At 45.0% G+C, this 71,892-nt stretch overlaps 1 protein-coding gene across 1 annotated transcript; it reads right to left on the minus strand.

Annotated features, from left to right (window-relative positions):
* Window positions 1-7,247: 7,247 nt before the first annotated feature.
* Window positions 7,248-17,848, minus strand: RTCB (RNA 2',3'-cyclic phosphate and 5'-OH ligase). Its single transcript, XM_030479800.1, has 12 exons — window positions 17,361-17,848; window positions 17,186-17,264; window positions 16,432-16,499; window positions 15,309-15,408; window positions 13,970-14,126; window positions 13,198-13,354; window positions 11,925-12,084; window positions 11,424-11,599; window positions 10,639-10,827; window positions 10,082-10,192; window positions 9,258-9,377; window positions 7,248-8,305 (listed from the first exon to the last, which is right to left on the minus strand). Exons 1-12 carry the CDS (start codon window positions 17,451-17,453, stop codon window positions 8,198-8,200), a joined length of 1,518 nt encoding a protein of 505 aa, XP_030335660.1. The 5' UTR covers window positions 17,454-17,848; the 3' UTR covers window positions 7,248-8,197.
* Between the last annotated feature and the right edge of the window lie 54,044 nt (window positions 17,849-71,892).

Raw genomic sequence — 71,892 nt, forward strand, 5'->3', positions numbered from 1 at the left:
CAACACCTACATGGTTAAATCATATCCCTTCTCCTTTTTTTAATCCTAGATTCAGTGGGACAAACTCGCCCCCTCATGAACGATCTGGCAGCTCCCTCCAAGTCCTGAACCCTATCCAAGCGATAATTATACCCGTTTGAAATCCAGGAGCCGAGGAGTAGCCTCCAGCCACTCAACAAAGGCTCCTCCAGTGCCCCGAGGAAGCGGTGCCGACACTTCCCTTCTCCTGCTGAAACACATTTGCAGAGTTTCCTGAAGCCTCTAAGGCTTTTCCAGAGATCTGGTGGAACCAGACCTGGTATCTCATGAAGTATCATCACATGCAAAGACAAAGAAACATCCCCACGGGCATAGTTAATGCAGACAAACCTTAATGGCTTTTTTTCCCCACCCCACTTTTCCCTCCAGTTGCAAATATATAATTAATCTCAGTTCAAATTTACATGTTTGATCTGCTTCTGTTAGTCTTCAGATGTCTTTGAAGGAAGGGGAAGACCCTGTGGTCTGATCTGCAGTGCATAGGATACGCTCAGTGTTTACATGGGCAGATCCCCCGTGCCCAGTGCCGGTTGGATGTGGAGCACTCCTGGCTTGCAGACATGGGGTGGGAGGGCAGGGGCCGAGGTGCTCAGCATCCCTTCATCCCAAGCCACCATTTCTGCAGGGCTTCCATGAGCAATGAGTGTATCTATATCCTGGTGGTGGAAACCTTCCGCAGACAAGAGCCACAGCAGGAGCTAATCCTCCCGCTGCAAACAGACCCTCCGAGTCCTCACTCCTGCAGTGTAGAAGAAATGAAAGGCATAGAGATGAAAAACGTATCCACTTCAAACAGGGAAATTTCCATTTGAAGTGCCGTCTTGAGTCAAATCCTCCCCAGCAGCAGCACTTTTTTCCCCTCAGTAGTGTGTGTATCAATTTCTTCTGACAACAGTTTCATGGCTCCGGGATAAGCAAGCCCAGCTCCATCGGTATTATATTTTACAACTACAGACAGACCATGGAGATTAAAATTCTTTGGCCGAGTCACCAAAGATGGGGAGGAGGGAGGTGGGTCCGCCGGTCATTGTGAAAGGCAAGTTGAACCCAAAACAAACTGAATCCAGCCTTTCATCCTCTGCTGCACCAGAAAGAAGGCAGATGCAGGCAGCGGATGACAAGGGCAGAGCTAAGGGAACACCATCACAAGGGTGTCATCCCTGTGTGCTGTGGACATGGCTTCTTGTCCTCAGGGCTGACTCAGGGTTGGGAAGGCCTCCGGGCTCTTCGCTCCTTATGGCACAATATTAATTACTTAATATCATTTCCTTGGCAAACACGTGTAGCTGAAGAAGAAAATAATTTCTGGTTGATCCACATGGGTTTTGGTTTGGTTTTGTTTTCCCACTGGGACCAAAGGCCTCCCTTAAGTGTTTTCTTCCCCGAAGTGCAGCGTTGCGATTTGATCTTTGGATTTTTTTGAAGTCCTTCAAAAAGTAAAGTGAAACAGAACCCCCATGCTGACACACATTGCTGAAATGTTTCCTGCTGAAGGCATCAGTCAAATGCTGTCCCTTTCTCTGGTCCACCTTCCTTTCTCACCATCCCAGCTAAGCCCCCTGATGAATTTGATGTGACGTCTAGATGAGTCAGATGATAGGCTTTATCAGTAAAAATAAATCTGCTGGAAGCCACAGGAGACAGCCGGGGCTGTGCTCCGCAGAAAGGTACCGCATTGCTCAGCAGCACTCATAGGTGCAGAAGGAGACAGTCCCTGAATCAGAGCTTGGTATTTAAATAAGATAATTATAATTACATATATATATTAAAAAAACCCAAAACAAACCAACAGATAAAAAGTGAGCATAAAGGAAGTGATTTTTATCCCCATTTGCAGATAGGGCACCAAGACATAGGAAGATGAAGTAACTTGGTACAGGGTGGACAAATCTGTGGTGGGTAAGAGCACAGAAAACTGTTCTCTAGAGATGCACCCAAATGCCTTATGCCAAACTTTTCTCTCCAGGAACCAGTCTGTGAAGGAGGATTCACTTTCTGCCAGAGGAGCAGGGAGGAAAGGAGACAGCAATGGTGCTGTTGGCTGCTATTGGTAATCATCAAATTCCTGCCTGAGAGACAAGGAAACGAATACTTGTCTCACAAACAAGGCTTCATGTTTCTCAATCAAGATAAAACTTCTGCCTCACCCACTGACCATTAATGGAAGAGCTTGTGGGGTCTGGCAGGAAGAGCAGCCAGAAGCCTGTGTGTCTCCTGAACTAACAGGATTTGTGGAGGCTTTGCCTACGTCACCTGGTCCTGAGATGGGAAGGGATGCGGGGACCAGGAGAGACAGACCCTCTCCAGAGCAGTGCTCCTGGCTTGCCAAGTGCCTGTGATGTCCCTCCCTACTCACCCCTCCAAGTGCCCTACAGGCACTGCAGTCCCCTGACACCCCTTTCCTGGGGAAGATTCTGTGCCATGGAGGTGCCCACTGGGGCTTGACATCACCCAGCACAACACTGCCTGCACTCGAACCCTCTTGCCAGCACAGCCCAATGTCTTGGGCTGGGCAAAGCTTTCCATGGGCAGAGAGGTTCCCCTTCCACTGCCAGGCTGAGGCTCCAGCCCTGCAGACACACACAAGCTTATGTGGGGAATGAGAGAGACAAAGTCCTTTCTGGGCTAGACTCAAAATACACAGAAACCCAGAACACTCAAAATGGAGGAGAAAGTGCTTGTCACCATCCTTTCTCTATCTGCCTGATAAAAACCACTCCTATGAGAAGTGAATGGAGAAAATCCCTTTAGCAGCAGCTACAGTATAAATACCCTCCAGGGGAAAAAGAATAATAATTTACAGTGATACTTTTTAAATCCTCATCCAAGAGGTGGTTAAGGATTTGGCAGGGAAACAGTGGAGGAACTGATCAGCTTACCTGTGATTTTAAAACGTGATAACTTGTCTGTGAATACCACAAATTTATAGCCCAACAATATTAAGTGTTAGTCAAAAATAAAACAACCAGCTTGCCTTTTTTTTTTTCTCTTTTAAAAGATTAAAAGCACAAACAGGTTACAATTCTTAAAAGCCAAGAGCTGGGTAACCAGATGATTCATCAGCAAGGCATTCCTCCAGCAGGGAAATCTTCCCTGCTTCCTTCTGCCTGGAACTGCACGAAGGGTAACAGAAAGTTATGGAATTTCATTTCAAGTACTGTATTTGCTTGCTTTTCCCCTCCATCCTTTCCCCCTTAAACTTTGTCATAAACCCCTAATGCCTTGTTCTCAAGTGAGTACATTCACAACCACTGGCAGGCTGCTGTTCTCCCTGGGCAGCACCCAGGTTTGATAATCTCCTACCGCTTAATTGACTCAGGTAATAAGCTGCTGCTCTAATGCATGAGGGCTTGGACCTTATCGCACACATTCACCCCCACCACATCTTCCCCCGAGGGTGCTGCACCCTTCCCTCCCCTTGGGTGCCCGCAGGGGCCCCCTTCCCATCTATTTCTTCCTTCTCTCCTGACACATGGCAGGGAAACAGGTTTGCCAGGTTTCCATTTCACAGGGAAGAGCAGAAAGCCTGACCTACCTGACTTCCCACCCCATGGGGCTGAGAACAGAGAGGGGAAGAGCCTGGGCTCCCACTTCACCTTCGCGATGTGAGGCATAGCTTGTGCAGAAGGGAAAAAGAGGTTGGTGGCTCAGTCTCCCCAGGCACTGAGGGACGGGAGAAAGGAGGAAGGTGTTTTCCCCCCCTTCCAGTAACCTGTGGGGCAAAGACGAGCCTAAGCAGAAAGCAGGGTGCTGGCTGTAGCTCAGCTGGGGTGGGAGAATGGAGGGGAAAACAACCAAGGCTGTCCCTGGCACCTTGGTTTAGGAACAGGCTCCATCACAAGGCTGACTCAAACTCCTCAGTATGTGAGGGCAGCCCAGCCCCTTTGTGTCTTTTGCTAAGCTAGTAAATGTTAGATTAAGTGCTGGCAGATGACTCCATTTCCCTTTCCTGGCCCTAATCTCTGCAATTAAGACTAGTGATTATTTTGGTTTCTGAACTTTATATACAACGCGACCTGAAAGCAGTCTCCTGGGTTTGGGGAAAGAGGGTGCAGCACGATGGGGATGTGCCTAGCACCATGAAAGCCAGAAGCTCAAGCTTGGGGTTGCTTGGTCGGTGCCTGAGGAAGCCGAGTTGCCCATCTGTCTAGGGAGATCAGAGGCTTTTCTGTGCCCTCTGCTCTCCCACCCTACTCACACACTGCTCTGCACTGCAGGGAATGATCCCCATGCTCCTGCTACATATTGCAATTAAAAACCAAACACCCCAGCAGAAACCACATCATTGTTGGTGTTCTGTGGGTGCCAGGAGGTTACCATCTTCCTCTCCCTCCCACAGTGCAGGGATCTGGCTGTGGAGCTCCTGCTTCTCTGCCATACACGTCCTGCTGCCACCTCTCCAGGCAGAATCAGAGGTACTGGTGATCAAACCCCCTCGCTAGGACAGGGCTCAAAAGAGCAAAGTGAATGCCAGGTACAGGCAGGGCCCGCTGGTTAATTGAAGCCTTCCTCTGCAAGCCGGGGAGCATGTTGGCACATGCTGCAGGGGGAATATTGCTGTGTCTGATCGCTTTGAAGACTGGGGGGTGGAGGGAGAAGAGAAGAGGCCAGTTAAGTGTGTTTATGTTTGAGAGGAACAAAGGAGAGCGGAGGAGAGAGTAGGGGGTGCCTGCAGCCAGAGATGTGTCAGAGATCACTTGTTCCTCCTGGGCCAGAACACCAGCCTGGGACCACCAGCGGAGGAGCGAGGAAGCGGTGTGTGCAAAGCCATGTTTACAGCAGGGAGAGGAAAGTTAAAGCAGAGGAAAAAGAAAACTCCCAAGAAACTTAGGATGGCAATAAACATGACACAGGTTAGACACTGGGTTCCCAATCAGTGGTGTGTGCCATACAGCACAAATCTACCACAGCAGACAGTGCTGCAAGCATGTACCTTTCTGGGTCATGGTTTCCCCTGGGAGAGGCTGGGTACACAAAGTTTAACCAAGTCAAAGAGAAGGAGTCCAGCACTGCACCCCAGCTCTGCCATCCATTACAGCAAATGAAATGTGGGTCCCCCTGTTTGCAACACTGGCGCAAGGAAATGCCTTCCTTCCCCCTGGGGGCTGAGCATTGCCCTGTCTTCCTCGCACTGCACCCCGGCAAATGGCACCCCCCAGCACAAGGGATGCAGTTAGGGGAGTTTATGGAAGAGTCACCCACCAGCAACAAAAAACCAAAGTGCTTCTCTGCTGTTTAATGCTGTGATGGAAACATCACCTGCACAAGCCCCTGAGTGCACTGTGAACAGTTAGTTCCCAGCAAGAGAGGAAGCACTCGCCCATGCTCACTGTCACTGCACAGCACCAGTCCCTGCAGCAAGCCCTGTGAGCACACCAGAGATGACACCTTCTACTTCCCAGAGGCATTAGCTCTGTTTCAACAGGTCCAGTCTGTAAGTTAAAAAATCTTGTCAAGCAGAGAGCAAGATAAATGCAGTGAGCTATCTGCTCTCACCAAAATGAAGCCTGCATTCAAGGACTGGTTTTATTGAACTGGCTGAAGGCAGACTTAATGCACACACCCCGTGCAAGCCCTGGGGCCAGAAAACCTCTGCTGCAGGTCATGAGTGAATTAACCACACTCAGGCAGGGAACAGATGAGTGCCTGTGGTCAACAGGGGTGTGCAACAGCTACAGGGGTGTGGTGTAGCCACAAATCTCCTACCTGTGGTTTCCCACTGAAAAACAGAAGAAAAAAGACCCTAACGATCATTCACCAAAGCTTTTTAGGTCTGTCGAGGAAGGGAGGGAAGCACATCGTACATGAACAGGTATTTCCAAGTTTTCAGTAACCTTCCATGGAAGCAGAGATGGTTCAATAACGACATTCTCTTTGGTGTTGCCAAATTGCTTCTGCAGATCCACCTGTATTTCAGCACGTGAATTTTAATACTGTGTGACTTTCCTACCTACCAATTTTTAAAATTTATTTTTAAAATGCAGATTGAAAAAAACTAGTGGATAGCCCTATTTGGAGAAAAAAAGAGAGACTTGGATTAGAAGAACATCCAGCTTTAAACAAAGAACTGCTTGACAACATTTTTGTTCTTTTTTAGGTGGTTAGGAAACCAGCACTCTTCTCCATACAGCAAAACATTTAACCAGAACAAGTACTAGCTTTGCAACAGGAAACTAAACTGACAATATTTCTTGTGTTCTTGAATGCTAATGCATAAACACGGATGATCAGACTTAAGGCATACATATGAAACCACCTCCATGGTACACGTGATTTCTGCCTGTTGTAAGAAACTGAAATGTTTCTTTTGATGGCAATGGTAGGTAAATGTTGAAAGGAGAACAGTGTTTGAGAAATGCTTCTTTATTTTTAATTATGAATGTTTTCAGGGTTCCCTTTCATTCCACACCAAAGTCTGAAATATATATTAATGGAAACTTCTGCATGGAACATGTACTTCTGCAGAAGATCTGAGATCAACAATTTGTCTTTCAGTCACTGGAGGCTAATTCACATTTCCAAGTGAAATGATTTTTGTTTTAAATTCAGCAAGTGTGTCTCAATCCTCAGAGATGGCAATCTGAAACAATTCCACTGGATAAAACAGGGGAAAACAAGAAACTGTTTGTAAAGTCAGACCCACAAGGACTCATAGTGACTATTACTGCATGTGCTGCTTCTGAACCTGCAGCAAATACGGTATTTGAACTTAAGAAACCAGTAAGCACAAAGCAATTAAAACAGTAAAATGCCATTATGCCTCCTGAGATCAACAGTTTTCAGCTAAGATCCTAAACTTAAAGGGATGTTTCATCAAAAGTCACTCGAGTCCATCAATCACCACGGGCTCCTTATACACGAGCCCCTGGCAGGGCTCCACTCTTGCTTTCAGGTTTTATTTTCCTCCAGCCGCCCTCTTGTGTCTGCATACGGACTTACAGGCAAGCCCCGTCCCCTCTCCAGTGAGGTGGACCCAGCAGGCCCCAAGACAGACAGATCGTAGCCATCATACTCTTGTCATAACCAAGCTGAGAAAACAGCACTGTGTTGCCCTTCTCTTATAGCCTGCAAGCAGTTATGCCATCTGCACATTTCTTTGCAAGATCCATCAGCTGAAGACAAAAACTGATGGGTTTCAAGCTCATATATATACTTACAAGTGGTAACAGACATTTCAGCCACAGAACAAACATGATAAAGAAACATTGCTGTGTCCATCTTCCCATTTTATTTGTAAACTCCAAAATGATCCAGTGGGGATGGTCAGCTTCCCCTCCAGTCTTGGTTAATGAAAGCAAAAGAAACATCAGAAGTCACATCATACTGGGCCTGACCCTGCAATTGGACTGCAGGACACAGTGAGCAATACTATCCAACCCAACACGCAAATCTGCAAAATGTTGGATTTGCACATCTACAATTGTGAAGTCACAACTCCTACTGGGCAAACAAAACTTCTCAAAGCAACATACTCAGTCCTACTATCATTTCCAGAAAGACTGTGGAACACCTTCTTGTACTGAGCCAAGTACACCAGGTGCTGTGTTAAATGGGTGAGGCAGAGGGGAGGACTGTGCCTCAAGCCTAGCTAGTCCCTCTCAACCCAAGCAGAAGACCACTCCCAACTCCAGATTTCTTACCCATTTGCCACAAAACATGCAACAATAGAGACTATGCATAAAGGTATCTGCTAACAGAGCAACCTCTCCCTGCCCAGAAGCGCTATACCCTGCCTATCAGAGTACTTCTATATGCAGAAAGATCTTCAGGCACTCAGGTGTGGAGATAGCAGGTCTGGTTCATATACCATCTTTGCTGATGGAGCTGGTCTCGCAGCACAGCAATTAGTGACAATTCAGGCAAGCCTGAAGTCCTGCCTGTGGAATCATCAGGCAAATGGGGGGGGGACTGCATATAAAAACCAAGACTTACTTATTTCTTTGCCCTTTCCTCACAAGAAAAGAACACCGTAAAGGAGGGCGGCATTAATTATGCCTAGGAGTGGTTCAAAATAAGGGTATCCTCAACTGTTGTTTCCAGAACAGGGATGTGATATCTGAGTGTCCTACAGAGTCCAATTGGTATGGGAAGACGATAGGTTCTAGTCAGTTTTGTAAGGCCTGGAGATGTCAGTGTGTTTCTGCTGCCTTGACAGTTCCTAGCCTTTTATAACAGCAATAGGTCTCAGTTTAATGGCTTTTTTGCTGATGCCAGCTGCATGGCAGGTGTTAACCACATCTGTCACGTTCTTATAAGACTCTGGTGCCTGGAGGAGGAAGAAAGAGGGGGAAAAAAACAAAAGACAAAACTATAAACAACACAAAGTCACAGGAAGCTAGATGTAGGCTTTTGATAGCTCCTCTTCACAAAGACAGAATCATATGTATTGAGGTGAACAGATTGAGAATCTGGCTGCCTTACATATCTGAGAAATCTGTGAGACACTTAGGTTTCCAAATAAGCTTTCACCATATTTCAAATAAAATACTAGCGATGTTGGTTCAGCATTCCCTACATTCTCAGATAATCCAGTCCACCAGCATGTGAGAATGTCAAGCCTCATTATCTGGCAGGAATTGACTCCAACTTCCTCCTTACAGATAGCCTTTAAGATTCATCTTCAATGTCCCTTAGTGACAGGAATCGGGGTTGAACTCTACAGCTTCCCCTTCCAGCATTCTGACAGGGAAGCTGCTCTTAAATAGAGATTTTTAACATGATCAACGTATTTGTACAACACCAACAGCCCTAACAGCATACTTCCAAATGATTAACATGCTTCTATGAATGAGGTTGTGAACAGAAAAGACATTCTGTAGAGGAACTGGATGTCATAATATTCGAAGTATCTTGCATTTAGAGTTCTCTTCTTCTTGACCAAATACAGAAATTCATCTTAAAAGAGGCAGATCTCTCATAACTGTTTTCATGATGGTCAGACAAAGACTTCTCAGGGTCAATAGTAATTACCCCTTTTGCCAAGCAGAAGAGGAAAAAGACATACCCCCAAAACCTGTCAAACAGGCATCTCCCCTTTCAGCAGGATTTTAGGGACAGGGAATACACTTCACATTATTTTCAAACAGTTAGACAGCTCAAGCTGTATATTTAGAGTACTAGCAATCACATAGCACTGCAAAAAAATGAGTAACGAATGGGCATTTAGCTAAAGAGCAAGACCCCCTTTTCCCTCTCAGATAACGAAGTATTAAACTCACTTCCTCCATGACCAGTTTGGGAGAAGCAACACGGATGGCAATGCCCATGTCAGCCAGCTTGTCCAATACATCCTGGAAGTCCAAGTTACGGCGAGATTTGGCTCGAGACAGTGCACGACCCTAGACAGCAGTTTTGTTAGTTACATTTTTTTCTTAGCAATTTGCAAAATCGTAACTATTTATTAAAGAAAAACATGATTACATTATAAGTAAACATAGAATGGCTGAGAGCATAGGCCACAGTAAGCCACTAAACAGGAAATGAATTTAAACTTTAGGTGATGGGCTCCTGCAAAATCACACATCTAGTACAATAGCTAGGAAAGCTCCGTGTGTGCAAGATACTAGTCTGCAAGTGTCTTTCTACCTAAACCACTTGTCAGACAGTATTCAGAACTCAAAATCTTACTCAAAGCAATTTATCTTCCTCAATTATCCTGTCTCACACTGTAAATAGTAGGGGAGGAAATCCCTTCTAGCTACTGAGAAGTTACTACTTTTAACTACTCAGCACAGTTAATCCTTCTTGTTAGCTCAGAGATACCAGAATTTGGTAAATGGAGCTCATTCTCCACATCTTCATCCTACCATTTGCCTTATATAAAGCAGCACCCCCTAAATTTTCTGCAGGAGTAGTCAAAACTACTCAGTAACAGACATAAAGGACTTCTAGCCTGCAGTCCTCCTGGGCTGGGATTACTGTGGCAAGGCTACTCTCTACTGGTATGACCAACAGATGAATGACACACTGGATGACCCCTGAACAACCCTGTTCTCTGAATGATAGTCCCATTCCCATCCCTTCCTGTCATTTTTTGACTTACAGCTCCATGACAAGTGGTTCCGAAGGTCTCAGTCATGCCTTGCTCTGTGCCAGTAAGAACATAGCTACAGGTGCCCATAGTCCCGCCGATCAAAACAGGCTGTCCAGTCAGCTGTGGATGCAAAGTATTAATTCATAGGAAAAAGCCTTAAAAACTCATTCCTAATAAAAGTCTGAAAGGAACCCTATCTCCAGAAAAGGAGGTCAGATTCACATTCCCTCAGAGCATTCCTGCTTCCCTTGGGTGCCTGGAATGAAGGGTTCTGGAGAACTAATTGCACTGAAAGATGCAGACCAGCAGATCAAAAGACTTGTGTCTAACAAAAAGACAAGGCAAATCACTGAAGCCTGCTCTAGGGATGAAACACTTCTTTCTCTTCATGATCATGCAACCATTGTGGGTGTGGAGCAGAGGAGGGAGCTCAGTGCCCCGAAGATCTAACAGTGCTGTTAGCTCAAAAAAGGAACTCACAGCATTAAATCTCTGTCAGGGACCTCAAAATTGTCCAATTCATCCAGAATTCTCTTCTGATTTCCTTCTCCCACAGCTAAACTTACTTGATAATCAACAGCAATAAGAGGATGATGAGGAGGGAAGGCCCTGGTTGATCCCTTTCTGTGCACCAGCAGAGTCCGCTCCTTTCCATCCACTACATGTTGCTCCACTTTGGCAATGTTGTGAGACACATCATAGATAACATGCATATCAAGGTCATCTGGGGTTGTGTTGAAGACTTTGGCAAAGGCCTAAAAAGAGCAAATCAGGATGTGAACTACAAAAAGATAACTGCTGTGTACATGTGGAAGAGTTACAATCTGTTTAGGAATTACAAGGAAGAAATTTGCTTGAAAGTGTTTCATACTGGTAAGTCAGTGACCTAAACACTTGGCATGGCAGGTAAGAAACTTCAGCTGAATTCAGCCAGAATGGAATTGAACACAGCAATTGTGTGTGTGTGATAGAACTGGACTGTCTAGATTGTTTATCTGCCCGCTGGCAGCTTTAATGCTGGAATTCAGTCAGATACCAACAAGATAAATTCTTGCAACTTTGAAAAGATGGCTTCAGCAATGTAAAAAAATAATTTTGTAGTATCCTCTTCTTCCAGTTCAAGGCATTTTCAAAAATACTGCTTAAGGGGCTTCTGCAAGTACAATCCAATGATGTTGAGAGGATTTAGACAGATTGTAATGACTGGAGTTTTGTGTCTCTCCAGAAAACACAGTTTAAGCACAAAAATGAAAATCACGTTAAACACAGCAGCTGCTCTGTGTTCCGTATGCCTGGGATAAAGCAGGAGATGCATACCAAAATATCTGCATCAGAGGAACTTTGGTCCTACCTGTCTTGTTAGAAAAGTCATAGAAGAGCGGTTGACCCAGGCATAGTTTCCAGCAGCTGCCATTCCCTTCAAGTAATCCTGCCCCTCTGCTGAAGAAATCCTGGCACAGGCCAGCTGGCGATCATTCACTATGATTTTGTCCCGTTTCATGGCTTTTTCCATAGCCACCAACGCATCTGGGAAACAAACACGGTAAGACTAAGTGACTTCCTAATTTTGTTTCAATCTGTGAGATTAGCATGGATGTCTATAATTTATATTCTAAAACTGAACTCATCTGTCTGATGGTCAAACCTATGGCGTCTTCTCAAATGCAAAAGCAAATGTGTGGCAGAACCTTATCAATTGTTTGCAAACAGACAACTCCCATCAAAGCAATTCAGAGTAGACTTAGCAATTACACTCTAAGAAATGCTCTTCGGTGCTGGAGTTTACTGTCAAGGACAAAACCATGCTGAAGAGTTTGCTTCACTCCAGTTACCTATGCCATTCAGATCATACCTGTAGCAACTTGGTGGCCCAGACCTCTGCTGCCACTGTGGATCATCACGCACACCTGCCCTTTGTGGTCAATGCCCATCTTCCTGGCAGCGTATTCGTTGTAAATGTCATCCACGACCTGGATCTCGGCGTAATGATTTCCAGCTCCCAGGGTCCCCAGCTGCCAAACACAACACATTGATCAGACAGTGCTAGTAAAGCAGCCTCTGGGAGCACAGGTGAGAGCTACAGGAATATGGGCAGTAGTGCAAATTGCTACAGCAAGGTTTTGATTTTAGAAAAGTTTTTCCAGGAAAAAACCCCACAAATCCCCATATAAACTGAAAGGAAGAAGAACACAGTATTATCATCACTGCCCTCTTTGTTCAGATTTAGAACTATTTTTACTGTTAGGCATAAGACTGCGATTAAACAGAAGGACAAGGATCTACAGCCTGTGCCACCACTTTTTTTCAACTTACTTAGGCCTAGTTGAAAGATGGGAAGAGTAGAGAGTATTGGGAATTTATCTTCAATTTGTATAGGCAAGGCAGACACATAGTCTTATGCTTGTGGAGTTGTAACCAAGTAAGTTACAACATCCTGTTAATTACGTACTTAGAACCTATCAGTAGATTAAAGCAAGATACTAAATTTCCAAGACCAAATCTTTTCAACTCCATAACAGATGATCATTTACTTGCAAGGCAAATGTGAAAATTTAGGATGTAAGATTACTTTTAGGTTAAAATGCTATAATCTTGGAGCACCACAGTTCATCAAACTCGTCATATAAAAGAAAGCTTTACAATGGTAGCATTAGTATAGCCATCTCAAAAGTGTCCCACACAGAGCAATGAGATACTATGTACAGAAATTAAATCCTACCCTTGAACTGCAATTGAAAGTTATGAGCTAGTTCTATTTATTATTATATTCTTCCTTGCCATGCTATTAACTTGCTGGGCAAACAAGGAGAAAAGCTGCAGAGTAACTTGCCCACCTCTTAAAAGCAAAACTCCATCTGGATGGGGAAATGTCACTGAACATTAATTCCAGTCCCAGGTGTTAACTGATGAAAGATGGCCTCAGGGACCTTGGGTATGCCCAGTATCATTTCCCTCTGTTAAAGTTCTGTTAAGAATTATTCAGAAATGGCTGCGCCATTTCACCTTTTCCCCTGCCCAGAAATGCTAGGCAGAATTTCAAGAAAAGACACAAACTCAGAGAACTACTTGCTAACCTTTATATTTGAACCCTGGGAGCACTCACAGCCCTCCTGAAACAATATTACCTGAGGCAGGCCCCTCTTCTTTGCTCTTGAGGAGACCTTGTTGGGATCAGCCTGCAGCATCCTTCCATATTCTTCACAGTGCTCCTTGTCCTCTGCCCAGGCATAACCCTCACGGAGAGACCAGTCCACACCCATCTCTAGTGCCTCTTCCAAATCCCTGCAATTATCAAACACCCACATAAGGTGGTTACCCTTGGATATACTCAGAATGCCACTGGATATGGCCCTGATCAACCTGATGTAACTTTGTTGTTAGACCTACCTTCAGAGTTAGCTCCCTTTTGTGCAAGGAGTTGGACGAGATGACCTCAAGAGATCCCATCCAAACCAAGTAATTCTATCATTTTATGATGAGCCCCCAACTTCCCTAGCAAGAAGGTCAACATCTTAATACTTCATGAAAATCAAGCTCTACAAATGTATTAACTTTAGATGGGTCATTACTTCCTCCTCTTTGTTGTATGGGGAATACCCTATTTTCTCTCTCATCCCTTTCAAAAAAATACCTAACGTTCATGGAGGTTTTCTGTCAGAAGAAATAAAAACCTTTCAAGAACTTTTAGTTATTACAGGGTTTTAAATGGGGAAAGAAACACCTGACTTCGTGCACTGATGATTATGCCAGTCCTCCTGGTGAAGCACATATGCAGAAAGAATGGAGAGTTTTAGAATTACTTTTCCTTTCTTAAAGGCTCCCATTGATGAATCTTTCATCAAAACAAACACCAGAGATGTTCCCTCCAGTAATGTGTGCACAAAGTCAGTCTCTTACTTGGCATTCATGGGGATGACACCTTTGGAGCCAACACCAACAGGAATATGGTCAAACATAGCCTGGGCAAGCTGCTCCTTCACAGGCTGCACATCACTTTCATCCAAATTTGTACGCAGTAAGCGGACACCACAGTTGATATCAAATCCGACACCACCTAGAAGTGTGGAAAAAGCCATGGAGTTAATAAAGAAAGTGTGCTGATGGTGAGCACTTGCTGAATATTCATCTTAAATCAGTGTCCCTGCTGACAGGGAGCATGCACTGAACACTGTGATCTTACATCTTTCTGACACAATACTAGGAAAAAAAGCAGAACTGCAGTAAGCTTCATTTTAATAGATTTACATGAAGCCTTAGATTTCAAGACAGGCAAAAATGTAGTCTTGAAGAGAACTTGAAAACTCTTAAAAAAACCAGTTTTTCAGTCTTGACGATATGCTCTACAGATATAACTGTACAATTACCTACAAGTTGACAAAATAGGCACAACTATAAAATATACTGTCCACAGAAAGTAGAGAGGAGATTCCTGTTCTTCTGCCTAAGGTCAGAAGTGACAGATCTTAGCATGGCTCTCTGCTGTAAGACGTTCTCAAAAGCAAGTCCTTTTTGAATCTTCACTGGTATAATAATAACCAGTTATAATAAGTGATAAATACTTACAAGGAACATTAAACATCAGTGCTTAGTGTTTTGCTTAACTCTTACTATTTAATAAAAATAAATACTGCAGAGCAAGGCCTAATGTGAAAGATCAAGCATACCACCTTTAGTATGAAGGTTCTGGTATTAACTAGTGTTAGAGGTGGGGGCACCAGCCTAAGAGATCTTGGGTTTGAGTCAATCAGGAACACTGGAAATACCTGAAGCAAACCTGAAACATGAATATCATGTTTCATGACAACCACAAAAGCATCTCCAGACCATCAGTAATTAAAGACCCAGGTGTTGGTTAAAAAGACAGACATATTTTAAGGCCACATTTTTAATAAACTGTAGAAATATTCTCAATAGATGTTTTCAAACATTGCTCAAAGAAAATAATCAGTTCTTTATCAACCTGGTGAAGCTCAAGTTCAAAGCCTTGTGCTCTCCCTTCAAACGTGAGGGATATCATGAGCCCAAGCCACAAACACAAGGGCTATTCTCTCTTTACTGTTTAGATGTTTTCACTGTAATCACCATAAAGAATAAAGATTACGAGTGCAAGAATTAAGCATCTTTTAACTCCCTTTTTTTTCTTGTTGTTTTGGTACTGTAAAGATCTGCCATTTCAAAAAGCATTCTTGTGCCATCCCAGATATTTCTCAGTGTAGGTGAAGTCAGCCATCCTTACCTGGTGAAACCACTGCTTCAGGATCGTTCATATCGAAGGCAGCCATGTTGCCAATGGCAAACCCATAGCCAGAGTGGACATCTGGAAGGCCTATTGATCTCTGAAAGAGAATGAAGAAAATGCTAAAGTTGTACGAAACTCTGTGCTGTACAGAGTCACCTTGGTTATGCTTTGCCTTGTGACACTGGCTGTCACATTAGCAAACAAATACACTAAAAAGACAATGGATGTTCAGATGCGGATGAAATAAACACATCGGTTCAGGTCAGGTAAGTATCTAAACTCCTGCAGTTACAGGACAGTCAAAGAAAGCAGAGTACAGATCTCACTCTGAAGCAAACACCCAGTGGCTAGTCATCTGAGAAGCCCTCTTGGTCTACTGACCAGATCTCAAGAAAACCTAAGGGGAACTTAAGCACTTAAATTTAAGAATTGTGATCTCAAGATGAATTCTAACCTAGCTTTTTCTTGGACTCAGAAGTCCTTGCATTCAAAATTTTTGCAGGCAATAGCTTACTGGTAACTGGTAAAGCAGAAACATAAAAGTAAGGATGAGTTCATCTTTACCAAGTTCCATCTGGAGGCATTTGCAATATTTAAATACTGTAAATGTAACAAGGGAAGAGTTCAATGCTATGGAATGGAATCGTAAAACAGTCAGCATTTTCTCTTCCTAGCTGTCACTGAACACCGACCTAAGACTGCACCCTATAGGCAGGAAAAAGTAATCCTTTTAGGATGATATCCTGAGAGGACAGGACAAGAAAAGAATTATTTTCAATGAACCTTCTCATATTATTACTAATTAGAGAAAGTAAGAACATGCTTCTACACAAGTCCAAAGTATATCTAAACTTGCCAGGCTAGATTAGGACACCACAAACAGCACTCCACAATCTATTTGAGCAAACAAACAAACAAACAAAAAGCACCAAATACACAGAAAGCTGTCAGAAATCGAACTTCTCAATGTGTGTTAAACTGTCACTGTACAGTATTTTTCAGTGGGATTATGTGCTGCTTCTGCCTATGCTTGCCATCGCCAAGAAATCTCTTGGTTTGGAAATAAATCCCTGGCAAATAGGAATCGAAAAAAGAACAGATTTTCAGAGCAGTTACTCACGTGAACAATGCCAGGTAACGCAGCCACATTCCCAATCTGTTTCATAGCAGGCAAAAACCCACCCGCACCTGAATAAGAAGAAAAACGACAAGGTAAGTAATCTGATAACTTACCACAATAATCACAATGAAGCACTTTATAAAGAGGTTGCTCAAAACACTGGCAAGTCAGAAGTCAGCCACCAGCAAGTATTGTAATCTGGTGTAAAGTACGTAGCATTATGCATGATCTGCAGGTTAATTAAATGAGGTATTCTGCTAAAGTCCTCCTTCTGCTGTGTTAGGACCATGGCAGATTGATCCACACTCACGACAGAAGTGTGTTACCTGCCACACACGGTTAGTGCCATCCCAGCTGTCACATCTGGATCCAGCCCTGCACTTCAGCCCCACACAGCGAAGACTACAGCCCCCACCAAAGCAAATTCTGACAGCAGGCATCCAGGGAACGTCTGGAGCACAGAGGGCAGCTGCCAAGGCTGTGCTCACCCATCTGATCTGCGCACAGGACATGCCAAAGCTGCAGGCGACATGCCTGGCACGCAGCGAGAGAACTCATCCCTGCTGGCTGCCTCTCCACACCTACCAGCCGGGACACGCACCAGGCCTGCCCCGCTGCCCCTACTACACCCCGGCCTCTTCAGGGTCCACGGGCAGCTCGATGTGACCCCAGGCGCTGAGCCAGGCCACGGCACGGAGCGTGTGAGGGCAGCCCCGGGGCAGAAGCCCCCCGCCCGCTCCCCCGCCGCACTCACCCCCTCCGCGGCAGGCATTGCGCAGCTCCTCGAACATCAGCTTCTCCAGCGGGTCGTTCACGTAGAAAACACCCTCCACCTGCGGGGAGAGCTGTCAGGGAGGACGGGCCGGGAACCCCCACCGCGTCCCCTTGCCCCCAGGGCTGGGTCCCCCTCCCCACCCAGCCCCACGCACATGCATGTTGGGCACGAAGCCCTTCTTGATGCGCCAGCAGTTCTTGTCGATCTTGTCCAGGTACTGCAGCTCATCGTTGTAGCTGCGGCTCATGGCGCCCGCACCCCGTCAGCACCGCCGCCGAGGCACGAACGGACGGCGGCCGCCGAGGATCACGCAGCGGACGGGCACCGCCGAGGGTCAAACTTCCCGCGGAGCTGGCGGCTGCCCGCGCCCCCTGGTGGGAGCCGCGTTGCTGCGGGAGAGGCCGGGTAAAGACCCGGGGTGCAGCAGCGGGCTCCCCGCGCCGGGGCCGGGGCGTGCTAGGGGAGGCAGCCCGCTTGCTGCATTCACCTCCGCGGCCGGCCCGGCGCACTCCCAAGCCGCCCGGCTTGCTTAGGCGCTGTCGTTCCCTCTGGGCTTGACTATCACTTATTCCTTGGGAGAAGAGACCGACCCTCTGGGCAGGGCAGTGTCAGCCTGCAGGCGTTTAGCTCCCACTGCTGCAGGCGGTGGGTAGAGTTTGCTCAGCTATGCTCAGACAAAGCCTGCTGCACCCCATCAGCAATTGCGTTTCTCAGCATGAGGGACTCAGCTTTTTGCTGCTTAGTCCTGGCTTGAAAAGGGCTCCTGTTGAGGAGTGAGAGGCATTGCCAGTACACAGATGGAGTTTCAGGTGGCTATGACAGAGTGGATTGCCATGCTGGTGGTACTGTTCTGGCAGTCAGCATGCATAGGTGATGCCCAGCACCAGGTTTCTGTCCTGGCACGTTAGGCTTAGGAGCAGGGTCTGGACATTCGCACTTAGGGAGCTGGTTTTTGAGGCACCCAAGTGTGCACTCCATGCAGGCAGTATGCAGGTGGAGTTTTATGTGGCTAATCAAGGGTTGATTGCTATGTTGGTGGCACTATTTTGGAGCTCACCATGTGCAGGTGATGCCCCACACCAGCTTTCTATCTGGCCACTTTAGGCTTAGCATCAGGTGCTGGACATTTTAACTTTGGGAGCTGGTTTCTGGGACGCTTGAGAGCACAGTCCACAGAGGCAGTATGCAGATGGAGTTTTATGTGGATAACTAAGGGTTGATGATGTCCATGCTGGTGGCACTGTTCCGGAGCTCACCATGTGTAGGTTATGCCCAATAAAATCTTTCTGTCCTGGTCCCTTAGGTTTAGGAGCAGAGCCTGGATGGTTGCACTTTGGGAGCTGGTTTCTGGGCCGCCTGAAAGCTCTGCCCTGAGCACAGTACATAGGTGGAGTTTTAGGTGACAAAGCAAAGGTGGATTGCCATGTTGGTGGCACTGTTCAGGAGGTCACCATGCATAGGTGATGCCCTTTGGGGAGTTATGGCTGTGATGGGGATAAGGACAGAGCCTGCTCAGCTCTAGGTTTACTCTGTGACTGCAGCACATGCAATTTGGAGAGGGACTGTTGTCTTAGCACTCTGTGATATTGCCTTGCAGAATGGGCCATCACCATGCTTTGGGGTGCTGATCATGTGAGGCCTGGAGCTGACCGTCATCTTGCTTCATCTTGCTTGGAGCTAGAGCTCCAAGGCGCCCTAGCCACTGCAGAGCTGTACCATCTTTCTTCTCTTCCTTCTCTCTTTTCCTTCCTACACCACTTTTTCTCCTGATAGTCAAGGTGATGCTGAACATGCAGCTGTGACCCTTTTGCCGCTTGAATGCAGATACACCTTTTACCACTCTCCATGAACTGGTCAGCTGCCTGCTTGACCCACATCTGTCTGAGACAATACTGGGTGTATATTTATGTGGATACCAGTTTTACCTGTCTTAAATAAAAAAATAACTGTTTGCTATATTGTGCTAGACAGATCACAAGACTTACAGCATTTGCAAATAGAATACAGGATGAAATCACAGACGTAGGAATGTTTGTGAGATGATTATAACATTTATTAGAGAGCGGATATTTATCCTGGTCATTTGGCTTATGTGTACAGGGACACACATCATGGTCAAAAGACCTTGGAGTGCTGAAACATTTTGGGAATCATTACTCAAAGAAAAGAGAAACTGCACCACATGGAGCTGTCAACCCACCTTTCCCCAGCTATCTAAAAGCAACTAGTCCTTGGCCTAGAGGTAAATATAGCTGGTCAGGGATACAGTGACTTTTTTTATGTGGTCGTACTAGTGTTTGTTAACAAACTTGCTTAAAGAAGCCTCACCTCTCACTGCGCCACAAGCTGAAATACATATTAACTCAAGGTCACTTTTCTGGGTTACAGGAGAGCCTAAAAATAAGGGCCTGTAGCATTGTGACATGGTACAAGAGAACTATCTATCTGGGAAGTCTGAAGTTGCGGCCATGACTGAGCTAATCCTGGGAAAGATGTAGAAAAGAAGGCCTCTATAAAATGAATTTTAACAATATTTTACACCAAGAAGACAAAAGAGTCATAAAGCTGAGCTTACATTTTTTTTTGTGTGAGGACAGTATTGGTCTGAAGTGTAAGTAAAAACAGGGGGTAAACTTGGAACGAGAACATTTTCTGTGCAACCCGCACTACAAATCTACAGAAGGAGTTGAGGTGCTCTGAGATGAATAAGAGTGAAAGCTCCTTCAGCTCATAGGTCACTGCAACCATGCAACAATATTTTGATATTTCTTCTTTTCTTCCTCTGATTGCTGTCCAGATGGAAATTGGGAGTTTTCAGCACAGTCTGGAGGTGCTGAAGCTGTTAATGTCTGACCAGCCTTCCAGAGAATCTCAAATCCTTGCATGTGGCCGGGCTGTGTACTCATCACTTGTACGCTATACAAGGGAGGATAAATTGTTCTCCCAAGAAGTGCTGGTCCCAAATAAGGCACACAGGTTGTGTGCCACATGTTTATTTGGGTGAGAAACCTGGGGAATAATTTGATGTTTTGTATTTAAGGTTTCAGACTGGGGGAGACCCAGACAAGGAAAAAAGCTGTTAATTTCTATGAAGGATGCAACCCTTAGTTGTAGTTACCTAGAGAGAAGCAGAGAGATTGTATCAGTGTACATCACAGTCATAACTCATCTCTCTTTTTAACAGTACCAGCTTGGTAAGGCTATTGAGTATTGGTGCTGCACTTGGAGCACAGAAAGAATGGGATGTTTTATGGTCCTAAATTCAATTCATGGTTGAATGTCTCAAGTAATGGAAGCTTTTACCACATCACTTGAGAGACCAATGTATTGTCTGCTAGATTTCATAAGCAAGGAGTTTTACTTTTTATTTAGTTGAGCTGCTTGCTTTTTCTAAAGAAATAAATGGCCAAATGAAAAGCAAATCTGAAAACCTCCCCCACTGAGTCTATTTCAGTTGTTGCTGTTTTCTTCACATTTTCCTCCTTGAAATGCATTAGTTTCCAGTTGAAGGAACCTGAAGAAAAGATGATTATTACCAAGAAATTTGCAAATTAGCACAGCTCAAAACACCCCCACAGCAGTGTTCTAGTAAAATGAGTGAGGCTGGGCTAAAACCTCTATATATTTATTTGGATCATTCTATATTTGGATTTAGCAATCCTATTACCGAGCTGAAATTTAGGACTCTTTAGATGCATTTGTCCTGGAAATAGCTCTGGTAAATTATAAGCTCTGATAGGTGGGAGGATGAGGATAGCATCGAAGATCAAATAAGGAGGAAAGCAATAGGCATTCTTCCTTTTCTATTAAGTGTGTTTGCATATTTTCAGCACATTCAGCAAATGAATAGCTTCTCTGGATGGACAAAATTAGTGGTTAAAGAGAAGCAGAATGCACTGAGTATGGGATGTGGGATATTGCAGTGCTATTATACAAATCGATGCTATGCCTCCAGCAGGAGTTTTCAGTTCAATTTAGATCACCTCCAAAAGAGGAGGAGAGGACGGCTGAGTCAGACCACCAGCATGACTGTATGCATGGAAAAACTCCCATATAAAGAAAGGTTGTAACATTAGTGAAGAGATGGAGAACGGAAGGGATGGGAAACATACACATCATATAAGGTACAGTGCTGGAGAAGGTGTGACCATTAATCTCTGGTTTTTTATGAAACAAGAAGAAAGGAGAGTTTAGTGGAAAGACAGGTAAAAGGGAGCTTTCTTCCATATGGCTGCTTCTGTATTTCTTGGAGTCCAGGCGCACAGCTCTAAACAAGGGTGGAGATTCCTGTGCTAACTCCATTGTAATTACTGTAGTTGCAGATGCATTTTTATTTTACCACTGCCATTCTGGAAAGCAGATCCCTGCCATATTCCAGAACAGAAGTCAAATTTGGATTCTGAGAATTTGTCAAGAAATGCTCCTGGGAGACAAATGATCACATAAATGTCAACTGCAGCATTTCTTAAATGTTCCTGCTCCAGTAGTTGCCACGAGTAATGTTTCAGCAGTATCTTTTGGGCTGAACGTGAACCTACACAACATTTTGTTCATTATTTTCTGAAGACATCCAGCACTGAATTTTTCACCATATTCCTGTCTTTACCACAGCTAAGTTTGCAGTTTATGTATGTATTATCCTGTGCTACTAAGCTCATGCTACCTGCCAAGATTTACAGCATCTTTCCTCAAGCTCAAATGACTACAAAAATCACCAGGTGGCAGCAGAGTCATTTCTGGTCTCCTCTTGCCCTGAACTGGTCACAACTGCTTGCTCTGGCGTGCTCCTTATAACCACAGTTCCCAGTTTTACAGGGTATGCAAAGGCAGCTATACCTATTGAGAAAGTACTTGCCTTTTCCTCAGCGAAAGGTTTATGTTCTCCATTTGGTGCCTCCACGAAGGCTGGGTTTTAAGGGATGATTTCTTCAGATTTTTCTCCAGATTCCTTGTTTTTCTCCATATTTGCCCCAGTTTGTAGCTTGCAGACACTGGTATATACACATGATAGTGGCTGCGTTCTTATGGTATATGCTGCGAAGGTAATGCAAGGTAACTAACTTTACTTCAGCTAAGAGCAGAGACTGTCTCTGGAACCAGCAGAGGTTGACTCCTTGGCTCAGGGATGAAACTGGCTAATATGAATCTTGTTAATGGCTCTGATTGCTGTTGTTCCACTATTGTGGTCGGTTTTGCTCAATAACATGCTAAAAGCAAAATGCTAAGAGGAGACAAATACCCCAAATGATTACAAAATTCAGAATAATTTTGGTCTGGAACAATCCGTAAGTTTCTCAGTTCTGAATTTCACATAAAAAGGAATAATTCCCAGGCAGTTTCCCAGGTACAACCATTAGACACTGGGGCTCCATAGTAATAGGTAGTCAGGATCTGGTCTCTGTGGGTCTAATAGTTCCTTCCCTGCCTGCTTCAATGAGCTCTGGGGCAGGGGGAGGAGGGAAAGGCTATTATGATTCTTCTGGATTGCTTCTTTCAACAGAAAAAAACCACCCCCAAATCAACCCACATTTTTATTCTTGCTACAAGAGCTCCTTTCAATGGAGTTTTAGGTCTGGAAATGGATCAAGACACCTGTATTCAAACTTACTGCAAAGGCCATGCTTTTGTCACAGATTTCAAAACCACCTTTACCAAACTCTCGCAAAATCAAAAGATGCTGATGTGCTCAGCAAAAGGAGGTGGAGGCTTCTAAACTCAGGTTCATCAAACATGTTCCTGGATAGAGACTCTTCCAACGTTACCTCTTATGCAACCTGTGAAATTACTGAATTTTATTTATTACTTTTTTAATTGCTACCTGGGGGTTGATGTATCTGGAAATTTTCACAAGATCAAGGACTTAATTCTTATTCCCACAAGTGTCTCTATGGTGGCAGAGATTCCCCAAAGTGGTGCTATTCCACCCATTTTTAAAGCCTTTCTTACATAGCTGGGGTTCTGGAAAGGTAGCATGTAGAAAAGAAAAAGAGACTATATTATGTATTTGCACATCCAGACACTCATGCATTTAGGGCAGCAAACTTTCCCTTCCTGATTCTCCCTCCTACTTAACATTCTTTGTGCTGTCCGCCAGCAGGGGTTGGAAGTTTGAAATGGACTTAAAGCAAAAATGCATACTCTCTTTTATTATGAGCATATTTCAAGGGTAAAATGGATTATACTTTTATTGGACTGAATGCATTCAATTGCAGCAACTTCCATTATTTCAAAACAAAGTTCTGTTATTCAAACAAAAGGGTGTTACCGACTATGACAACTCTGAGCATTTTCCTATAGCTCATTTTTAAAATAGCCTTTAGGATTTACTTGACTAAATCAAACCTCAGGAAGGAGAAGCTTGGGAGGGGGGAGAGGCAGAAATCACTGCATTAGAGGTGATAAAATGAGAAATGAGAGAGACGAACATCAGTGCAAACTCATCAGCATTAGAATAAACTCAGAAATAGACGTTTTACATTTCCATAATGCTGTCAGCTGCCACTACAGAGACAGGGATCTATTACCTCTGTTTATACTGCTGCTAACTTAATTTATAGCAATTTCTTCTATAAAAGTAGACAGGAACTTGACTGCCTGGGAAAAAAAAAGTCCCTTTGAGCTGAAAATTAAAATGATAATGCACATAATAGATTTCTGAAAGTAATTTGAATGGCCAGTTAAAATGCAAGGTGAGTTAGACATGTTTTTAGTAAATCTCAGCACGAACTACCTACTTTCATATGCACATTTGTAGATGGATCGATAAAGGGCAGACGTGGGACATTTAGTTAGTAAGATTGGATGGGACCAGGTTAGCTCACCATTCTCAGGCTTCTTTGTGTTGCTGGGATTGCATGGGAGGAGGAAGGGAGAGCAGGAGTGGGCACAGTGCCCTCAGGCTGTAATCAGGTGCCTTTTCATAATCAGTATTGTGAGAAAAGGATATGATACAGCATTGTCCTGGCAAAAATGAGCAGTTCATGTCAATTCTGTCCAGATGGCCAAGAAGATAAGAAACACCAAGCTTTCCACAGCTTTCAGTCAAAGGAGGAGTCTGTAAGATATTTTGCAGACATACATCAGTATGTTCTGCTTTTGCTTCAAACCAACTGATACAAGCCCCAAACTGGAGGCTTGTGCTCATGCCCATCCCTCAGCATGGTGTCTTGTCTTGGACTCAGTCCTTTGCTCAACACCACTACTCCACGTTGGTTCTGGAGCTGATTGCATCCTGTCAGATTGGCTCCGGAACCAGTTATCGTCGGTTTGCAAGATACCAGGAAGACATACCTAGAGATGTTGGGATCTCAGCCCTTTGAGTGAGGTTGCATCCCAGCTTGTTAAAGCCCATAGCCTGGCTCATTCAGACCTGTTCTGCTTTCAGGCAGTGAGTGGTCCACAGTCTCTTCATTTCCTGAGCAGGAGTCTGGACCTTCTCCATAGCAAAACAAGCCTCTTGGTGAGAAGCTTGCTCTTCTTAAGTACATTTCAGGTCCCCTTAGAAGTAGTTTATGAGCCTCTAGGGATCCATAAACCAGAGGCAGAAAAACAGTGCTCTGGAAAGTCTAAGGGATATAATCATCAGCCTCCAGGTAAACATGTGCTTAAATGCTTTGCTGATCAGAGACAGACTGCTAGACCTGGACCTTGGGAGCTGCCTTGTGACCACAGTTATTCCCTTTATGACGAGAAATTGATCTTCAAATTGAGGTGGAACATTTTCCTGTTGCAACATAACCTGTTTTTACAGGGGGAAGGAAAGGGAGGAGAGGACCGACAATAGGTTGTGGCAATCTCTGCTCAGGATTTGCGCAAAATTAGGAGTACTGTCACTGCTATGCCAATACCACCAGATTTGAATAAAACAGGGGATGAGGTAGCTGAGAACTGAGTTGCATTGACCAAGCCACAAGAGGAGAAGTGTAACACAGAAACAGCAAGGCCTGGTGTATCTAATAATGACTCTGGGTGGAGAGGCATGAGAAGACTGCGTGATACCTGTCTGCCAGCTTTCTGGATCCAGAGAGTGCTGGTCCAGAAGAATCTCACATCTCATGACAATGCCATGAGCAAAAAGAAGCCCCTGTCACATTTTGCACCACACTTGTCCCAGTGGCTCAGTGGCATCCCCAGTGTTTCCAGGGTTAATAGGTGAGGTTGCCCTCATGCTGACCGTTGCTTCAGAACTGAGGACTCCCATGATAACCCATGTTTCTTAGCTCCGCTTTGCCCATGCCTCCCACCACTTGGAGGCCTCTACTGCACTTTCCCTTGAGTAGCTGCATGTTGGCACCATGTCCTCACCACCCATGGCTGTGGAAATTGCTGAGGTCTATGCTGCTCTGCAGGAGCAGCTTGGGGAGGACTGGAAGCACTGTTGACCTTACAAACAGCCGCTGCATTTTCCTCCTGTGGCATGATAACTCACCTGGCATACACAGAGCACCACGTGAGTCCCATCTGAAGGGTTACAATGTGAGTGGTGGGAAAAGCCAGTCCTGAAGGTAAGCTTGCAGGCTGGTATCTCCAAGGTGCATCCCCCAGCCTTGCCTGTGTGAGCACCTTGGGATCAAACCAGTGGTTGAAACACTTTGTTGATGAGTGCACTGCTTCAGATGTGAACTTGGTAAAAATTGTTGTTGATAAAACAAAGCTGGACCATGTTCAAAAGCCAAACTAATTTTGTCTGCTTCAGGCCCTAGACCCCTTAATTTGCTGCTACTGGAGGCTTATACAGCTGCTAGCCACAAACTTCCTGCTGTGGAACTATTCTGTTTTATGTTCCTGCTCTCCTCAAAGGGAAAAGAGGAGACAAGGGATGCGTTGGATTTAGAAGGACTTTTGATTTAATATTTCAAAGCTTTGCAAAAGACTCAGGTAGGGGTCTGTGTAGACTCCTCATTCTAACTGAGAGTTTAGATTAAGAAAAATCAGCTGTTGATTCATTGGCTCAGGCCTTCAGTTGTGCAAACCAGCAGGGCATTGATTTATAATATGTGAGAGTCTGGTAGCCCACATCATGAGTAAGCATACAAAAGGCTTTATAGGAGTGTGAAAGGATAGTGGTTTTGGTCCTTGTTGGTTTTTAGCTGTTTAAATACCACCCATTTCAGTGGGTGTCAGAGTATTGATGACTTTGAGGATTTGCCATCTTGCGTGTCATTTAAAATCTCCTAATAGGGTAAGAGAGCACAGACAAATTTTCTTTCCAAATTCATACAGTCAAGCAGAAAACACTGGCATGTGCAAGTGTTGGGGGAAGGAAGGGAAATCTCGTTGTGCGTGGTAAGAGATGACAGGTCTCAGCCACAGTGCCTTATGAAGCAGGACGCCAGGTTGGCTGTGGGAACTAGACAGGGGGTGAGGAGTGATGCTGGAGTAGTGAGTGTTGAAATGCGAAGGAGCAACATGCATGGGAAGCTGAAGACTTCTCAGTGTACAATATGTACCAAAAAGAAAAAAATAATTGTCTATGATTTCAAGCCTAATTGCTGCTCCTTGAGGGCCTCAGTATAACAGTTTATTATCGATGTGAAAGCAAGGGCTTGCTAGGAAACACAGTAAAGTTTTGAACTGTAAAAGCTTTGATCATAGGGCTAATATGTGTCCACTTCAACCACAATTACTTAATGTGGAGAGTAGCTCATGACAGCGTTTTTTATAGTAATCGTATATAAAGCTAGATTTTACTTTATTTGACCACCCATCAAAGAGAAATTAAAAATCAATTAGCAGTGCAATGTAATGCATTCAAACACAACACACAGACAGCCACGATGCAGGTTATAAACAACATCACACATTGCATTCAAATAGCTGCATTGTCAGGTCTGCGGAACGCCATGAGGTTTGCCTTCAAGTACTGTTCTGCTCTGAAAAGCAGGCTCTGAAAAGCTCACTGTGTGGCCCCATGTTTATTGCATTGCTTTAGTCCTTATCAGATCACACTGCTTAAAAGAAGATTCTTTCTTCCTTCTATTTGCCAGCTCAACGTGGGATCAGAGAAGAAAGATGAATTGTTCTTCCATGTCAGTTCAAAGGATAAGTGATACATGAATGATTTCATCCCATTATGTTTTTCACTATGCTTGGGCAGCCCTCGTTGTCTCACCTACTAACCACTACTCCTGGAGCATCCACCTCAGTATTCGCTTTTTACAGAAACCAGCTTTGCCTTCCCTGCCCAGTGTCATTTAGGTTAAGACAATTAGTCCTGGAATGGCTGCAGAGCTGTAAGCTGTGTTTCAAGGTAAGGCAGCTTGCAGATCAGTTGGTTGGCTAAGAAGCTATAGTATGGCCTCCTTCTTTTGATGTCTGTTCTCAAACGTCTGTCCAGCCTCAGACTCCCGGGGCTGGGTGAAAAACACTGTCAGACACCAAAGGGTGCACATCTGCTCATGCTTGCATGAATCAAAATCCCTTGCTAACAGATGAGAGGGGAGCCAAATGAAGTGAGACACGGGGTATTGAACACATCTGTCAGTAACGTCTGATGAGAAAAGCCGAGTACAGTTTCACTGTGGTGCAATGCAATGTTCGTTCCTTTTCAGTAGCTGCCAACTGGGCCTTCTGGGTCTCATCTAGTTTTCCTAAGTACCTGCCTCGTACCCTTCCTCTTCTCCTTTCTTTCTCCTTCTTTTATGCAGTTTTTCCTCTTGGTTCGGCAGTGGGGCATGGATGGACACGTGCTGAGACTTTGGCTCTGTTCTCAAAAGAGGGGCCTTCAGGAGGCAAGGGACAGAAGGGACTGGGCAGGAGGAAAAGCACCAGGAGGTGTGGCCACCAACACAGCACAGTGTCCTTGGGGTTTGTGCTTTGGGGAGTGATAAGTTCCACCTCAATATCTTATGGATGTGGTGTCTTCAGGTGTCTCTTCCTTATGGATCCTCTCACCTCTGTGCTCACTCTTGAAAGCTTTTTTTCAGCTGTGCTATTTGAGAGTCTCTCTCCACCACTCAGACAGCTTTTGTTCACTGACTTGTTGGGACAGAGCAGTCTCTGACCCTCTTTGTCCAACCTGGCTGGTATCACAGTCAGCCTTTTCAGAAGTCACTTGTGTGAAGGCAGGGAGACTGGAACTTGATGGTTTTATTAGCCTTTTATATTAGCCTTGTTTCCATGGGAAAGCAAGGTGATAAGTGCAGATCCAATGAGTTTTCCACAACTAAGGATATGGCTTATAATACTGATGCCTCTGGTTTCTTCTGGCATGCCTGTGGGTCTCTTGGTCTACTCTGTAGACAGTCTGCTAGGAAATGCTAATAGTGAGCAATCTTTGCTTTTCCCGAGTGGTCTTCCCAGCATGCTTGTTTGTTTTCTTCCTAATCCACCTTGCAGAGAGGCCATGATCTCATATGGGGTCTTATCTTAACAGAAACAATTACACTTCCTGCTTTAATTAACGGTGAGCTTGGCCCTCCCTTTCAAAACTGCAGGTTGAATTTCCCTTAGCTGTAGCTGCATAGCTACACCTCGAAAGATCAGAGAGGTGCATGATAGGAAGCAGCCATCCTCCTGCAGCGTTCCCGCATGTATCACCATGGGAAGAGAGTCTTCCTTGCTTTCTTCTGAGAATGAACTGCTCAAATCCCTCCATAACCTCTAAGGGAAGAACTTAATTCGGAAATAAACACTGCCTTCAGATACAAGCTGCTTATCTGAGTACTGAGCAGGGGCTTTGTACAGGAACCCTTTAGGAGACACTCCATCACATGCTTCCCCTCTAAAGCAAGTAGTCAAGTGATGGACCCTCCAGCAAGAGACAGTGATACAGCTTAAACTAACCTGCTTAGCCACCCCAGCAGACTTAAGCACGTTCCCCTGCAGTTTTGGTGGTGGCTGTGCAGTCCATGAATGGCCCTTGATGATCTCCATTGCTGTACTTGGGCCTTGACAAGGTCTCGTCCTTGTGAGTGGCAGTGGATTAGCAGATTTGTAGTAACCTAGTAAGAGGGAAGTAACCTGTGAGGTAATAGTCACAAAGAAAATCCTCTCCCTTTAGGGCAGTTTAGAGGAAGGTGGAAGCAAAGAATAGTCTTCTCCTTTTATATCATTGCAAGAGAAGCAGAGAAAACAGAGTCTCTGTGCTGCCTAAGCAGCCAGAGGGGCAAGTGGATGTGGAGGGGGCAGAAGTGGTAACTTTCTTCTTCCCCATCTCCATTCCCTGTTAACGACAGAAAAGAGGGAGGGGAGTCAGTGCCCAGTAGAGAACAATGGGTGGTGAAAACCTGCTGGGAGTCTGTAAGAGACACAGGAGGAAAGAAGTGAATAGTCAATGATGAGTGGAGCTAATGAGGCCTGGTTTCAATACTTTTTTGTCTCATGGTCGATTGTCAGTCCAATTGAATCTTTTCCTGTGGTTGGGGCATTTATAAGGCTTCTTGTCCATATGGGCTGTCTTGAGCCTAATAAGCTGTGAGTTCAGCCTGCAGACTTTCCATCATTAGGGACACAGGGACTCTGTCTTCTACCCAGACATCCTCCTTTATTTTTTTCATGAAAACCTTTCATTTATGCCTGTTATGCCAGTGAATTTCAGCTAAAATTGCACAGTGGGCTCAAGAGAGTGAGGGAAAGAAAGGCAGACAACTGAATGGACAGACACACATGCATTAACACCTCTGCACAAAGAGCATAGTTGTGTGAATCCCATTTCCTTAGAAAATCTGGATCAAACATCTGATCTTTCAGCAAGAGGAGAATGGAATAAAACACGCTGAGAGCCTTGGGGAAGTAAAGGGCCGTGCAAATGGGATGCTCAGTTTTTATTGTCCAACTTCCATCATTGTTCTAGCGAAGGAGAAATGCCACACATGATGTCTTGAAATCTCTAGCCAGCATCTGCCTCCAGCTTCTTCCCTGCAATTACCTTTTAAACGGAAGGAAATTGTTTTCTGGTCTCCATCTCTCACTGCTGCTTTCTTCTTCTCCTCTTTTTTTTTTTTTTCATAAACAACATGAAATCATCACTTGAAAAGAGGGAGGAAGGGAGAGATTAATTAAGAAGCTTGTATTTCAGTTTGAGGCTTTCACTGATAATCAGAAACTGCTTGAGTTGCGCTTTCAGGGGTTTGTAATATGAACAGAATCTCTGGATAGTGAGACAGGCTGTAATTAATTTCTCTCTCCAGGACGATTACAGATATAAATAGTAAAACAAAGACAGGCAAGTATCAACAGAGGTGCCCACGTTGCATACACTCCATCGTAATGTTGCTTGATAACAGATTATTTTCTACTCAAAGTCAGTGGTTCACAGCATGAAAAGGATATGGCACTGGATTTCCAGGAGGTAACTCTTCCTGGCTTTTGCTAGCACAACACCTGATAATCATCGCATTCAGCCACTTTTCCAAGTGTCAGGCATAGCAAAGAAATTTTCTCTTCTCATCCCATCCTTGCGCTAGCAGAGACCTGTCCTGTGAAGGGTTGGCAGCAGAAACTAGTTAAGCTGGGGTAGTTTGAGCATTAATGCAGTAGTATTGTGGGAAGCAGGAGGCTTTAGCAAGGAGATGGAAGGCTTGGCAGAAGCCTCTAGCTGCTTTTCAGCATCTCAGGTTTTATGGAAAAAAATAAGTGCCTTGCTGCCAGGGCTCTGCAGCAAATTTCAATAGAAAGAGCAAGTCTGGTGTTGCATCACTGAGCAAGTTTGCAGACAGCCTGCAAAAGCAGCTGTGGTATACGAGTGACGTGGATTTGTCACAGACAGCGATGACATGTTCAGTGTCTTCAACATGAAATGTTTTGTTGCTGAATGAAGCCTGGGAAGAAGCAGGAGAAGGCTGAGTTTACAAAGGTTTGTGTGTTCCTCTCAGACAGACCAATGGCCTGCACCATGCCTTGGGCTACATGCTGTAAGGCTGTGGAGGGTGGGGTTGGGGGAAACCATGTCCTTGCTTGCATGTCACATGAGGACGGAGAGATGTGGCTCTTCTGTGTGCCTCTCAGTCCAAAGCTAAGGGAAAGCTGGTGAGATACCAGCCAGCTCTTTCCTAGAGGTCTTCATTAGCAGTCATCAGTGTTGCTTTTTAAAGCAGGGCAACAGCATCATTGACTGTTATAGAGAGGGACCATGAGGCATGAGAATACACAGAGCAATGTGCGCACAACTTCTGCTAGCAACAGATACTGTGTTTTCTATGACCCATATTGTGCCTGACCCAAAACCTATAGCTTCCTTTAAGAGCAAATAAGCTTAGGAGAGCTGAACCACAAGCAGCTTCCAAAGTTGATGCAATAGCAATAAAAACTGCTCCCGTTGTTCTCTCCAGGCTTGTCAACTGCAGTTTGAGGTTCCGGCTCTGCATGTATGTTAGTAGCAGGAATGAGGGGATAACTCACTTTGAAAGCTTCCTTCTGGGGTTTATGTGGAGATTTTATCAACTTGTTCTCGCACTAACAATCTGCCTAAAATAAAGGACTTTGCTTTGAAAAACAGGGACTCGAGTATCTACTTTTAAATAAGCAGCAAGGAAGCAATAGTCAGGCACTGGCTGAATAATGCAGCAGGCTCCCTTCCAGAGCAGGACAGGAAGGACCAAGCTGATGGTGGGTCAGAAATCATTGTTTGTCAGGTGAAGAAAAATATAGGAGATATGCAAAGATCCAGAAAAGGTCAGTGAAGATAGAAGTGTCATTGAATTTATAAATGAGAGATCACAGGGACTCTTTAGCCAGAAATGATGACTAGTTAGAGGGAGACTTGTCTGAGACATTCACAATGATTAAAGATGGAAAGTGAAATTGATTGTTCCGTCCTTTCTTTCCTTTTTTATTTTTTTTTAAACTCTGTCCCACAACATGGGAACAAGGGGTCACTCACTAAAACTAAAGGGCAGCAGCTTTAGAACTGATAAAAAGAAATCTCTTTTCTTTTAAAAATGCTACATCTACTTTACCCATGGAATTTAATTGTCACTCTCCCTGAGGTCGTGGAGGCAAAGGCTGTGGCCGGATTTTAAAGAGGCTGAACTAATTTCGCAACCTTTTGCAACATTTGTGGCTACCTGAGGCAAGGCAAAAAGGGCAGGTATTGAATCACAACGCTCTGGGGCAAAACCCTGCTCCTAAGGTGGGATGGACATCTTGTCAGAGCACGGCAAAATGTCCATTCTCCAGGCAGCTGGAACAAGTTTAAACATTCCCACTCATGTGCACCACTCTTTGCGAGGGATTTCTGCCTTGTCTTGGAGGTATTTGAAGGGATGATGAGCCTCAACTCAGCTTCTCTCATTCCTGACATGGGATCTTAACAAAAACTCAGCTTCACGGCTGCCCTAAGCCATGAACTGGTGCACCTTGTGGAAGTTCCAGCAAGGGGTGGCAAAGGAAAGCCCTTCTTTAACCTGATTCAACTCCATTAGGCAGAGCTTATTTGTTCAGAGTTATCTTGAACACTGTTATTTATACAGTGACTCTTCCCTTGCCTTTCCTCTGATGCAGCAAGAGCAGAGTGTTGCAACAGCATTAGGGACACCAATGCTCAGTTCCACCACTGCCAGCCTCATGCTGCCAGAGCAGACGATGGCTGCAGAGGCAGTGGAGTGGGATTTCTGAAGCCAGGGAGTCAGGGTGGAATGGTGGGCGCATCATGTTTTGTTCTTTGGGAAGAGATGGTTTCATTATTCATTGGCCATGACACTCCCATCTGCTTGGGAAAACAGTGCACAAAGGACAGGTAAAGCTGCAAATCAGCTGTGACATGAGTCCCATGGCGATTCTGCCAAGGATGAAGAACTCACCATTTCGGCAGCTGAACCCTAAAGATAAAATTATAGCCTTCTAATGCATTATAGATATCTCATGCAGAGTAAAATGTGAGCTGGGCTTTCACTTTTTGGGGCTGGGATTCAGTTTTGCTTGCAATTTTGTCTTCAGAGGGAGATGGTCATGGAACATGTGTGGTTGTTTGAAAGAGAGCTTGTTCTCTGGCAAAACACAGGTTAGAGAAGTTTATTAGCACTGGAGTTTTCACTGGAAGCATCAGTGGTCACATACCTGTGTCCTGGAGAGCCATCAGCCATTTCCAGTGTTAAGGAAACACAGGGCTCTTAGTGCTCTTTCCTAGTATTTTCTGAAGTAGGGATTACATGCCAGTGCCCTTAACACTTGTTTTCATGCCAGTGGTCATCTGGCTAGTCTTTTTTTTTTTCCAACAGCAGCCATGACTAGTAGCTGAGGTTCTTTATTGCTGTGTTCTGCCACCAGACATAAGTTTTCCCACCTCACCAGTCAGAAATCATGGGATAATGCCATCCTCTTGGCAATGCTGTCAGTTCACTAAAATGTTGACTGATGTCCTCCCAGTGACCACTTTGGCTGGGCTAAGCTCTTACCTGTCTGGTTTCCTGCACAGTTTTGGGGTAAAACCCCCATCCAGCTGCACACTCTTCACATACTGATCTTAACAGGATTGCTTCCTGATAAGTGCCATTTAAATGTGTAAGCCATTCTCTTCCCTGTCATCTCATCCTTCAGCTGTAATGTGCACGGCCAGCTGGAGAGGATGCTTTAACTAGCGGTGGACTGTTCCTCAAACTGACCTAGCAGGGCAGACTTCTTGTGAATTTTCCCCAAATCTCCAGACAGTGCCTTCCACTGAGATTGCTGATGATCAGGTGGAGCTCTTTTCCATCTGGGCATACACATACACACAGAGGAAGGATTATTAATAATGCAGCAGTGACTGTGATGAACCATGATAGGTGGTGACAGAGAGTGGGACATGAATACATTCAAATCAGTGTGCTTGGCAGGTATATGAAATATTATTGTGTTAGAGAGGGGACCTTTAGCACTATAACACCAGTACCCCAGGCAAGAGATCCAGCACTGATGCTGTCAGTCAGATTTGATTTTCTCTAGGTTCCTCTCACCCATCGCTATGGTGTAGGGGCACCTTTTATCAGGCAATATGGCTGGTGTCTGTCACAGTTGTTGCTTTCCTCCTTTTCTGGCTCCAGGAGAAAGAGACCAAAATTAAAACAGGCAAATGGAGAGGAGGAGAGCGGGTGCATGTGTGGGAGCTGTCTTACAAAGGGGACTGCAGGCCACTGCAAGCCATTTAACAGCTGTAGCCAGACCCCCAGTCTGAAAGCAATTAGTAGATGTGAAAAGCAGGAAGAGAGATATTCAACTGAAAAGAGGATCACCCTCATGTATGGAAGTGCGATTACTTTTGGAGACCATAAGGAGAAAATGAAAGGCAAAGTTTTCCAATCAGCCCATCAATCGGAGGTATGCCTTTCCTGATCCTTTTGTCAGGAAGGGATGAAAATATTTCTAAATTTGAACTTTGCCTTCACAGTCTGAGGCCATACTTAATCTCACGGAAATGTAAAATGTCCCATGATCTTTTATGCTTGTCTTCTCCTCTGATCCTTCTTCCTGGGAACAGTTCCCCTTTTTCAGCCTGAAGAAATGAAGGCTGAAAAGAGCAGTGGGGTTGACAGGTCGCTTGGCAGTGTGTGAATTTTGAACTCTTGAATGAAGGTCACACCAAATGATTTCTAGATGATCCGTGTGCAGTTAAACATGTTTGCACAAAACGCTCATCAAATAATTCTGAATAATGAGTGCAGGTGCTAAAACCTTGATGTGCTTGCAGGCATTTCATGATCAGAAGTAAGAGCTTAAAATTTCCCAGCTTAAGTTGTGCCTGACAGAATAATCAGCATGCCCTGCCATGCACTGTGATTGCACCCTCTGTTCTGTGCCTGCACCACAGATAGAGGACGTGTTCAGCGCCGTTTGCCCTCCCCGTCTGGACGTTTTAACAAGACAGTTTTCTCATTCTGCCAAACAAGAAATCTCAAAAACAGACTCACTGCAAGATAGGTTGGGTTTGGGGAATTAAGAATAAAACCCAAAATACTCTAATGGCTCACATTCAGAGGAGACTGGAGGTGACTCAGTGCCAGTCATACTCGTCGGTAAGTTTTATGAAATGACACTGTTGTGTTGGTTGTCAAGCTGCTCAGCCTTTGGGTCCCTGTTTCCTGATTTTACATACAGCATTCATGCTATGCCCAGCTGTGTTCTGGGAAGAGATGACTTCGCCCAGGCTGGCTTTATGTGAAGTAGTGAGCTGTGCTGGTGCAGATCCCCAAAGGCTGCATCTGAATGTGTATGAAGGAGAGGAACCAGTGACCTGGGTGAGGTTGGCACTGCTGCTTTTCACAGGCTGGGCTACATGAAGACAGACACAGCAAAAATCCCTGCAATCCATGAGCCTCTGTGTTTGGGAACTGTGCTTTGTGGACTCTTTAGTCACTAAAAGAAACACTAGCATCTCATGTATGAGCAGTCCCAACTAGGCAGGACTGATGACTGGGCAGTTCCCTTGCCTCCAAGGGACCTTCTTCTTCAGGAATACTTCTGACAACGTAATATGACTCACGGTTTTCCTGACCCTACAAAATCATGTCAACATCTTTCTCCAGCCAAGAGTCAGCAGACAACAAGTACTTCCTAGAGCCAAGCTGAATAGAAAAGTTAGGAGAGGTTTACAGGCAGGGACTGACAAAGCCTGGCCAGGAGTCCTATTTCTCCACAGTAAGAAGGGACCAGTCTAACTCAGACATGAAGATGGTGGTTTAATCTACTTTCCATCACAGCTGAGGACATGGATTATCTGCAGTTCTGCAATGGCATGCCTCTGTTGTGGGATGGATCCTAGATTTGAGCTGCATTTGGAATTGCTTTAGAGTCTTGGCTAAAGAATCACAGGCTGGTTGCTCCTGATTAGAGGCCAGAGGTGGTAAAATACACACATGGGGATAAATGTCTTTGTATTACTCTAGCACCTATACCAGTGCTGGTCAGTAACTGCACAACAATCTAGAGTAGCTGCATCTCTCTCTGATGGACAGAATGAGACTCCCTGAGAGGGCAGCTTCTGTTCCCTGAATTGAATCTGTTCTGTTTCAAAACAGAGGACTGCAGTCTTAAGGGCTATTGACTTGGTGTATGATGAGGGCCCTATATGCAAATGTAATTATACATATAAAAACCCCTGAGAAAAATCCAAATAATTCTTAAATTGGCACAAAGACTATACTGCTGTTGAGTTTGATGTGGTCAGCCTGCTCGCCATTGCATTTCAATTACCTTTACATTCATTTGGCACCACTGAAGTGAAGTAATTTTCACTGATTAATGCCAAGAACCAACAGATATGTTCTTCCCTTTTGTTTGCTCCTTTTCAGAATTGAATTTAGTGCTGATGAGCAGTGCCAAAATGACAGCTCTGCAGCCTGTGGTGTTATGTTCAGCCAGGGAACTAGTCCTAGCACAGTATGAGCAGGGATGCTTTGCTTAGGAATGGATGCACTGAAGAAACAGGAATTTTCACAGCCATATCTCAGCTACATGAGGCACGTTTTGATTTTCCTGGTAAAAGGCATAATTTTTGGACTAGAGGGAGTAGGTGGAAGGGGTTCCTATGCTTGTGCAGTGCTCAGACACTGTTGTCTTGTGCCTGATGTTGGTAATGTGGTGTGCATATAGTGTGCAGTGGAGTCAAGAGAGTCTCTTTTCTTCTCTCAGAGCCAGCATTTATTTGAGCTCCCTACATCCATGTAGCACAAAGTGTCTCCAGCAGTTTACGTCATGGAAGCGGTGCACCCCATCTAGAAAGGATCTGTGCCTGCCTGCATAAGGGCTGCTCCTTTGTGCCTTGGGCTGCATTATAGAATCATAGATTCATTTAGGTTGGGAAAGACCCTGAAGATCATGGAGTCCAACTGTTAACCTAACACTACCAAGTCCACCACTAAACCATGTTCCTATTGCTTGGATGGGAATTATTTTTTGGTGCTGCTGTCTCCTTGGTGCACTGTCATGGACCATGTAGATGAGCCTTTCCATGTCCCTGGCCTCGATGTCTGCATCTCAATCCCTTCTCCCCACCCAGCCACCTCTTTTCCTGGAGTCCTAAGAAGGAAGAGGAGGAAGGTGGATATTTATGAGCATAAAAGAGAAACAAGTAGCAGGTATGCTAGAAAGCCATTAGAAAGCATGATTTTTCTGTGACTTTTTTTATCATAATTATTATTTCAGATGCCTTTGGAGTATAATCAACAGTTGTCTCCCCATGAATGTGCTTAGTAAAAATGTCTCAAATGCACGAGAGAATACATTTATTGCTTCTGAGTTGCAGGAAGCTGAAATTACTGCTTAAATAACCTCTCAGTTCAAGTGAGGGTAAATCAATGCTGACTGTGGAGAACAAACAGTGCAGATTTTACTCTTGTGACCCAAAGCTGAACACCATCACAATTCATCTGATCTTGTCAAATGAAAATGAAGGTGAATTATCTGTCTTTTTTCAGCTGGTATTTCTATGATGTGGACAGGAGCTGCATTATTAGAATAGTTTAAGGTTGATTTTTTTCCCCCTTTGGTTGCTTGCTTGTACGTTAAAAAGGGAATAGGAAAAGCCATGATGTTGTCCTGTTTAATGTGCTTTGTATATTGTCTCTTGCTTAAGGTTTCCTCCAATGAGTCATTTACTGAGCATCTGCTTTGTCTGTTAAATATCTCATGTGATTATGGACTGAGTATTGCTTTCAGCTTTGCCCGAGCCATCTCCCTAAGTCTGAGGGGTTATGGGGTGGTAAATGAGGTTAAGGCCTTGTCTTCTCAGTTTTCATCACATGCGAGGAGCTGAATTTCCCACCTACTGCTTTGGCTTGCTCTAACCCTGACAGAAGCAGTGCAAATATAGCATTGCTTGTATTGCAGCTTCATGGCCAACAGAGTGCTGGTGTCTATTCAGATTTATTTTGAAAGAAAGTGGCAGAAATTAGTCTGGTATGTTGAATTTTCTGGGTACCACTTTTCTACGGGCATATGCCTCTCAGATTTACCATCTCATGCTCTTTGAGGTCCCTGGATTTTACTTATTTTTTGAACCACTTGTCCAGCCATGAAGCTTAGCAAATATTTATCCATGAATTTAACTGTTAAGGTTGGAACGGTCAAGAAAGATTTTTCCCGTTTTCTGAAAATATGCTCTAGGGATATTCCACCACCCAGAGGTTGTCTGTGAATAAGTCTAGCTTCCAGCTGTTTTCTCTGGCTTCATAAGGTTTCCAGACCTTCATAAGATTCTTCAAATTGCTAAAGAGTCCTTGAAGCTGTTAATGGGATGATGAGCTGAGGAAGCTCATCATCTTCCAGACAAGGACCTTTTCCAGAAGAGTCATTTTAATCCTATTGCATACTGGTGCAAGAAATGGAGGGTGAAATTTATGGTATCATCTCATGTGCATGAGTGAGAGTAGTGAATCTTAATGGTCACTTTAAATTCAATTTTCCTTTTATTTTTCATGAAAGTTGGGTTGGAGTTATTTTAGTACTCACCTAAGCAAGGGGTTGAAATGTGGCTTATGATCAAGTGGAGAGGGTCTTTGGAAAAGCTGTTAAATCAGCAAGAAGTTCCTCAATGTGATCTAGACACTTGGATCTCACTTGTTTGTGGCCAAAGAAGGGGCCACAGAGAGGTTTCCCACCGCTTGTGTTCTGGAATGTGGTGTCTTTGGTCAGTGCTTCTCTGACAGCAGAGCTACAGGCAGAGGAAAATTTACAGGACAGAAAGCTTTCAACCACCTCCAATTTAATTTAAAGAAAAGATCAGTCTCTGTGGTTACCATCTACATACTTACACTCCCCCCCCATGAATCTTGAATTAGCAAAACCTGTCTCCAGGCTGTTGGATGATCTTAATTAAACTAAATTAATTATTTATTCAAATAAAAGAAGACATGCCAAGACTCTCCAGGGAAGCTGCAAGGGTAATAATGCCTCTTATTAGAAAAACACGTCAATACTTCACACAAGCTGGGGCCATTTTATTGTTGTGGGATCCTGTTTTTTTAAACTCTTCAGGATTCAAAATAATGAATTTCTATTTGCATATGGTAGGAGCTCTCCACCCCTCTCTTACCACCTCCCTCTTGTTGTTTTGTGTTGTGGACCTGCAAATACCAGGCTGACATCTCTTTTCCTAAGAAGCTTCTGCCAGCCTTCACGCGAACTTTTAAGCTCATTTATATGGGCTGGAAACTAGCAATGCCAAGAAGATATTTCTTTTCCATGACACATTGTGAGTGATTCTTGCATAAAATTGCCAAGCACTTGACAAAGTCGTAATCACTAGCTAATGATCCATAATGCAATTGCTGTAATTAGTAGCATTATTGATATTACCTTACTAGAGTAATTGGGCTCACTTAACCTTTGTTTGTAGCAAGAGGAATTGGGATACAGATGCTGACAAGGGCTGGCATCAAGTGGACAATAAACAATCTGTGCAGCAGTTATTTGATGACATGCCTGCAGCTTAGCCTCTGCTACTCACCACAGCTATGTGACTAGTTTGGAGTTGCAAGAAATTGGAGCATTGGAGAGTCCTTTTTCCACTCAAGTCTGCTCAGCCCTGTCAAGGCTATGCCTTGACTGAAAGGTTAAGTGTGCTCCAGGTCCCATGACCTGTGGATCAAGCGGGGAGGGGAGCAGGGGGTGATGGGTGAAATGACAGATGATGGCCATGTGGCGTAAGATGTGACCTAGTTTGGGCTGAAGTATTGTAAAACCTTTGGGGAAATCAACATCTTTCTCTTTTTAATGACTGTGACGAATTACATTGTCCTCCCCCACTTGTTTAAGAGGAAATATCCACCAAACATATTGATCTGCGCATAGCTGTCCTCCCTGAAGGCTGGTGATGAGGAAGAACACCACCTCTGTTGCAACTACCCATCACAGGCAGGCTAGATAATGATGATGTTCCTCTTGGCTTTGTAACTGTACGCTTCATGGCTTGAATAATACTATTAATAATAATAATAACAATAATATAATGATGATCATAATAATATCTGGAGAAAGAAATGTCTACTATGTCTGTATGGAGTTCTCATCCTCCTGCTGGAGCCCCATTTTGAAGGGTGCAGTGGGGAGAAAGGGCAGAAGTGTTGAGAAAAGTTGCTGTGGAGAGCTGCCTTTCACTGCCTTTCACCTTAGCAAAGCCACCCGTCCCACCATTTCTCCCCAGGGCATGTGAAGGAGCCTCTCCCACTGCGTGGCAGCATCATCTCACAGAGCCTTGGCAGGTCTGGGTAAGGGCCAGCATGATGGCTCTTTCTTCCTGGTCAGGCCAGCTACCTTGGTGCTGTTCCAAAGTTATCTCTTAATAAACCTTCATACGAGCCTTAGGTTTCCAAAAGCCTACAGGGTCTTGAAAAATTCAATTTTTTCTCTGATGAGGTGCATTCAGATGAGTTTCAGCTAATTGGAGCCAACAATCTCAGTCCCTTAAATGCACAGGTGGATACTTAACTGGACTTGTCCTCTTCATCATAGGGAAAACCTGCCACATGCTAAAAAAAAAAAAAAGAATTTGCTGATCTTTATAAAATCTATTCATAACAAAATCTACAAAGGGGAAATTAGATTGAAAACTGACTCCAGACTCCACTTAGTAAGAATTATTTCATGCCAGTATGTGTTCAATATCTATTCCATTCATGCAGTGTAGCTTATTAAAATGAACAGCATCTGAAATATGCATTTCTACATGCAGTTACCTCTGCCTATTCTTGATGGATCTATTACTGCTGAAGGATACAAATTTCTTCTGACTGTGAGAGAGTTCATGGCAATTTGATGGTGGAAAAGAAAAAGGGGGGGGAGGGAGAGTTGAAGGTGTAAAGTGCCTCAGCCTAAAAATAGCAGTGAGAACTAACCAGCAGGAGACCCACATCAGATATAGGCTGTCTGTGGCTTTTCCTGTCACAGAGCCTGCCTGCCACATCACTGATAACAGATGGTTTGTCGTGAGCATTTTCCACTCATAGGGAGGCATTTCTCCAGGGCTATCTTGGGAGGTGCTGAAGCTGGGGTGTTCTCACCAGCCTTCAAAAACATCCCAAATCATGAGGATTTGGTTTTACTTGAGCCAACAGGTGAGATTCCTCCCCAAACCCAACCACATCTTTATGCCACCAGCCCCATACCAGTTCTGCCTCTAGGACCCCTCCATCAGCAGGCGCCTCTCTGCCTCCATCCCTGACAGCATCTGTGGCCAGGTCTTCTTCCTCCCCTCCTGAAATGAAGCTGTCCCCACTTTGTGCTCCTGCAGCCTGTCCAGCACCGGGCAGCTGTGCACCCAGCTCTTTGTTTCTCACACCATCCAGCCACTTAAAATGTCAGTGTCCAACAGACTACATTGAGTGTGTAATGGGCTCCCAAGGGGAAGCCACTGTAAAAGCTGCATCAGTAAACATAGTCCAGAGTCCAAGAAAGCAAAACAAAGAATAACTAGGTATGCTGGATGATTTAAATGGGCCATCTTGACTTCTCTGTCTACACACATTTTCACTTTCCTAACTTTCTTGCCTCCACCTCTGATGTTTTGCTATATTTAACTTGATAACTGCATTTCCAGTAACCTTGCAAAGCATTTTTAGCTAAATGAGTATGGAAGATCCTATCAGAAATAGTATGATGTTAGTCTGTGTTACATATAGGCTTAGTTTTCTGCCATTTTCCCTGCTGGGGTGAAAAAGCTCAAGACACGTGTGCCTGGTGGTTTTAGAGAGCTGTCCAAGTGCTAATTACTTGTGTGAGGTAATTACTGACTTCTGTTAGCTTTAAAAAGAGGGGAAAGATGAAGCTGATGGAGGAAGAGACTTGCAAAAAGGAAGAGATTACATGGCTGAGCAGAGGTTGAAGCCGCAGATGCTGATGTGTGTTAAGTCTGGTAAATCAAAGCTCTCATTAGTACTATATGCCTGCACTGGCTTACATGATTACAGATTTTGCATCCCTGCCTTTCTGGTGCATGCTGAATCCCTGACTTCAGAAAATCAAGTGCTTCTCCATGGGTAATAACACCAAACGTACTCCAAAACATTCACCATCATTGGAAAAACAGGGCAGGGATGTGATATTTACAGCTGGGTTGTGATACCTGACATCTGGTCAGCAACAGCTAAGATGTGCTGTATGCTGGAGCACAACTTTGTGTATTGACTCAAAGAGACAATCCTGAAGTTCTAGCCCCCTAAATTAAGCTTCCACAAAATGCTGGGTAAGGATGTAAATCAATGGGTCAGTCCAGCACCAGAGATGTGTTTAAAAGGAATCATTTTTGCCAGAGTTAAATCTTCCCAATCAAAGGCTTCCATTTGGAGCCTGGCTTTGTCATACAAGACTAATTGACAAACCTCTGTACTATAATATTATCCCTGTCACCCCACTGAAACACAAAAGTAATGCTGGCTTCTATAAATCACCCTGATCTTAAAAAGGAGAGTTAAATGAGCATCACATTATAAACCACAAAGCACATTCATCACTCTGCTACAAACCATAAATATGACAAGTATATCCATCAATTCAGCACCTTTCTTTCAGGTCTGTGTACATGGACATTAGTAACTTAATGGCTCCAGAAAGCTTCCCCTTCTTACATGCACTGTGAGTCTGATATTTCATTTACTTCTGTTACCAGAGGGGGAGCTCAGCTATCCATAGCAATGTTCCTGTGTTGAGAGTTCCTGCAAGGGTAAAATCCACCTCTCTGGAGGCTGCTCCTAGAGTAAACCCCTTGGAAAGGTTACTCTCACACTCCTCTGCTGCTAGTGCTTAGACTGTACGAGCTGTGGCAACACTAGGATGCCTGTCTACTATAGCCATCAGGCTACACAAATTAGAAAATAGTCTAGCTTGAAACTGTATCTATAAACAGATGTAAAGATAAGTTTGCAGCGATTTGCTGTCAGAGTGCAAAGATTTATTGAGTGGATAATCTGGGTCTCCTATAATACTTTGTTTTCATTACCAGCTTTGTGGATAGGCTAGGGAATTATTAAACCTGCAGATGAGGGTCTCTACACACGTCTAGAAAGCAGGATTTGAAATGGTTGATGGGAAAAGCGGCCCTGAAAAATAGCATATGGTTCAAGAAGCACAACCGCCAGTTGGAAGACTGCTAGGTCCTCTTTTGAACATGGTATCATGACACTTCAAGAGAAGTCTGAGCCAACTGGTGACAGTCAGATTGAGAGCAGAGAAGATGGAAAGCACACCAGGTGAGGAAAGAGCAAAAGAATTGGGCTTGACCAAGAGAAGAGGTGACTGAAGGCAGACATGACAATGATCTCTAAACACACGAAAAGACACAGTAAGTACAGAAATACTTTCTGCCTGCTGTGGTGAGGGAAATACTGGCCTTAAGTTGTAGAGAGATTTAGGTTTGGCATTAGGACAAAACTTCCTGATAGGAATGGCAGATAAAGCAGTTGAGTAGGTTGCCTGGGAAGGCAGTGAGATCTCCATTGCGGGAGGCTTTGAAGAGCTGACTAGGAAAGCAGTAGATGGTGCCTTGTGGAAGTGGGGTGGACAAGATGTTTATGCCCTTGTGGCTCTATTTTCTATAATTCTGTGTTGGGTTAGCACCAGGGCTGTTAGTCCTGTTAGTCCTACAGGACATAACAATCCTTGCTCTGCCTGCCCATTTTCCCATGTGCAGTTAGATTTTGGAGGAAGCATACCTAGCAGTTTCCCACTTGGATCTTTCCTACCTGCTGAAGAACAGGTCCAGACAAGTCATCACATCTTCCCTTGTTTCATTTGATCCTTTGGGTGAACAGCAGTGGAGCTCAGCCCAACCCTGCTATGCTGAGGGGAACAGATGGACTTCAGGAGCAGCACATGTGCAAACCCTCATGGAGGCATTGCCACCAGAACGCTGTGCACCCCCAGAAAGAAGCTTTTAAAAGTCAAATCCCAGGTGCCACTTTTAGATAGAGTCTCTGACAACATAAAGACTGGCTGTAAAACATCCTCCAAAGAGAGTTGCAGTAAAGCTATCGAAGGCTGCGCTAAGCCCAGTGGACAAGGATTCTACCATGGCTAGTGCTCTGTGGGAAGGGTGGTGGTTTGGGTGGAAGGACCACTAGAAGAGGTTTGGGGAGAAAAATTCAAGATTCCGTATCTTGTACTTGCTTCCTGTGGTTGTGAGGGTCTGTGCCTAATGCTGTGTGGCTGAAAATACAACTCCAGATCATCAGGCTGAGACCCTATGACACTGGTGCTGACCGCCAGCTCCACTCCTCCTGCCTGTAGATGTTGTTGCACTTCCATGCTAGAAGCCCCTTCCCACTATGCCACAGAGCACAAGTGCAGCCGCAGGTACTCACGCCATGGTAACATCCATCCTGTGTCCTGGCACGGCCAGCAGCAAGACAGTGCCTTCATGAGCCTGGCTGGGAAAGGTTGAAGAGTGGCGTCTGTCCTGCCTGCCTAGGTCCCACACGCTGCTTAGAGACCCATTTCAGTGGGTCTTTTGCTACCTCACCCATAAAGTATCTTTTGTACTCATCAGCAAATGTGTCAGCCTGAAAAAAAACAACCAAACAAAAAGCAGCAGCTTTCCCTCGCCCCCCCTCAACAAACCTTGGCCATAAGCAGATGCCTGGGGAAGAATAAGAACAGAGCAAGCATATGTGCTGCGGCTTCTAATAAACTTGCCTTGTTAAATAATTTAGGTCAAGTCAATATGCAGAAATCACAGCAACTCAATTAAGTGGATGCTGAGAAAGCTGCAGGTTTACACTGTTATGTTCAGTGTTGCACCTGAAGCACAGGTAAATTTGTTACAGCAAATCGCAGGTGTTGGTGCCTATCCAGGCAATGGGCAGTGCTGCAGATAAGGAGCTGGTGATCACCTGAAGTGAAGCTGGCTCCAGGGACAGACAGGACCTCACTGCTGACCTGTTACACGGTTTAGGTTGCAGGTGGATTTGGGTGGGTGTGAAAAAGGTGCTATTAGTATGTTTCTTGACTTATGCGCTTACTCTTATGCTGTCCCTTTAGCCTCCCCTAAGGTTATTAGCTATCGAAGTACTTCTGGTGCATGTGTTTCACTTGCATGTATCTGCTTTAAAGCAGATAAGCTCATGCATAGAGTCTAGACTACCAAGAGCTTCAGGGATAGTGGACTAGCCTAATAAGATCTTTGTCCCTCTATAAAGAAAAAGCACGTCAAATATGCACTCAGCATGTTAAGCCAAGCACCCCAAATGCTGAAAATACAAGAATTAAAGATCTGCCTCCAAGCTTAATCCTGACCCTTCGTCGTGCCAGTTCATTACATGATCACATGCTATTTTTTTCAGATGCCCCCATGCATCATTTCTCTTGACTAAATTTAGTAACCAGCCGCTAGCAAGTTCCACAGAGGAAAACACAAATGGGAAAGGTTGATATTAAACTGGCTTTAGTAGGCCAAATTTGAGCAGATTCAGCTGGACACAGCAGGTGCTGCTGCTTGAACTCCCCTCCTGCAACATTTCCAGTCTGTGATGTACAGCACAGAGGTGCAAAAGCTCCTACAAGGCCCACAGAGGCTTTTTTACAATGGAGAGAGATGGGAAATTTCAATTAGGATGTTGTGTGGAGATGCAGATGAAATGTCTACATGGATTTCGGAAAAAAAATGGAGCGTCATGCAGCTGCTGTTTTCCTTTGACTGGGAGTAGCCTGTTGCATCAGGCAGTACCTAAAGTGGGCGAAAGACTAAATCCTTCCCAGAAGTATAACACTTTACATTAGGCTCAAGCTGAAAGCCTTGACTCAAAACGAATCTGAACACAAGGAAGTTTAACCACCAGAGTCAAAATTTATGGCTAGCACACAGCTCTTGAGTAAATAAGGATACCAAAGCATACTCTTTTCCTTTTAAATAAGGTCTAAATAATTATGGAGGTCTGTCTTTGAGAAAAATTGCCCAATCTTAGCATATCTTAATTAGCTTCTATCTTCCCAAAGGAAAAAATTGAACGAGATGGTGTACTGCTTAATTCACCTTGCCAGAAAGGACCATCTTTAAATGCCTGACCTGTAACACTTGGTCACTTTTAACACAACTCGGCCTGGCTTAATGCATCCTGACAGGATATAATAACCTGGTGTGGAATGTTAAGAAGAAATAGTCATCCTTTTGGGCCGGGCTTTAGAACCAATAATATTGATATAGAAAAAAATGATGGGGGAGCAGGGGAGGGAAGAAACCCTTACTAGTGGATTCTAGGTATGAGATGTATTAGATCAGCTATTTCTTGGGTGGTGTAGCCGCTTTCACTGCTTGCGAAACCCCGCTTCACTCCTGCACTTCTCATAGTGGACTGCAACCAGATGGGGATGAAAAGACCCAGTCTTACCTTCAGCCTCACCTGGGCTAGAAATATGCTTAGAATTTTTATTGTACCCTGGAGGAAAATAACAATATGAGTTCTTTGGCCTTCTACATCCCACATCTTAGCTCTACTCAAAGGCGTTCATAGTTTCACCTTCACCATGGTGCTGCAAAATAGGCTATCCCCAGTTTACAACTGGGAGATCTCAGGCAGAAGGCAAGTTGGGTGCCACATCCAAGGGTCCCTGGGAAGCCAGTGATGGGATTTGGAGGTAAGGAGGCCATATTCATGTCCCATGCAATGCAGATAAAGGCCCGTTAGTCATTAACTGGAGCTTATTGTAGCTGATGGCACTGATACACCTTCTTCACCAGGAGCTTGCAAAGCCTAGTGGTGCCGTTGGAAAGGCCCCTGTGAACATGATGGGCTTCTGGCCAGTTCTCTGTGGTCTGCCGCCAAACGTTAGTTTGCAAATGCAGTTTACAATTTCCTCTCTCTTCACTTGCCCCCATCAAGGGCTCAGCTGAATACAGCAATAAGGAAGCAAGGAGGGTCAAGTTTATAAATGACTGTGGGAAGTTTGGTTTCCATGGCTGCCAGCAATTACTGTGCAGACTCAGATGAGTGGAGATTACAGCCCAGGGCTGCTATTTTGTGCGCTGGCAAGACACAATAACAAATGACAAACTTAATTCACTGCTGCAGCAGGGAGGAGGCATCTCACTCTGCAAACCTGCGGCTTATCTTACAGGAGAAGCATCTCTAAGTGGATTTCTCCCTTTTCTGGCTGTGCTGATGCCAGCTAATGCATATTCTTCAGTCACTAGCATCGTCTCACCTCGGAGATCTTAAGTCTATTAGTCACCCATCCTATCTATTTCTGGACTTGAGAAATGTTAAGCAAATAAGAAAATCCAGCCCCCAGGTGGGCTTAGAGGTCAGCCTTATTTTACTTTTTTCCCCTCAAAGGATCTCATGAGTTCTTTGCTAATTGAAATACAAAATAAATAGTTGCTCTGCTAAGATGCTAAGCTTGCATTCCACGGGGGCTGGGAGCGTACCTCTCTCCAGAACATTTCCACATCATTTTTTTGCCTACCATCAATGCAGATGCAGGGACTTTATTTATAAGATTGCAAGTTCACACTATGGAGCCATTGTTACTATTTCCAAACAATTAATAATGTACAGCCATCTGTGCTAGCTCATCTTAGTATTGTGATTTAAAACACGGTAAAGGGTATGCACTTAAGTAGTTCATGGGGCATGTTCCCAGCAGGAAGGTTCTGTGAGAGCATCTCCAGCCCTTCCTGGTGCCTCTGAGTCAAAAGAAGCCATCTGGGGCAAAAGGGAAATTTTGCAGTCTGCCCTTTGCTGAGCGGACACAAGAATGAAGTATGTAACTATACAGTGAGTACACATGAGGCAGCACTTTTCAACTGTTATCTTAGTTGTTGTTCCAATGTCCTGGCACACTGGACAAATGATGTTCCTTTCCAACAGACACTGAAGATAAATGCTGGGAGTTGAGTTGTGCATCAGGGACCAGCTTCAGAGGCAAGTATCATTCAGCAAGTAGCTACTCCACAGTGAAATCAACAGTACTTTTGCTATTGATGCCTTCTTCTCTGTTGGATGCCAAAAGATGGTGGTCAGATCACTCGTGCAGCCATCGTTTTGGAAAACCAAGCAGTTTGGCTGTTTGAGTCCTGCCTTAGAAGGCAGGTTTACAAATCCCAGGACTGTTGTCCTTGGATCTTCTCTGGAGCATCTCCAACTCATCATCTTGAGTTGAGCAGTCTGAGTTCCTGCTCCATTTGCACCATTTGCACCATTGCAGTTCCGTTGCACCATTTTCAAAGAAATGATGAAATTATCTCCTTGTTGCCCTCAGGGATGGCCCCAATCAGGTGTTTTATCAGATGTTTTGGTGAAAGTATCTCACTGGATATTTGTGCTTGGCTGTTCCCTGTCTTGTAGATGCCACCTATATTTTCTGTTCCTAGATGTTTACTTCACATATGACTGAATTGAAACAAATATAATTCTGCCATAGTTTCTGCCAAGTTCACCAAGAAATTACAAAGTTGTTCCATCAGTGACCTCTCCGTATAATTTTCCACCCTTCCAATGTTAGTAAGACAGATTTTAGAGACAGATTTTAGTAGCAGATTTTAGTAGATCACAGGTATGAATGTAAAATACCATCATGCCACCCACCTCACCTTGTGGCACCAAACCCATAAGACAACTGCAGGATGATGGCTTTCTGTGTTCAATCATATTTTCAGTCATCAGTCACTTTAATCCATTTAGTACATACTCTGTTTGCTTTGTATTGTTCTAGGATTTGAATCCAGCTGGTGTGTGGTACCAAGCTGAACGCTTTGGAAAATCTAAAGTGTTTTTTTCATCAACACCATTGACTTCATCAGATAAACTTGCATTCAAGGCAAAGAAAGATATTAAGTTCATTTGACAGGGTGTGTTTTCCATAAACCTCTCCTGATGGGCATGAATTATATTCCCCCTATTAGCTGCTTCATTATTTTACCTGGGATCGATGTCAGCCTGACAGGCCTATAATTACCTGGGTTGTCTCCTTTACCCTTTTAAAATATTAGCTCAGTACAAGCATTCTGTCAGTCCTGTGGAAATTCCCTGCTGCTCCATGAGTTATGGAAAATAAGCCTTCATAGCACAGAGACCTGTAAGCAAAAGCAGCACAGGGCAGGACAAGGCTGTCTTCTCTCACTATCACCTGCCATACTCAGAAGTTAACCTGAGGCCTCCCTAGTATCATTACACATACTAAGGAAATTTAGACTTTGGCTACTTACCCTGTTTCAATGAGCCTAGGTCTCCCTTTCCTCCCAGCACCACTACACAATGCCTTTCTTATGCTCCATACCATGGTCTTGACTTCCACAGTGTGGGCTTTTGAGGCCAGAGCTGGGGTCTCTGGCAGAGCCATACCCCATTGGGAGAGCATCCCAGCTGCAGATGGCAGAAGCTAAGGACATCCCAATTGTGGAGTCTGGTTTGATGGAGCACTAGGCAGCACCAAGAGGTGATGGGGTGCCTGGCAGCTCTGCCTCTTGCCTGGGGAACAGCCCTGAACAAATGGTTCCCCTTTCAATGCTGAGTCTCCTGGCAGGTAAAATAGGGGCGACTATTTCTTAGCAGGGAGCTTTGTGGTCTGTACATAAGAGGAGGTAAATGTTAATATTTTCTTCTTTTTTTCTTTTTGTTATCCCTTTCCTCCCCCCCCCCCCCCCCCCCCCTTTCTCCACATCTTTTCTCTGCTTCTGCCTGCTTCTTAATCCTTGTCTTTGTCTGGGCATCTGCTGCTGTTATCAGACCCAGGCAGGGTTTGACTAAAACAAATGCATATGCACATAGGGACAAGCATCCACAGTGCATCGGACTGTAAGATGAGTCCTGTGGCTTTCGTGCTCTGAAGTTGTGCTTGTATGTGCAGGCTACAATTTTAACTGATGTCAAGGTCCCCTGGTGAGAGACAGACATCTTTTAATACATAACTGAAAATCAGCATGAATAGTTATAACTTCTGTAAAGAGGCAAGCAGACTTATGTACAGGAAAGAGTTCATAATCAATAATGTCATAGAGCAAATACACGAGATCTTGCTCTCCCCATTCATGTAAGCACAAACAAGGTCAGCACATACACACAGAGCATAAAGGTGCTGAAAAGGAGTGTTAAGCTAGGTTAGATGTAACCCATAGTTCATTACTGTTTGTCAGTTTAGCTGATTCTTTTTTAGGTATGTATCTCGGCATCTTCTGATCTATGCTTTTGGGTGGACTGCACCATCTCATCCCAAAGCCAAGAAATTTTTGTTGTAAGGAGCTCGTTGGACCCCTTATGCTGACCTCATTCAACTTTTTCTCTGGCCTTCTAAGAAAAAAGAGATCTGGTGTTTGGAGGAAAAAATCTCTTTGCTTCCAAAAGTGCTCTGAGTTAGGTGGGGAGAAAGGGTTAAAAAAAAGAGTTATAGATGAAGAAATTAGGAAAGATACATGTCAGTGTAGAATTTTTCCTCATGGGCTATTGGCAAGGGACACAGCTAGAGCAGTAGCAGGGAGTGATCATCCTGTCAGGTCAATGAGATGGAAGAGAAATAGAGAACTCACTTGAATTTATGAGGACCCATGTAAGATGCTAAGCACGGCTTCCATTTGGATATTAGTTTGCAGGCAAGTGATGTTTCTCTTCCCAGCACAAGCCCCATAGAATAGTAATAAGGGAATGTTAAGGACTGGAACCAACTCAGGGTTATTTTATTAGTGTATGTGGTTATCAGGCAAAGCCTAGCACTGGGGATCCTGTTACACACCGCTGCTTCCTAGCCATTACTCCAAGCTTATGAGAGGAGCACGTTTCCCTCCTGAGGGAATCCAGATAATTGTTGATTTGGAGAGTGAAGATGAATGGCAATGCTGAACCACACACATACACACAAAATGTCAGACTTCACTCCCCATGCTTTAACATAGATGCTTCAGGAAAAGGCTCAGTCATTGATTTCCTTCTCTGGGGTGAACCCTAAAGAATAGGTGTGCACTGACACGCAATTTGTTTCTCTGTCTTTCTGATAGCAAATAAATGAAGCAGCACTGAGTGTAGCACTGAAGCCTCTCATCGACCATAAAGCACCCACCACAGCATACAGCCAAGAGCATTGGGATAATGATGCAGTGCACCTCGGGGGAAGGTGGTATTATAGTATTAACTCTTGCTAGCCTGCAGGAAAACAAGCCTGAGCTGAAACTGGAGTCACTTAGTAACTTAACTCCCAGCCTGAGCTGAGGGCGCTGGTGTTTACTGGAGACACTGGAAGGCAGCAAAATCTGAGACCTAACACACCTGTCTTTACCAGCACTGCTTAGAGAGGAAAAAGCCACATTTAAAACCCAACCAAAAACTTGTCGAGCTTATTTGTAGTTCCCAGTGTAGAAGAGACTCCACGAAAAGTTCCCGTAGGTGCAGAGCTGGTATGAAAAGTCTGAAATCCTTTATCCATGCAGACTCCAGAAGCACAGACAAGTGTGTCCATGTAGCTCACTGGATTTATGGAGGTCACCTCAAACAAGACATTTTATTTCCTTTCTGGACTGTGCCAGGAACACCTGAGCTCAGTCAGTTATGGCAACTTGGCCCATGAATGATACTTCCATTTCTGGTGGCCACTCTGTCACAGAGGTGCTGCAGATACACTGAGCATCCCAGCACTGCTTTAGAGGAGAGGGAATCAGGACATGTGAAAGGAAGAAGGGAAGGAGAAGCATCTGTTGGTGCCCACAATCCCTGTGGGCAGTAGGGTGCTATCTCATTGGTGGTTTTTCACTGGGAGAGGGAGCAGCATCTTTCTCCTCTAATAAGATGAGTACTCCCAATCCAAAGAAAATTATCTGACTTTAACAATTTTGGAGAAGCCATTTCCTCATATGGCAGGAGGTTCCCTATGTTAAACCTCCACTTACGGGCATCAAAGCAGCAATGACATTTTTCTGTCGCTAACACATCCCAGCGTATCCAGGGACTACTTTGGCCCTCAACGTAAGTGAAGTCAGCTCTAAGCACACTTCAGGCAGGCTCCATGAAACTCATATGTTGCCAAGGCTACACAGCTACTGGTGTCCAAAATAGCTGAAGTCTGTCTGCTAGGCAGTGGTACCTGCAGCACAGACATCTCTAGAAGGATAAGGCCCATCTTGCCCATGGCGATTTTATGGCAGGAACTTCTTTAGGTCAGGGTTAACTCCCACTGGAATAATACTGACATATGCTGCAGTGTCTGCATATATGACTGCGTGTGACCTTAATTGTATGAGTGCTTCTTGTAAAATGCTCTGTTTCTCAGATCCAGCACAGTCCATTTTACACTTGTGGAGTGTGTGGGAAACAGGAAGTCCAGCAGGATATTCACTTCTACCACTGCTTCTGGCAATGTAACCCTGCATGTTGAGGTGTGCAGAGCCCTGGCAGGTCTTGCTGCCGTGCTGAGGGAGAGCAGGAGTAATTCCTGCTGGTCCATCACAGCCAGCGCCTCTTTAGTGACCTGGGGATGAAAGGGCAAGGAGAGAGGAAGAATTTCTCACTGCCATAATGCAAATAGCAAAAGAAAACTGGAAAACTAAAAAATCCTTTCACAGCTTGTCTTCACAGAGCATCAGCCCTGTGTATCGACCTGGACTGAGCAGGGTGCTTCTTCTGGGCTACAAGTGTCTCTTGCTCTCATGCTGTTTGTCCTAGAGCTGGAAGGGATGCGAACGAGTCATGAGGAAATACCATGTTCTTACAGACCCAGAGGTGTCTTTATTTCCATAATAATATTGTTTTCTTCTCTTAATTATTAGTAGTCTTCCTAGATGAATATAGTCTTTAAAAATGTATTAGGCAGAGCTGTTCTGCCCTGAAAGAAAGAGTAATAGTAAACCTTTGTCTTGTAGATGTCTAGAGGCTTTATCTCACAGCAAGATGTTTCAAGGAGAAAGAATAACCTAACAAATACGGTACTGCATAGAGACTTCAGGAGCCTCACTTCTGTTCTTGACTGTGCCCTGGGTGTCCATTGTCACCTCTACTCCCTCATTGCATAACTGTGGTGCAGAACAAGATGTATTTCCCTGGTGTGTGCTTTATTTTGAGGCTTTAATTTCCTTGCTTCTTACTCTGCAGAGGAGACAGTGGTCCAGGGGATTGGTGTCATACGGGGGAATTTAACTGCTGTTGAAATACATATAGTAATGTAGGGAGCATTGTTGCGACTAGAAGAGGGTCTGGGAAACACATGTAACTGCATTGTGGGAGTTTTCTAGCCATTTTCCAAGCGATGCCGGCTGTCACCAGTCTCTAAGGCAATGTTCCAATGCTGTCATAAAAATAAAACCTTAGCTCTAAAGGTAAAAAATCAATGTGTCTTAGCTGTGGTCTTAGACCTGCTCAGGATCTGCCCCAAGAGACAGAGTATCTGACAGCAGCCTTCTCCCTCACTATCCTCTACAAGTCCTGTAATGCCAAGATCTAGGTGAGGCATCAGAGAGCAAGCACAAAGATTATCCTTAAGGGAATTCTGAGCTGGTATCCAAACCAGTAACATGGTAGTTAGTCTTCAGACTCCCCACAAAATGTCATCTGCATGGTTCAGGTAGGGAAGGTGAAGCAAAAAGCTCAAGTAATTTATCCCAGCAAGCACATGGGTCAGGAGCAGAGCAGGAGCAGCACTCAGACCTGTGTGCATCCACTCCTCTGTACCGGCTGCTCGGCAGCTCAGTTTCTCCCCTTTAGGAGAGCAGAATGCCCACTAGGATTGTTTAAACTTACTTTGCAAAACTCATCTATTCCAAATGACTACCCAAAGTAATCATTTACATGCAACGGAGTGTTGTCTCAGAAGTAATTTACTACTGATTACTTTCACAATGTGCATGCTAGTCATATGCAGCTGCATAGCATTACATGATAATCAGCCCTGCACTTCAGAGGGGAAAGCTAAGTGTCCCGACACAATCCAGTGAGAAATAATCTGGTGATTCTGTGAGATTATCGTTTTTACTCTGTAGAAAGTTCTGATCCCGTTTCACCCAAGGAAGTCCATCATCCCAGCATGCGTGGAGCAGGCCACTAGGTGGAAGTGTTGGCTGAGCAAGCTCAGGAGATGACAAACCAAGGATGAGAGGAGAAAGTCCCGGGTTCCCGGCTTGCTTTCTGTATAGGAACGTCTGTGCTAGCAGCCCGGACTCAGTCTCAGCCTGTTTGAGGAAGGCACCATTGGAGAAGGCACGCTGTCATTTTGCTGGTGCACTGTTTTATGAGTTGCTGTTGATTGAAAAACATAGAGAAATTACAACTGAAATTGAGGCAGGAAACACCTAGCTGATTCCAGGAAACAGTCAACTGCAGAATTCCTGCTGACCCCAACAAGTTCTGAAAAATATGACTGTTCATTCAAGTGCCTTAAAACATATAACAACAAGCAACATAACCCCCTTGGCTTTAGGGACCAGCATGAGACAATCCTTACCTGCCATATCGTCCTGGTACCTTCTTATGCCCTATTTTGCTTCAAGTCAAAAATTCTGCGTAAAACGAGTTTTTGTCCAATGATCAGACAGTTCTGGATGGATAAGAGCTGGCACAGTGATCAGAAGAGCTGCAGAGGTGCCTCCCTGACCACCCAGCCCTGCTGAGATGAAGTGACCTGGGGGTCCACGCTGCCTTCAGCAGTGGGAGGAAGATGATCACAACAGGGAGACTGAGCACTGTGAGTGATGGGGCTTGTGAATGCAGAGACAGGGACTCATAGGCAATGAGGCAGCTTGGCTGCTCCCCCCTCAGACACCATAGAGTGCTGTTAAACCTGCGTGCCATGAAGATTTCTTCCTGCAGGATGATTGAGGCTTCTTGCTTCTCTTAAAACATGAAGGAGGGGAGCAGCGGGAGTTTCTTTGCAGCCAGGTTCACCAGTGGAGGGAGGTGTTCCTGCGTGGGAAGCTGCTGCTTTACTTCTGTATTTACTCTCCCAACAGTTCCCACTTAATTAAAGAGCTCCAGCAACAATAAATACTTTGGTGTGCAGTCTCGCTCATTAGCTGCCTTACAGAGCAGGGTTCACAGGGCTGCTGTGTTTCTGTGCTCTGTGGTGGCTGCGTGGCACTCGCCATACCTGCCGCTTCTCTTTACTGCCTTTTAAATCTGCCTGAGCATGATGAGCTTGTACCTAAAGGGGGCATAAGCGAATCTCGAAAGGATGGGGGATTAATTTGGAGAACGTGGCACATCTCAGTGTACACAGGTATGAATACCGTGCAACCTAGCAAAGGTGGAGGAGGGGATGCTGAGAGTTAAACACTGGCTTTCTGCAAGAGCACCTCATTGTATGCTTGAAAGAAGACAGGGATGATGAAAATAAGTGAATGCCTTTCAATAGCACTCTTCTTGGATCTGTAAGGAAGAACTTGAGTTAAGGGGGCAAGCTATTTAGACTCAGTCATATAAACCCTAACAGAACTCATATAAATAGGAACTTACCGGGTTCCCCTGTGGCAGACAGGGACAACCCCACTGCTTTCATTGCTTTAAGGGTTGCTGTCTTTTGGGCAGCTTTTTCAAGAGAGCCTTTTGGGGGATTGGCTGGCCCTGTCACTGTGATGTCCCAGCCTCCCAGGCACTGTAGCTAAGCCAGGAGGTCATGGCAGCCAGTTTTAGGAGACTGCAGCCTCCAGACTGCTTCTCTGAGCAGATGAATCGCACCGTTTCATATAACAGAGAAGTAATGGGTTGGGATGCAGCTGCCATGGAGCATTTTGGATTAGTGCTCTTTTTTCTATATGCTTCTGTAAGTCAAAGCAACCTTAGCTTAGTACTTCAGTGTACACATTAGGAGCATTAGAAGACACTCATTATTTCATATTAATATACCCCTTTCTAAATATATGTTTTCCCCATGCCCTTTACATTTTCATAGCATGGTCCTTGGTGGATCTTGCAACACATTCATTACCTCTTAGGGGCCACACATAGGCACCAGAGGGAAATTGCTGGAGAGAACACTAAAGAAATGCCTGTCTCTTCATGTTGTCTTCTGTGCTTCTCCATAGACTGTTGAGACAGAAGTGCTAGGCACCAGACCTACCACATTCCTTGCACTTTTCAAGATGTTGCTTCTGGGGCCATGATGGTCTAGTTCATAATGGCAGAGCAAAGTATCTCTTGTTTTTCCCACTCTGTATGTCTCAGAGTCCCTAGAAAGCAGATTGCTGGTGCACCACAACTGGTGGCCTGCAATACATCCTTGGTGTTGGTTTTATTTTACATGGTGCTGTAGTCATTGAAAAAGTGACAGGGGCTACCAGCGGAGCAGCAACTGCTTTAAGTGGGGAACAGCTTTGGAGCACAACAAAAGACCATCAACTCTCAGATGTCCTGTCTTTCCTTTGTTCTATTGAGAAGTGCCTTGTCTTGACAAATATGCCACAATGTGAGGAGAGCTAGTGAAAGATTTGCAAAGCTAAGAGCATGTAGCCCTGAGTCTAGCCACCCAAACTAGGTTTGTGGTGCCCCAGACCTCTATAGAGAAAATGAAATCCCAGCTACTGGAAGCATCAGGTTAGGGGCTGAGACCGTATATTTATCTATCTTTGGAGCCATGGAAATCCTGGAAGCTGGAAGGTACAGAGGCAAAGGTATGCCAACACTGGACATACTAAATAATACAACAGACCATTATGGTAGGAAAAAGGTCATGGTCTCATAGTGGCTTTATCAGAGCCTCATCACTGAGGGCCTTGTGGATATAACTATGGTCCAAGAGGAGGGCAAGGTTCCTGCAAAAGATGGTAAGGTGGCCCAGCCAAGGAGCTAGCACCGATTTATTCCAGCTGAAGATCCACCCCAAATGAGTGTGCTTAGTGTGTTTTTTCTGCTCCCCAAAAGCAAATTCCCTTGTTTTCTGAAACAGCAAGATTAATACATAGCACTTGCTAACCACTTCACATGTTCAGTCTGCTATACAAATATTAACTAATGAATTTCATCATGACATAATTAAATCTTATTTTACAGTAATTGAATGTTATCTTACACTTTGTACAATATTGTAATTACAAAGATAGGAAAAAATAGCCAAATAAACTAAATGATAGAACTGAGAGGGAGAACGATTGCCAGTTTCATGGTTTCTTTTTTTTTCCCCTTCCTTATATCCAAGATGACTGGAGAATCCAGTACATTTTTCTGAAGACTTGGGAGAAAGATGAGCAGGTCCCAAACCCTTCAATGGCTGTTTCTTTGAGAGGGTCTTTCCAATACTAGCCTTTTCCCGTGTGCCTGAGACATAAACACCAGTCTGAGCCCTGGCTCTCCCATTGCTTTCTGAAGGAACCAAACAACAGCAAAGGGTACTCCTGACCCTGTCCCATCAGCGTCTTTGCTGACTAATACCAAGGAGGGCACAGATCCATCCCAGCATACAGCCTTCTTGGCTCCCTGTTCACATTAGAATCATAGAATCACAGAACGGTTAGGGCTGGAAGGGACCGTAAGATCATCTAGTTCCAACCCCCTGCCATGGGCAGGGACACCTCGCACTAAACCATGTCGCCCAAGGCTCTGTCCAACCTGGTCTTGAACGCTGCCAGGGATGGAGCATTTACGACTTCTTTGGGCAACCTCTTCCATTGCCTCACTACCCTATTGCTATGTACCAGACAGCCCACCACCCTCTCTCCAGGACTGCTTATGGAGTACACGCATCTGCATCATCTGGCCCTGTGGCTACTGCCCTGCCTGACCTGATAAGAGCCCTGGAAGTTTGAATGCCTGTGGTTTGATCCCAGAAAGTATGGAGCACCTCACTCATCCGAGATGGTGGCAGCAGCGTGTGTTTGCAGACACCCTCCCGCCTGCTGCTCCCCAGGCTGGGGCGATGAGAAAGCTGTGAGACACGGAGTAAAGATGGTGCATGTGAGCAAAGCAGGGACTGTTACTGAAACATGGGATCACCCTGTGTGATCACAGCCTCCTCTGTGTTATGTGCTGTCATAATGAGGACAGTGTTTGACTCCGAGGGGTTATTTATATGAAACTTACTTTCCAAAGGGAATGGCTTCCTCCCTTATCTCTCCTGCCTTGTTTGCTAGCAGTAAAGCTCTTCTGAAGCTGCCCTCAGGACACAAGGATTCCTCTGTTGGCACAGAGCAGGTGGGGCCAAATTGCTGTTGCCAAGGCAGGATATTTGCTCTGAGATGTCCTGAGTTTGAAATATGGGGGTGGGTTGCAAGCTCACTTCACCAGGGCAGCAGAACTGGGGGGCTCCTTGCAAATAAAGCAGTCCCACAAGGCCAGTGGGGCCAAGTTCTGTTCAGCACAGGGTGCAAGGAAGGGAGTACCTGGCTCCAGACCACCATGTGGATAGCCAGAAAGCTGCTCTGCCATGCCTCAAATGTCCAGTGCTCCCAGGAAATGCAGGGGTTTCAAGGATGCCAGGGGCGGTGTGACTTCTACTTGGCAGAGCTTTTAGTGACCCTTGACTCTGTGTTGGCAGATGTTTTGTGGTGGGCAAAACCGTGCAGCAGCAAATCAGATAGGCAATGTTAGCCACAAAGGTGAAAGAAGCACATGGGTGCTTGCAGAAGGGAACAAGACTATTTCTGTCTATGACAGGAATGTTGTTATAGGAAAAGCTCTAGGATGGAAGATAAAGAGAATGCTGGGGGTCATCAAATAGGAGTAGAAGCAACAAAGTGGTGAGGAACTGACCCAAAAATTTGCTCATGCAAAACCAAGTCTGAGATTTCAGTGAGAAACAGGCAACAAGTAGCAAGCAGGAGAAGCAGGCAGACAAGCCCTGCATGACTTTCTGCTTTGTGGTGACCCAGCCCTGCTCTGCAGGGTGTGCAGACAGCTGCGGTGAGCGTGGTCAGCCTTGCTCCTTGGAGCCCTCCAGGCATGGCGGTGCAGGCAGCAGGCGACAGTGCCCAGTGGATCTGGTCTAGAACTGGAAGAGGTCCAGCTGCATACAGGTCAGTAGCTCACTAAGGAGCTTATGCTAGTGCAGCTGCCCTACTGCTAGGAACAGACCAAGACCCATTCAGGGCTTGCCTGTCCCCGTGTGTCTTAGGCTTGGTTAGGTTTCCTGCTGTGTTTCTTCATTAGTGAGGACACAGTGGCAGTGCTCCTGGGAGGTGTAGAAAGGGGTGAAGTTGCTTGCAGTACTATCCAAGGGGCTGAATCAAAATTCCTCTCCCTCGATCTAGGAATGAAGTCCATAAAACACTCAGCATTTTAGCATGCCTGTTTTTCAGTGGATTAGTGCTGGCGAAGCTTTAGTTATCCCTGGCAGGGTTTTTTTCTTTGTGGGGTTTTTTTTTTAATGATTTTCCTTTAAATTAATATTTGAGTTATATCCATTAATACCTGAGTTGGCTTTTGTGTGACCTGCTAGCCAAATGCAAGCCTCTTACACCTCACCTGGAGTTGCTCCTATTGCTTTATAGGAGGTGGTGTGGTCACCAGGGGCAGTGGGTGCCCCTCACCAAATGACCACTCTGCAGCAAAGGTGACAGCAGAGAGAAAACTGAGGTTGCCAGGGAGAGCCCTGTCAGTTCAGGTGAATTCCTGTCCTGGCTTTTTGAAACAGATTGTGTGCATAAATGATAAAATATCTTGCTCTGGGCAAGTGACCACTGAGCTGCTCCATCAGGCAAAGTGTGGGCTCCCCTAAGGAATACAGCAATCCTGAACAGATCTGGCTGGTTATGCAGGAGAGTTTAAAAGGCTGGATCACACTCAGAGCCAGCCATACCTCACCGGAAAGTGTAACAGTTGAAGAAAAGCATGAAGAGCAAAGGGCTGCTCTTCTCTGGGTAGCTAGTGCTGGCTAGTAATTCACTAGACCAGCTTCTATGGGCCCTTTTCTCCTCTAATTTCTCAGGCTTCCTGAAGGACTGGCTTCCAATTGGCAAAGGGAGCTTTAAGCAACTTTGGTTTCATTCATGGTCTCCCAGGAGGTCTAAACGGATCCTGTGATACCACCACAGCTGCCAACTGCATGGTAGCTCTCTCCCCGTTGCGCAGGGGCTGCCTCTGTCCGCTACTTTGCTTCTTCTAGTCTCTGCCCATGCTGGGATCTTGTTACTGGTATAAGAGGACTGCCTAGTAGGGACTGTCACCATGCCCCATGGTGGCTTCTCTCTGCATGCTTCTCTCAGGTAGAGGCCAGCAGACATCCTTTAGGCAGGGTTCAGCTGGCCAGAAGGCAAGAGAAACTGTCTCTGCCAGTTTTTAAGCCCCTCTGAACCACAGTGCTGTAACTGGGAATGTGTCCCTCTCTTCCAGACCTGGCTGCCAGGGCTGCTGTGATAGTTGCTCCTGCAGCTTGCAGGGCTGGCTCGGATTGCCTCATTATTACTGGGCTGTGTTTCTGCTCCTGCCATGTCAGGCACATCAGACATTGCCCCTGGCACAGAGTAAGCTGAGGGGATGCCATCAGGGCATTTCTATTCCTTCTTCCTGTGGACTGATGGACAGACCAGGAGCTGGTGCAAACCCTGTGGAGGACATTGTCCACAGGAGAGGTGCATTTTGGCATGATTAGTGCCGCTTTGAGCACTTTTTTCATAGCCTGTAAACCAGGCTATGGCAGCCACATTTATCACTTGGACTGTTCAGCTAGGACCAGCTGAGAGCCACTGAGGGGGGACCTAAGGGCACTTGGCCCTACAGCAGACCCTGAGACTCTGCTGGTCTAGCTCTGGTCTCCTGCCCAGCTCAAAGCTGTCTCCAGGCACTCTGCTGTTGTTGTGTGGCTTTCTATTAACCCACAGTGTTGCACAGTATGTCAGGGAGGGTGTCTGAGCTCAGGCATCCTCTAGCTATGCATGGGGCTGTGTTTGCAGGCTGCGTGTGAGCAGTGAGAATCCTCATGCAACGGTGACCTGGAGGTGGTCCTCCAGAGGTACTGTAGATGCAGCTGGAGCACCAGCTGGATAAATGGTCCATGGCACAAGCAGAAGGCATGCAAGCTATGACCTTGCTGCATTTAAGACGATTTGAGTCCACCCCTAATGCTACAGCACAAGCACAACCATTCGTGCTTAATCTCTTGTCAGGAGGGGAGTTTCTGTTGTTTCCCTGAGATAATGGGGAAATGATGCTTGAATAGGCAAGAGATGCCACCCAAGTCTGCAGGTTCAGGGACAAAAAGAGGAGGGCTATGTCCTCTATTTCACCTGGGCTGCAGGTTTTCTCCCTGGGTCCCTCTTCCTTCCCAAACAAAAGCTCTGCATGGTTATGAAACTGTGACAGCAGACAAAAAACTCTGGCTGAGAGAGAGAAGCACAGTGGGCAGCCACATGTTATCGCAGTTAAACCCTTGTAGTCTTTCTCCGATGAGTATTTGTGGCTATCAAATATGGTTAAAAATTACCACAGGCTGCTTGTGGGGTGCAGAGGGATGATCAGTTTGGTTAAGACTGGAATTGTTTCCCTACTCAGGATCATGTAGTAATGCCTAATGAAGGACATGATAGTAGCTCCGGCGTGGATTAGCTGCAACCCTTCTGTTAACCTGTGCTATCCCACTGAGATGATACTGCAATAAATAATCAAGCACATCAGTGCATAAACATGCTGCCTGTGATCTCCCCAGGTCTTATTCCAGAGAAGCGAGCATTGTGTATTCCACACCAGGCGAATCATGGGGAGGAAATTTGCTGCGGACCGGAATCTCATCAAAGCAAACAACAGCAATCTCAATGAATTGCAGCCACCCAAGTGTCTGCTTTAATCACTCACTCATGTGTTTTCTTTAGTAAAATAAAAGAAAACACAACACATGTAAACTTGATCGCTCTTAAATGAACAGCTTAATCCTAGCACGGCTCTTGCTTGTCTACAGAAGGAAGGGGATTGTCTTTACAAGACAGCCTTCCACATGCTGCAGCACTGAAGCACACAGTGCATGATAGAGGGTAAAAAGACAATAAAGCAAGGGAGGGCAGTGATGCTAGGTAAAAATCTGCTGCAGAGGAGCTAAAAAAAAAGTCATACTGTAAGTAAGATGGACTGGACAAGTGCTTTGGAAATCAGGGACCATGTTTACTGATGCCACAATGGACAAGCTCAACAGCTCGTAGCAATTGCAGGCCTGGGTAATGTTGAGGGGTCATCAACCTTTTCCTTCTGGAAGGGACAATTAAGAGTGTTATGGTGAAAGGTATTTAAAGACAACAGAAGCTGCTTCCAGATATGAATTAGGTCCTCAGGCCGAAGAAAGGCTGCATCAAAAGCACTTATTTAGACTAGGCTTTGAGACCTGTTCCTCCTACCACAGGGGTGAATTGGAGGATTTCTGTTGAAACAGAACTTCCATTTTTTGCCTCATGGAGCTTTGGCTGTGTTACATGCATTTATGTGATGGTGCAGGTCAGCTCATTTCTGGAATAAATGAACAAATCTGTTCCATCACTCTCTCCCCTCCCCACAGCAGAAATCCAGAGCATCTCCATTTTAAGCAAGTGGAAGCTGGACTTTTTCTTTCAACAGTCTATGATAGACCCATATGTTATTTCATTTGCTATTTTGTCTCACTTAGCCATCATTCCTCACTTTCTACAACCCTGAAAATTATTTGGTTTGATTCAGTATTGTGTTAATAGATTTACCTCTGGGCACTGGCATTGACTCCAGTGGTATAATACGTGATTTATGTCCTGTGCAAGATCAGAACCAAGCATGCCACCTCTAATCCTAAATCATTTTCTCACTTTCATATTGTAATATTGATCTGTCCATTTCAAAGCAGTTCAGGCATTCATCTCGTTATCAGACTCTCACAGGGAGCACAAGGCTATGTTCAGTCAATGATTTCTCAATAAATGCTCTATTTTTAAACAAAGAAAAAAAGCCCAAAGCAGACAAATAGAAAGAATTAATCCTTAGATTTGACTACAAAACAAAGCTAAGTTAATAAACTGTAAAATAGAGTGGAACAATGGGCTAGATTTCCCTATATTCATGTTGGTTTTAATTAGTGATTTACCCTGGGATAAAGCCCCTGAACTCAGAAGAGCTTGCTGCTAAATAAGATGTTATTGAGCAATAAAGAGGCTTGACTTCCCACCAGGAAGCTCTCAGTGCAGATGAGCATATATGTCCCTTGGCCACTCGTATTAAAGAATGAGGAATGTGGATTTAGGGAGAGTGAGTGCTATGCTGGTCCATCCAAAGAAACACTCCTCTTTTAATCCTGAAGCCCTCAGGATCCCACTAGATTCAAAGATCATTAGTCCAGGGCTAAGCATTTCAAGCATCTTAGAAACTCTCCCCAAGTAGCTGAAGCAGCCCAGTGCAGGTACTGAGCCTTGTTATAGGCAGCTGGCTGGAAAGAAGGAGCCAAATGGGGCATGCAGAGACACCTGATGCAGTGTACCCAGGGAATTTGCCACTGACTTCAGGAGGACTGAGATTGCTTCTCCCTGATGGTGCTCAGTATCATGTGTGCTGCTGGGCAATTTACATTGAAACATCAGAATGCAGCACCCCCTACCCAACCGTATCATGACTGATGCAGCAATGCCTAGTATATGGTGGGTTCAATGTGCTGGTAGCTTCTCTCTCCTCCTCACTTCTGGCTTTTGTTGTGTATTTAATCAAGGATTACAGAACCCTGGGAGCGGGTAGAGGACTCTGGAGTGCAGGTAGCTTTTTCATCAATCCTCCCAGTCAGAAGGAAGGGGTTTGAAAGGGCCATATGAATCCAGTGAATCAAGAAATGGTTACAGGGTTGGTGCCACAGCCAGAGGTTCAGCTAAGACATGGGACTAAACCTGCTCTGCTGGGGCTGATGGGGTTCATCTGTCAGAGAAAGGGAAGAGCTTCTCTGGTCACAGGTTTGCAAGCTGGTAAAGAGGGCTTTAAGCTGAAGTTGCTGAGGAAGGGGAGCCTCCATCCATCCCACTCCTGCCGGTTTGATGCCAGTGCTAGCAATAGATGCTTACAGTCTAGAGAGGGATCACAGGTCAGCAGGAGAGCACCTGAAGAGTAGCACAAAGGAATTCCAGCCACTATAGCCAGTAAGTTGGCTTCATCAAGGACCCAATTTAAATTGCAATTTTAATGTAGCATGGGGAATAAACAAGAGCAGCTAGAGACATGCATATGCTTGAAGGGCTATGATTTTATTGGCGTCATGGAGACATGGCAGGATGGCTCCTATGACTGCAGTGTTGGAATGGAAGGATACAGGATCCTTAGGAAGGACAAGCAGGGGAGATGAGGAGGGGGTGTTACCCTCTATGTCAGTGTTTCACAGACCATTCCCAAGAGGTGTTTTGCATATGGCCACCCTGCTCTGGATGCAGGCAGAGCATGAGGCAGCTGCAGGCTGCTGCGTGGTGCTTGGCACAGGGATATTCCCAAACCCTGATTTGCTAGTACAGCAAAAGTGAGCCCTTCACTTTCCCGGTCACCCTGCATCCCTTCTGTTTGCACAGTTGTAGGAAAGAACCATGTTTGTGGAAAGTCCTGTTTCAGCCCTGAAAAAAGAGCGGCTTATGTTTCCAGCACAATGCTTGCCCCTGAGGGCATGCCTTGCTGTAGTCAGGTCATGCGGTTACACTGGGCTTGCCTAGGCTCAGGTGCCATGAGGGCTGTTGACCTGAACACCAGAATCGGAGAAGAGTTAATACCAGGTTCAACAGAAACAGCAGGAAGAGCCTAGGCAGCTGGAGCACAGTCATCGTGCTGGGGATGAGGTGTTGAAACTAGAAGGAGGTATTGCAGGATCTTCATTAAGATCCTGACCTCATGGATGCTAAATCCCATCTGAAAGGCAGCATCTTCCATTACATAGCCCCCTTTATGACATAAAGCCACACTGTGGTGTCTCCAGGGAAAGGATGCATCAGACAGTAATGGACCATGTGATCCATCAGTCGTAAGTGCTGCAACAGGCTGGGAAGAGTGTTAAAACTTAACTATGCTGAAAGATTGATATTGCACACCAAGGTACTGCTGCTTACTTCTTCTTGGCCACCCCATGCTTGTCCCTCTTGAACTTATAGTCCTGCTCCACCCGTGTCACTATTGAGATGTGCAACCTCATGAAACCATGCTGGTAGCATCTACACAGCTGATAGAAGTACAGACCTAATCCTGACCTGCTGGCACCATGCAGAGATCCTAGCATAAATAAACATGGCTGTCCACAGGTATTCATCATATCTTTTTCCCAAGGAACACAAGAAGTCCAATAAAGAAGTGAAGAAATGTGCAGAAAGAAAGGCGGTTTTTATAAACAGCTTCGGAAAATTGATCACATTTGGGTGGTCTAAATTTCAGCACAGTTCCTATGCATCTCACAGGGTAGAGTTAGATACTTCTGAAGACATCTAAGAAATCATTCTCTGGGCTTAAATAAAGTGTGGAATGAGACCACAGTCTGAGCCAACACGAAGGACTAACTTCAGGGAAGTATGTACCATTTAAGCCGTCTGCCTATAGCCAAGTGCTGCCATAAAGTATCTCCTAGCCATCAGTTCACACCGCATCCCAGAGCTCTCAGATCCACCCCAAACTCGGAGATGGCCAGGGCAGTCATTTAGCACACATCTTCTCAAGCAAAAAGGCTGAATGAACAGAGAGGCTTCCCTTGCACTGGCCTTTGTGTGTCAACACACGTGGTTTGTCAAGGCATCATGCAAATCTCAGAGCCAAAGCCTGCCCGGAAATGCAGGGACTGTAATTTCCATTGTGTCAGTCTGAGTGAGTCCGATTTTGTGCTGCATTGCCTTTTTACATGCTGCAGATTTAATTTTAAATACCTGTGCCATTTACTTTGTACTACATGCTATGCAGTATTGGAAAGCAGGTTATTTTGCTGGCAGTTTTGAGAATGCTGTGGTTACAACAATGCTCCCATTTTGAGTAGCACCTAGTGAATAGGGTACAATATATGATCAAACAGCCCTAGCAATCCCTTTTCATTAGTGGGAGTAAATGTTTGGCACTGCATCAATCTTCTCCCTCTCCTCTTCCTCTAGGAGTGCCAAGTCATTTTAAAGACACATTAAATTGCCAGAAGACTCCCAAACAAAGCCAGTCAGCCTGCTGCTCGTTTGGATAAAGTTAATTACAGCGAAGATTAAAATTTGCGGTGCTTGATTGGTGTTGTTGAGACTTGCAGAATCACATTGTCCTCGGGGAGCTGCTTGCCAGTTCTCCTCCCTCCTTTTTCCTGTGCATGTGCCTTTTCTTTGTTGTTCTTCATAATTGTTTTGTTGCCTTCCTTGTGGTCTACCTGGCGAGGCCCTGGGGACCAGGGCCTGAGCTGCCTGGGGTGTGACGTGCTGCTACCTCATGCTGCAGGCAGGGCTTGGCTGGCCAAGAGTAATGTGGAGGTGCCCAACCTCCATCACCATTGGCATTGCATCTTGTCCCACCTGCTGCCTTGGATAAAGACATGGGGGTTTTCCAAGCAGAGAGAATATGTCCTGGGACTGTTGGGTTGCATGGACGGGGAACGAAGGGCAGCCTGCATAGCTATCTGGTGCTGCTTATGAGGTCCCCCTGAGTGAGTGGCTTCTGGCCACTCCCATGACCACTCTTGAAGAGTGGTGTAGCTTCAGCCTTCAGGGTACCTCTTGTGTTTTTTATTATGGTACCTAACACCTGCACTTCCCAGCTGAGGTTTTGATTCATAAGAACAAAATCAATAACAAAAATGATGGGTAATAAGAAGGCTTTGTGATACCAAAGAATGCAGTGTGTGCTCTGTTACTGTTTTTTTTGTGGGGTTTTTTTTTTGCACCTCTTCCAGATAGAATTGATGCATTTTGGGGAAATGCTTGGAGGTGAGGCGAGAGAACAAGCTTGCTCTGTGCTGACATGGTGCCCTCATCTCTTTCCTGGACTGCTGAGGCCAGTGAGCTCAGCACCAGCGTGCTTTAGGAAATGGCTGCTGTGAGAAGTGTCAGAAAGGTGAAAGCAATTCAGTGCTAGGGAGAGATGAAGGGCCCTACATTTGTGTCTAATGCTGAACCTTAGGGTTTGGGTTGGAAGGCACCTTCAAAGGCCATCTAGTCCAATCCCATGAAATGAGCAGGGACATCTTCAACTGGATCTGGTTGCCCGGAACCAAATGAGTGTTTATCAAGTGGAGAATACTAGAACACAGTCACAAATGCATTTTGACTTAGTTGGGTGAAAGAAGATTAATGACTATTTTTTATTAAACAGCAATAATATTTGATTTTTTAAAAAACAACCAATTGAACGTAAATAGTTCAAACATCTGGACCAAAGTTTTCTGCAAAATGAATAACTGGGCATGTCCCTTGAAAGCCTTGACCATGCTTGGCTGGCTTAGGAGCATATGGGGTTTGGCATCCCACCTATGGAGTATAGGATACTGGTCATATGGAGACAATATGGATTGGTATGCTGGCACATATGTAACATACCTGGTGGTTTTACATATTCTGGGAAAGTTAATTTAAAGTGTACTCTTGACTTAATATAGCCATTGCCCAGAAGTGCTGTTCTTCCTACTTAAAGGTATTGCATTGAGGTTCCATGCACAGATTAGCTGCCTGCAAGCTCTTTATCTCTGCATTTCTCACAGCCATACTTAAACTCTGACTCTTACGGGGTGACTCAATGCCATGAAGGCAAAGTTTGTGCCTCAGTACGTTTGTGTGCAGGAGCAGGGTTGCTCAGGGGCCAGGTGGTAAAAAGGGGAGAAGGAAGAAATAACGCAAAATGCAATAACAGTTTCATGCTGCCTAAAGCCATTCTTGTTCTTTGATGGATAAGAACACGACATGGACACAGGGTATTTACTTGGCATGTATCTCCAACCAGTAGCTAAAGGAAGAGCTGCTCAGAATCACTCTGTTACAGATTTTCAAAGGGAAAAACAATGTCTAAAAGTGCAGGGAGAGAGAGCAGTGCAAGATTTCTTTCAAGGGGACTTAAAGAAACCAGCATGAAAGCAAGCACTTAGTCTAAAAGCAGTTTCCCTTGCCAACTGGTTTGCTCTTTTCTTCTTGAAGTTCTATTCAGAGACTTAGGAGTTGCTGCTGATATTTAGCAGGACGTCTCTATTCCCCTTCTCTCTTGCCCTGGCCCTCCCTTGTGCATTAGGCCATGTAAGCATTAAACTGTCACCAAAAAATAGCACCTCGAGCAGTTTCCAGGCACTTGAGGTGCTGTATCCTGACACAGTGACTTTAAGCTGTGTGTACTGGAGGGAGGAAACAATGAGGCAGTGATGAAAAGCACTGGAACAAGAATTCTGAGTCTGCTGACTCAGAAATGATTTTGTGCGCGCAGTGACAGAGGTGACAGCCAGAAATGCTACACGGACTTGGGTGAGTGGTCACTCCAGGCCGGGAGAAGGGTGTTTTTGCTAAGTCTGTCTATTCTTCTTGGTATTTGGCTTCAAGCATCTGATTCTATAGTGTTCACAGAGTGCTTAGTCCAACTGAAAGTCTTCCTGGAGTAAAGCTATTTAATGAGCCTTTGCCCTGGCTGCTTTGCACCTTTCCCTCAGAAAATGTCTCACTGGGTTCACACCCTGAATGGACTAAAACTAAGCAGTTATCCACTTCACCAAGCCCCTCTAAGAGGCAGCATATCCCAGCATCCTGCCTAGCAGTTACCTTGCTCCTGCTTTGCTGGAGATGACCCAGTGTCTGCCATCAGAAGTTCATGTAGACTATTCCTCATCTTCTCCAGGTAGGATAACGCACACAGACAGCAATGTGTTGGGCTTTGGGTAAGCCCAGTGTCAAGGGGGTCCTGGGTACCTAGAGCTTCCCCTTCATTTCAGGTGTGGCCGTAAGGGCTTTAAAATCATCCCAGGCTTATAAAATTGGGACTTCCCTAGCCAGTGAAGCTAGCTTGTAAACAGATGCCTTTCACTCTGTGCTTCCTCTCTCCCTGTGCTAGAACTGAAGATGATAATAAAACGTGAACACCAAGCCTTGTTTTGCGGAGTTCTTTGATCCGCAGATGGAAGGTTATATAAATGCAAAGCGCTATCATTATTTATAAGGAACACACAGTCTACAGCTCCTTGCAATCTGGTGTAGTGGAAATAAACAGGAAGGCACAAATTTAGCACGATGACTTCACTGCTGGATCTAATAAGATGCAAAGACAGGTTGGGAAGACGTGAGTTTGTTTGAACACATGATGCTGTTTTACCGGTAATTGGCAAATACAGGAATAATTATGGAAAAATTAATGAAAAAAGAATCTGATGTGCCGGATTCACAAGTGATGAAAACTGATCTGACCCCTCAGTGCAGCAATCTCCGGGAGTTTGCATCAGTTTAATTTCCTCTATTATCAAAGCCTTACTTCCAAATAAATGTATGTTTTAGAAGCTGACTGCTTTCCTTCCAGGTATAAATTAATGTAGCTAAGATGACTCTCTTAAACCAGTGCTGACTTATGGAGCTGGGTGTTTTGTGCAGTTGCAATGGAAATGCAGGCTGACAGCCTCAGAAACTGAAATCAGGAGTTATGCTTCAAAGGAACAGGTGGGAAGACAGCTGCTTCTCTTCTGCTAAGAACGAAAGAGCAAATCCCCTTGCTTCTGCCTGGCTTTAGGGAGCAGCTCTCCCTCTCCTGTCTCTCTTCCTGGGAGGGATCCCTTTTTTCCGTGTTTTGACCTTTTCATGTTCCCAGTGAGTAGGTGCAGTACAGGAAGGGAAATACAAGCTCTCTGGCAATGTGGCTTAGCTCTTCCCTGGGGAGATCCTGAGCTGGGGAAGAAGGGGAGCTCACCAAAGGCTTGCTCACCTCTTGATTCCCCTGGAACTCAGATGCTCCTGAGATTTCTCACACCAGGGGGATGTGCAGACACTGAAGTGTGAAGGCTGTGGGGACCCTCACTGGCTTTGCCTTGGATACTGCGAGACCCCTGTCACACAACAGGGAAAACGCTGCTCCTCACAGTGCTCTGCTGACCACCTTTCCCCCTGCTTACTGCTCCAGACAGAACTGCTCCCAGCAGTGCAACCCAGACCTCTCAAATCACCAGGGACACACCGGCTGAGGGTTCCCTCTCCCTTCATCTCTCTCCCTAAGCCCCAAATCAGACCAAAACATAACCCTGTTTGCTCAGCACTGCTGGGTGGTAGGGAGCGGCATGGGCTGGGTTTGGAGCTGCGAGTGGCTTTTGGTGGCTGCTGTGAGTTGACCTGGTTATGGGGCTGTTTTACAGTGTGATTGCACCAAGACCGTTTGGATCCAGCTTCCCCCTACCAGATCCACCCCTCTATGCTGAAGTGCAGGAACAAGTTTTCGTGTTGGGATCCCACAGGTTGGAGAAAGAGTAGGAAGTGCAGTGTAACTTTCCCTGCTATCATCAACGCAGGGTACACTAAGATGGGGGAAGAGTCCAGAGATGGACTGAACAACAGATTTGCTCCAGAAATGACATAGATACAGAATGAGGTATTTCCCAGACCCTGAGGAGCGCTTGGTCTGAGGGTGTTGAAGGACTTCTGACCAGTCCCATATATCTTCTGAGTATATACCATGGCCTGTCATGTAGGGGATAAGAAGTGATATGCTTAATTAACCCTTTTGGACTGTGCTTGGGCTGGATGCATACTATAGGTTTTGTGAAGAGATGCTCTTGTCTTTCATGGAATTATACATTCTCTAGATTTTGTGTTGTGCTCTGAAGGAATGAATCAGTTATGTTCAGAGAAGAGATACTTTGCTAAGTGCTTTGATGCACGGTGTTTGGGTGATACGCTATGTGAAAAAATATTTGTCAGATCCTTTGATGACCATTCTTTCTCACTCTGTGCCCCCTGTTCAGTGAGTAAGAACTAGTGCTTTTCCTGAGTATGGGACTAGCTGCTAGTATTCCTCAGTCTCTTGTACATTATGTGCTTTGTACTGTACATATGCTGTATTTCCTGTGAAGGTGTTCTTGCTTCTTATAGCCCTTTGGATAGACAAATAGATCCGATAATTTCAGTGAAACATCAGCTCTTGCCTTTTATGGCCTCCTGGATGGCTTCCAAAGTCATGTCTGTTCACAAACATTGCTCTGGTTAACTTCTCTGCTTCCCTCGGCCCTGAATAGTGCCACAGTGCTTGGGCTGGGAAAGGACATTGGCAGCTACAGCAGCCTAGAGATGTCTCTGTGTGCAACAGGAAGAATCTGCCAAAAGGTCTTCCCTCATCAGAGCTGGGTGTCTGCAATGGCAGAAGCAAGAGCAGCATTCTGGGTACCTGCTATGGGTGAGGGATAAGTCAGGCTTTATCTATTACATATTGGCCTCAGCATCTGTAATCCCCTGTTTCCAGCTCAGTGTTCTCAAACAACCATGTGCTCTTTCAAAAGGAGAGAGGATATATAAAACTCAATGGGCAATATCACAAATGTCACTGTTGTTCCACGAGAGCTGTGATGTGACTGGAAAGCATGTACGAACTGAATATCACAGCCTTCTCCTGCTGTTAGGTTTTTGTTTGCTGTTCAGTTGGACTGAAACCTGGGAGCACCATCAAGCAGAGAAGGGCGGAGATGCCACAGAAGTGACTTCCACACCCCACTGGGCCTCAGCTCATGGAGAAGCACCTGTGGGAAGTGGTATCCAGCATGCATTTTCCTGTCTCCTCTTGCCAACAAGCAGCAAGCTGGAATTGCCAGCTCATTGCCAGGAAGCAGGCCCAGCAATTGGGAAAAAATGCAGTACATATCCATGTCCTCTGGCATATACAACAGTTGAATATACAGCAGGGTAAGTAAATCCATGGAACAGCTTTTGTATTGTTGTTCTCACATCTGGGCAAACTACTTTATCGTATGTTAAGGGCAGGTTCATAGACACACACCATCAGCTGTAGCGCTTTACACTGGGGCTAGCTAACCCAGGATGCCACAAGCTCCTCCTGAAACATTTTCTGGGCAATTTCCCCTGGAGTCCA

Source organism: Strigops habroptila, chromosome 3 (genome assembly GCF_004027225.2).
Source record: "Strigops habroptila isolate Jane chromosome 3, bStrHab1.2.pri, whole genome shotgun sequence".
In the NCBI taxonomy this organism is placed as follows: domain Eukaryota; kingdom Metazoa; phylum Chordata; class Aves; order Psittaciformes; family Psittacidae; genus Strigops; species Strigops habroptila.

Excerpts from the sequence above, each read along its gene's own strand:
- RTCB (XM_030479800.1), bottom strand. The coding sequence starts at position 17,453 with ATGAGCCGCAGCTACAACGATGAGCTGCAGTACCTGGACAAGATCGAC. Across the intron at positions 16,500-17,185 it reads CAATGCCTGCCGCGGAGGGG|GTGCGGGTGGGTTTTTGCCT; the intron begins GTGAGTGCGGCG and ends CTTCTTATTCAG. Across the intron at positions 12,085-13,197 it reads AGAAGAGGGGCCTGCCTCAG|CTGGGGACCCTGGGAGCTGG; the intron begins GTAATATTGTTT and ends TGTGTTTGGCAG.